We start from the raw sequence: 71221 nt of genomic DNA, 5'->3' as shown, positions 1-71221 counted from the left end.
TAAATCGCTGGCTTTGAAAGCAGACCAAGGCAGGCCAGCAGCACGATTCAATTCCCGTAACAGCCTCCCTGAACAGGCGCCAGAATGTGGCGACTAGGGGCTTTTCACAGTAAGTTCATTTGAAGCCTACTTGTGACAATAAGCGATTTTCATTTCATGCTGTTTATGGTGCGCGGGTACATATTTTGTCCACTCATTGATGGATTTTTAACACTGCCATGGGAGGCAAACATTACCGCGGCGCATGTATACTTTTGCAGCATTCTCTCCAAAATTATACTGGGCTGGTTAGCATCCGAACATTACCTTGAACTAGCAGAGTGTCCGTATCGCCAATGGCAGAATCTTCTTCATCGGCTTTCGCTTCATTGTTCTCAGCCTGTTGGCTATCAGGAGCTTCTATCTTCCTCATGAAGCTGGTTGCAGTGAAGCTGCTTTTCAGGTTCCTTACTGTCACTGTGAACCATACGTCTGTAATGGTCTCCTTCCCCTGGTGCGTCCAGGGAACGTGGATGCCATGGGTGGAGTACCTGCTAATTTCGCATCCCAAATTGTCGGGTTTCTCATCCACATACTGGAAAACATCTAATGAAGAGGCTGTGGATAAGGAGGAAGAGTCTCATAATAATTAAACAGCAAGTTAACGGGAAACTATGCAAATCCTTCACAGAAAGCTGGGTCTCAATGCTAAAAACACATTTTGCTAATCCTCCTCAGTTGTAAGATTCTGCAAATCTTCCTGTAATACCTTGTGATAGAAAGGGAAACAGCCAGGGCATTCATATATTGAAATATTACTCTTCAACCGTGCAGAACGGTAGTCCAGTGGCTAGCACTGTTGCTTCACAGCTCCAGAGTCCCAGCTTCAATTCCCGGCTTGGGTGGCTGTCTGTGCGGAGTCTGCACGTTCCCCCAGTGTCTGCGTGGGTTTCCTCCGGGTGCTCGGGTTTCCTCCCACAGTCCAAAGATGTGCAGGTTAGGTGGATTGGCCATGATAAATTGCCCTTAGTGACCAAAAAAGGTTAGGTGGGGTTACTGGGTTATGGGGATGGGGTGGTGGCGTGGGCTTGAGTGGTGTGCTCTTTCCAAGGGCAGGTGCAGACTCGATGGGCCGAGTGTCCTCCTTCTGCACTGTAAATCCTATGATTTCTATGAATCCTGAGTTGTCCCCTTTTGAACTGAAAATCCATCTCTCTCAATCAGTTGTATCAACATCACCAATTCAATTTGACCAGCTATTTTTAAAAGACATGACTTAGGGAGCAAAAGAACCAATGAACATTATCTTGCCCCCCCCCAAATTCTTCAAACTAATTACTGGCAAGTACATCCAATTTTTGTTTGAAACATGTTACCCTGACTGAGTTACCTAGCCCCATCCCCCACAAGCTTCGAGCAAATAAGTGTCAATGTTATGATTTTGGATGTTGCACACATTTGCTTCTTTTCTCTCAGTGAATTCTTAGCCGTACCTTATCCTCTATGATCCAGAAAGGATTGCATTTGTGTAGTGCCCTTCACACTGTCCAGGATATCCCAGAACATTTAACAGCCAATGAAGCACATTTGACAAGTAGTCACTGTATAATGTAGGAAGTGGGGCAACCAATATATGCGCAGCAAGCTCCCACAAACAGAAATGGGATACAGTGAACTTCTACCATTCCTTTCCCGCGTATTCTCGTGATATGCGGAATCACGAACAGCCAACTTGCACATGCGCAGAGACAGCGCATGCGCTGTACGCTCTTTCTTAGGGAATGGTGAGAGTTCAACGTTCTAAACGCCAGATGAGTGAGTTTTGGGGCCGCTATTAGATGTGCAAATTTATTTACGGGGTAAATGATTTTGCGATATAAGGGGTTGTGAACGATGGGTATTTACTGCAATGATAGTCTGATTCTGTGCACCCTATTCCGGCCTTCTTCGAAATGGTGCTCATGCATCTTTTTTAATATGTTCATTAGAGGTTTTTTTAAAGTTCTTTTAATTTTTATCTTTTAAATAAATTTAGAGTACCCAATTATTTTTTTTCCCCCTCAATTAAGGGGCAATTTAGAGTGGCCAATCCATCTACCCTGCACATCTTTGGGTTGCGGAGGCAAAACCCATGCAAACACGGGGAGAATGTGCAAACTCCACACGGACAGTGACCTGGGGCCGGGATCGAACCTGTTTATTAGAGTTTTTACATAATAATCAACACAAGCGAGAATAAAAGAATGCAAAACACATAATTAACATAAATACTAAAACTAAACTCAACCCGCTAACAACTGTCTGAGACTAGATCCTTAAAAAAGGAAATAAATGGTTTCTATCTTAGGTAGTATCTCTCCACCGAGCCCCTGATGGTGAATTTGACTTTCTCCGAGTGTAAGAATGACATTAAGTCACCCAACCAAGCAGAGGCACTGGGCAGAGTAGGAGATCTCCAACCAAGCAATATTAGTCTCCGGGCTATTAGTGAGGCAAAGACAACATCTGCCTCGACCCCAGACTGAACCACCAGCGAATCCGACACCCCAAATATGGCCACCAGCGGACATGGGTCTAAATCCACACAGAGGGATATGCTTGTAATGTGTCACTGCAAATAAATATAAAGCTGAGTAAAGATTGGCAGCAGTATCAACTTTCAGTAACTGGTTTTCTGGAACATAACAACCCCCCTTTACGTTCTTCACTCAACCTGACCATGGATCGAGCCTGTCAATTTCCCTCAGCTTCATACTCTGGATTCAATTGTTTTTGTAGAATTTAAGGAATGTACTTTTATATTTAACTGACGAATAATGATTTTGAGTGTAATGTTAACCCAACTTGCAATGCAGGAAATGCATGGGATCATATGCTACTCCAGTTTTACTCTCTGGCCAATATTGCTCCAGAGTGACTTGGGTATAAAACCGGAGTTGCATTTGATCCCATCACTCTTCCAACAGGCAGATTAAACTCAAATTACCCCATTTGTATTTTAAATCGCACATTACTCCAGTCCTTAGAAATGAGTGGATTGTCTGAATTACCATGAGCGATACCATTGGAGATCTAGAACTAGGGGCCACTAGGGCAAAATGTTTTCACTCAGTACTAAAAATGGGGTCTAACCAGGTTTGTATAGCTGCAGCATAACCCTTGTGCTTTTATACTCTAATCCATTAGAAAATTAATTTATGATCAATGCACATTACCTTGAAGTTTAAAAATAATGGCCTTCTCATTTATATTCAGATCACCAGACAGCAGGAAGGCCTTCCTCTTGATGGTTGTAGGCCCAAATATTTGAGTCTCTTCACTTTGTTTCTCCTCCACAAACATGCATTCCAGCTTTCTGTTCTGGACCGTGTGTCTATTCTGTGCCTGCACGATGGCTTAAAAAAATAAATCGAGGAGTTTATAAGGAAGGTTTTAACACCAAATGCATACAGTCACTCCACACGTTACACAGGCGCTTCACTGAATACCAGGAAGTGGGGTCGCCAGATTAATTGCCATTGTTACACTGGTGGTGATCTGCTTTTAGGTGCATACGTTTTCTTAAGTGGCAGCTGTGGCTCAGTCACCAGCATTCTTGCTTTGGAGCCATCCAATGATGGGTTCAGGTCTTACCCCAGGAACCTGAGCACGTAATCCAGGCAAAACCGCCATACTCACTCAGTACTGCACAGGAGTACTGTCCTTTGCAACCCAAATGGGTGTGCGGAGATAAGATGTGGACCAGCCAAAATCTCATTGAGTTGTGGAACAGGTTCGAGGAGCTGAATGGTCTCCTCCTGTTCCTAACTTGGTGCAATTGGTTTCAGTGTTGGATTAATTACTGAACCGCTCCACATTATAGAATCATGGAATTTACAGTGCAGAAGGAGGCCATTCGGCCCATCGAGTCTGCACCGGGCCTGGGAAAGAGCACTCTACCCAAGCCCACACCTCCACCCCATCCCTGTAACCCAGTAACCCCACCCAACCTTTTTGGTCACTAAGGGCAATTTATCATGGCCAATCCACCTAACCTGCACATCTTTGGACTGTGGGAGGAAACCGGAGCACCCGGAGGAAACCCACGCAGACACGGGGAGAATGTGCAGACTCCGCACAGTCACCCAAGCCAGGAATCGAACCTGGGACCCTGGAGCTGTGAAGCAACTGTGCTAACCACTATGCTACCGTGCTGCCCAAATAGTGAGGCAATAAACACGGCAAAATATTACCCACTTATTTTGATCTGCAACCCTGCATCTATCATCGAGCAGTCTATATCCAATTATCCAAACTCAACACCTCTATCCAGGCCTTCCTCTACTAAAGGCTATAAAAAGACTGAAAAGCAAAATGCCGCGGATGCTGGAAATCTGAAATAAAAACAGAAATTGCTGGACAGACTCGGCCGGTCTGGCAGCATCATCTGTGGGGGGGAGAAACTGAGATTTGCTTCCACTGAGCACTGACCTTAGCTCTCCATAGAACGGCACAAAGGCCATTCAGCCCATCAGGTCTGCATCGAACTGCAGAAAGAGCAGCCTACCTAGGCCCATTCCTCCCGTCCCATCTCCGGAACCCCACCTATCTCACAACATCTTTGGACTGAGGGAGGAAACCGGAGCACCCGGAGGAAACCCGCGCAGACACGGGGAGAACGTGCAAATGCCGCACAGTCACCCGAGGCTGGAATTGAACCCGGGTCTGTGGACGTTGATCAAGAGATAAATGTTTGATGGAACTTAAGGGAGAACTCACCCTTTAAAAGTACCGTAGAGCTTTGAAATATCTCTAAGTGTGGTTTACGGTTTCATTTACCGTGGTAAGCGACTGTTGGCACTCCTGCAGCACTACACTCTTGGCACCAGCTTCCTGTGACTCAGGGAGGACATTCCAACCCCACTAGTGTGAACTGATCCAAAGGTACCAGAGCCAATCTTCACCAAGACCTTTCCAATGCCATAAAAGACCTGATCGAGGGGAATGCGCTGGTCTCATTGTAAATTGCACCTGTAAAGGGTCAATGTTTCTAGTCTTCGCTCACCCTTGGAAAGGGGAGGGGTCCTCAAAGACATTGCCCTCTCCCGCCAATGACACAGGCCAGCCAATGGTTTTCTGACTTGCCACTTTGCATGTTCAGTACCATATTGAGTACGATTCTTTTTTTTTTGGGGGGGGGGGGGGGCTGTGGCCAGGAACTCTAACCCTGCCACGTTACCCTGGGCTAGCGCCAGGGGGGGGGATGCCATGGGCATTTGTCAGTTTCACATTGGAAACTCCGCTTTCTGCGGCCAACTCCCAACACAATCGCCAAATGACCATCAGCCCCCCTCTAGCCTGGCACCGTCTGATCGCCTTACCGGCAGCGAGCATCCAAAGGGGCCTAAGGAATATCTTCAAATGCATTGCGGCCACTTCGGCTGGGCGCTGCTGCTGCTCAGGCCGCCTGCTGGGCGATACTTTCGCTTTCAATTGAACGAGGAAGTTGCCGGCAGATCGCGGGTTGGAGAGAGGTCAGTTTCGCTTGTGGGAGTGAGTGACGGTGGAAGAGGGAGCGAGGAGGAGCGGAGGGAAGAGGGTGGGAGAGCGGAGAGGTGCAGGGGATGCTGTGGGCTCGGGGTGGGGAGGTGCTGGTTTATTTATTTCAGATTTCAGTCTTTGGGAGGGGGAGACCGAAACGAAAAGAAAGTAAAAAGATCAGTTTTCAGCAAATTTACAGCGCAGGAGGCCATTCGGCCTATCGAGTTTGCACCAGCTCCTAGAAAGAGCACCCTACTTAAGCCCACGCCTCCAACCTATCCTCGTAACGCCCACCTAACCTTTTGGACGCTAAGAGGAAATTTATCATGGCTAATCCACCTAACATGCACATCTTTAGACTGTGGGAGGAAACCGGGCACCCGGAGGAAATCCACGCAGACACGGGGAGAAAGTGCAAACTCCACACAGTCACCGGAGGCCGGAATTGAAACCGGTACCCTGGAGGTGTGAGGCAGCAATGCTAACCACTGTGCCACCGTGCCGTCCCGAGGGGCCCCAGACTAAAGATTCCTAGGGGCCCCTCCACAGTTCCTCCACACATAACACAAGAGGGGACTGGAGTCTGCATGTTCTCCCTGTGTCTTCCACCGGATGTTCCAGTTTCCTCCCACAAGTCCCAAAAGACATGCTTGTTGGGTGAATTGGACATTCTGAATTCTCCCTCCGTGTATCCGAACAGGCGCCGGACTGTGGCGACTAGGGGCTTTTCACAGTAACTTCGTTGCAGTGTCAATGTAAACCTACTTGTGACAGTAATATAGATTATTTATGAAAATGCTGTCAGTATTTTATATCCTAACACATCTGCCAACTATGCCTCTAATCTTCTGATGCATATTTAAATACTACAAGTCTCAGCCAATGATTGTATTTTCTCTGTATTACCCCACATTTTGGCTGGGGACCCGAACAAAGGCCTATGAATTAATTCATCCCTGGCGACATGAATAACAAACTCATTCCTGGTATTTTCCTGGGCCAAATGATATTATGGTTGGAGGATGGGTTCTGGTTTTCTTAGCTGTGGATTCTGAATGTTGCTGTTGTTTGACTAGTTAGTGGCAATACAGTAGCTTTAAATCTGCCGAAGCAGCAGCTAGGCAATATTATATCCACTATTTATCGTAGATATGCTTTTAATTTCATACTCACCCGCATTGTTTCAGTAATACTCACCCACGACTTCCGGGTGCGGCGATGACCAGCTGAGTCGCACGTTTCGGCAGCTCCCTGTGAAACGGACTTTTGGGCTCTTGATAGGAGCCCCAACGGCAATTTTAACGGCTGAAAACACCGTGCGGTAAACCAGAAGGGTGTTCCCCCTGGACACGGATGGAAAAAGGAGAGGAAAGTGGCCGGATTGCAGCGGATCCTTTGGAACAACGGCAAGGAAGGCAAGCAGAAACCAAGATGGCGTCGGAAGGTGGCAGTTTCATATGGGGCCCTGAACAACAAGAGTTTTTGAAACGCTGCGTGGAGGAGATAAAAAGGAAATGAAGAAAGAGTTGTTGGCCCCGATATTACAGGCGATTGAAGGGCTGAAAGAGGAACAAAAGACCCAGGAGCAGGAGCTTCGGGTCGTGAAGGCGAAAGCAGCAGAGAATAAAAACGATATACAGGGCCTGGTGGTGAAGTCGGAGATACAGGAGGCACACCAGAAACGATCTGTGGAGAGGTTGGAGGCACTGGAAAATAACGCAAGGAGGAACAACTTGAGGATTCTTGGCCTTCCTGAAGGTGTGGAGGGGGCGGACGTCGGGGCATATGTGAGCACGATGCTGCACTCGTTAATGGGAGTGGAGGCCCCGACGGGTCCGTTGGAGGTGGAGGGAGCATACCGAGTTATGGTGCGAGGATCGAGAGCAGGAGAAGCTCCCAGAGCCATAGTGGTGAGATTTCTCCGTTTTAAGGATAGAGAAATGGTCCTTAGATGGGCGAAGAAAACTCGGTGTAGTAAATGGGAGAACGCGGTGATCCGCGTCTATCAAGATTGGAGTGCGGAGGTGGCGAGAAGGAGGGCGAGCTTTAATCGGGCCAAAGCGGTACTTCACAAAAAAAAGATAAAGTTTGGAATGCTGCAACCGGCAAGACTGTGGGTCACATATCAAGGGAGGCACCACTACTTTGAGACGGCGGATGAAGCGTGGACTTTTATTGTAGAAGAAAAATTGGAATGATTGGACTACGAAAATGAACGTTTGGACAAAGTGGTGGGACGAGTGGGGGGGGGGGGGGGGGCGAAGAGGGATTGTATGATTAATCCTGCGGTATGGTAACTTTTCTTTCTCCCACAGGTGGTGATGGGGGGAGGTGGGGAGGGAGAGGAGATGGGGCGTTGGCCATGGGAGGCGGGGCCGAGGGAGAGGCGCGGGCTTGGTTCCCGCGCTATGATAATTATGGCGGGAATAGAGAAGCAGGAAGGAGGGGGCGCCGCACGGGGCGAGCCGTGATCACGGGGGGAAGCCGAGGTCAGCCAGAGTTTGCTGACTTCTGGGAGCAACATGGGGGGAGTAATTACGCTAGCGGGGGGTCTAGCGGGGGGGGGGGGGGGGGGGGAGGGGGGAATTACTGGGTTGCTGCTGCTGGGGAAAGGGGGGAGTGGGTACGGGAAAGGATGGGCGGGGGGGCACCGTCTGGGAGAAATACAGCTGCGTGGGAACTGGGCGAGAAGCTGGAAAAAGATGATGGCTAACCGGCAAGGGGGGGGGGGGGGGGTGGGAAGCCCCCCAACTCGGCTGATCACGTGGAACGTGAGGGGGCTTAACGGGCCGATAAAGAGGGCACGAGTACTCGCACACCTTAAGAAACTTAAAGCAGATGTGGTCATGTTACAGGAAACGCACCTGAAACTGATAGATCAGGTTAGGTTGCGCAAAGGATGGGTAGGGCAGGTGTTCCATTCGGGGCTGGATGCGAAAAACAGGGGGGTGGCTATATTAGTGGGGAAGCGGGTAATGTTCGAGGCAAAGACTATAGTGGCGGATAACGGGGGCAGATACGTGATGGTGAGTGGCAAATTACAGGGAGAGATGGTGGTGTTGGTAAACGTGTATGCCCCGAATTGGGACGATGCCAATTTTATGAGGCGAATGCTAGGACGCATCCCAGACCTAGAGACCGGAAAGCTGATAATGGGGGGAGACTTTAACACGGTGTTGGAACCAAGGCTGGATAGGTCGAAGTCCAGGACTGGTAGGAGGCCGGCAGCAGCCAAGGTGCTTAAGGATTTTATGGAGCAGATGGGAGGGGTGGACCCGTGGAGATTCAGTAGACCTAGGAGTAAGGAGTTCTCGTTTTTCTCCTATGTCCATAAAGTCTATTCACGCATAGACTTTTTTGTGTTGGGTAGGGCATTGATCCCGAGGGTGAGGGGAACGGAATATACGGCTATAGCTATTTCGGATCATGCCCCACACTGGGTAGACTTGGAGATACGGGAGGAAACAAGAGGGCGTCCACCCTGGACATGGGACTAATGGCGGATGAGGGGGTGTGCTTAAGGGTGAGGGGATGCATTGAAAAGTACTTGGAACTCAATGACAATGGGGAGGTTCAGGTGGGAGTGGTCTGGGAGGCGTTGAAGGCGGTGGTTAGGGGGGAGCTGATATCAATAAGGACACATAAAGGGAAGCAGGAAAGTAAGGAACGGGAGCGGTTGTTGCAAGAACTTTTGAGGGTGGACAGACAGTATGCGGAAGCACCGGAGGAGGGACTGTATAGGGAAAGGCAAAGGCTGCATGTGGAATTTGACTTGCTGACCACAGGCACTGCAGAGGCACAATGGAGGAAGGCGCAGGGTGTACAGTATGAATATGGAGAGAAGGCGAGCAGATTGCTGGCACACCAATTGAGGAAAAGGGGAGCAGCGAGGGAAATAGGGGGGGTGAGAGACGAAGATGGAGAGACGGAGCGGGGAGCGGAGAGAGTGAATGAAGTGTTTAAGACATTTTATAAAAAATTGTATGAAGCTCAACCCCCGGATGGGAGGGAGAGAATGGTGGAGTTTTTGGATCGGCTGGAAATTCCCAAGGTGGAAGAGCAGGAAAGGATGGGATTGGGAGCACAGATCACGGTAGAAGAAGTGGTGAAAGGAATTAGGAACATGCAGACGGGAAAGGCCCCGGGACCGGACGGATTCCCAGTTGAATTTTACAGAAAATATTTGGACTTGCTCGCCCCGCTACTGACGAGGACCTTTAACGAGGCAAAGGAAAGGGGACAACTGCCCCCGACTATGTCAGAAGCAACGATATCGCTTCTTTTAAAGAAGGAAAAGGATCCGCTACAATGCGGGTCCTACAGACCAATCTCCCTCCTCAATGTAGATGCCAAGGTCTTGGCCAAGGTAATGGCAATGAGAATAGAGGAATGTGTCCCGGGGGTGGTTCATGAGGACCAAACTGGGTTTGTGAAGGGGAGACAGCTGAACACGAACATACGGAGGTTGTTAGGGGTAATGATGATGGCCCCACCAGAGGGTGAAACGGAGATAGTAGTGGCGATGGATGCCGAGAAAGCATTTGATAGAGTGGAGTGGGATTATCTGTGGGAGGTGTTGAGGAGATTTGGGTTCGGAGAGGGGTATGTTAGATGGGTGCAGCTGTTGTATAGGGCCCCAGTGGCGAGTGTGGTCACGAATGGACGGGGATCGGCATATTTTCGGCTCCATAGAGGGACAAGGCAGGGATGTCCTCTGTCCCCATTACTGTTTGCACTGGCGATTGAGCCCCTGGCGATAGCGCTGAGAGGTTCCAAGGGATGGAGGGGAATACTTAGGGGAGGAGAAGAACACCGGGTATCTTTATATGCGGATGATCTGCTACTATATGTGGCGGATCCAGCGGAGGGGATGCCAGAAATAATGCGGATACTTGGGGAGTTTGGGGATTTTTCAGGGTATAAATTGAACATGGGGAAGAGTGAGCTGTTTGTGGTGCATCCAGGGGAGCAGAGTAGAGAAATAGAAGACCTACCTTTGAGGAAGGTAACAAGAGACTTTCGTTACCTGGGGATCCAGATAGCTAAGAATTGGGGCACATTGCACAGGCTAAATTTGACGCGGTTGGTGGAACAGATGGAGGAAGATTTCAAGAGATGGGATATGGTAGCATTGTCAATGGCAGGGAGGGTGCAGGCAGTTAAGATGGTGGTCCTCCCGAGATTCCTCTTTGTGTTTCAGTGTCTCCCGGTGGTGATCACGAAGGCTTTTTTCAAAAGGATAGAAAAGAGTATCATGGGTTTTGTTTGGGCCGGGAAGACTCCGAGAGTGAGGAAGGGATTCTTACAGCGTAGTAGGGATAGGGGGGGGCTGGCACTACCGAGCCTAAGTGAGTATTATTGGGCCGCTAATATTTCAATGGTGAGTAAGTGGATGGGAGAGGAGGAAGGAGCGGCGTGGAAGAGATTAGAGAGGGCGTCCTGTAGGGGGACCAGCCTGCAGGCTATGGTGACAGCCCCATTGCCGTTCTCACCAAGGAACTATACCACGAGTCCGGTGGTGGTAGCTACATTGAAGATTTGGGGACAGTGGAGACGACATAGGGGAAAGACCGGAGCACTGGGGGGGTCCCCGATAAGAAACAACCATAGGTTTGCCCCGGGGGGAATGGATGGGGGATATGGAATGTGGCAAAGAGCAGGTATAACGCAATTGAAAGATCTATTTGTGGATGGGAAGTTTGCGAGTCTGGGAGCGCTGACCGAGAAATATGGGTTGCCCCAAGGGAATGCATTCAGGTACATGCAATTGAGGGCTTTTGCGAGGCAACAGGTGAGGGAATTCCCGCAGCTCCCGACACAAGAGGTGCAGGACAGAGTCATCTCAAAGAAATGGGTGGGGGACGGTAAGGTGTCGGATATATATAGGGAAATGAGAGACGAAGGGGAGACTATGATGGACGAACTAAAAGGGAAATGGGAAGAAGAGCTAGGGGAGGAGATTGAGGAGGGGATGTGGGCAGATGCCCTAAACAGGGTAAACTCGTCGTCCTCGTGCGCCAGGCTAAGCCTGATTCAGTTTAAGGTATTACACAGGGCACATATGACTGGAACACGGCTCAGTACATTTTTTGGGGTGGAGGATAGGTGTGCGAGGTGCTCGAGAAGCCCAGCGAATCATACCCATATGTTTTGGTCATGCCCGGCACTACAGGGGTTTTGGATGGGGGTGACAAAGGTGCTTTCGAAAGTAGTAGGAGTCCGGGTCGAACCAAGCTGGGGGTTGGCTATATTTGGGGTTGCACATGAGCCGGGAGTGCAGGAGGCGAAAGAGGCCGATGTTTTGGCCTTTGCGTCCCTAGTAGCCCGGCGCAGAATATTGCTAATGTGGAAAGAAGCCAAGCCCCCGGGGGTGGAGACCTGGATAAATGATATGGCGGGGTTCATAAAGTTAGAGCGGATTAAGTTCGTCCTAAGGGGGTCGGCTCAAGGATTTACTAGGCGGTGGCAACCGTTCGTCGAATATCTTGCGGAAAGATAGATAGGGGAGAACAAAGAAGGCAGCAGCAGCGGCCCAGGACTTGGGGGGGGGGGGGGGGGGGGGGGGAGGGATGGGGGTGGTGGTGTGTGGCCTGAGACAAGGCAGTTGCCAATTAGGGCTAGTTTTTATTTTTTGTTATTTAATATTTATTTATTTGTTGTTGTTTTTGTTTAAATTTAAAAAGGTCATTATTATCTGTATTGTTACAATGTTGTGTAAAGGATGCACAATGTACTGTGTTGGTTGACCAAAAATTTTCAATAAAATATTATTTAAAAAAAAAGTAATACTCACCCACAGGATTCTAGACATTTCATTTAAGTAGAGCTGGCGAATTGGATGCATCATTTTAGCAGCTAACTGCATGGCAGGGACATTGCTGTTGGCATCCCTTGTGTAATAATTACACAGGTTGAGATTGTGCAGTGCAATATCTCCAGATCATGCATTACTGCAACTGTGTGAAGTTCTACTGCTGTCAATATGTACATTTGAAAAGAGTTGACTCCCCGGTAAAATAATGGCTAATGGACTTCCACAAATGCTACAAGTTTATCTTTATTCCAAACATTTATTCCGAAATAAACCCCCCCAGAATGCATAAGTAACGATGCCGGTCACATTCATGTACACGGAGATAAAGTGAGACAAATAATGTATGTAACAAGCATATCGCCCATGCTAATACTGTTAAAACCACAGAATTCGGCAGAGTCAGACTTCACAAGTACTTGAATCCTCTGTGAATACATTTGACACTTTAGACAGGAAAAATAACATTCCATTTTTAAGTACAAGGGGCATTAGTGTTTATTATTTTCTGACTATAAAAATGACACGTGCAGATTAAGCCATACATTATATTATTAAAATACTCTGGACTAAAGAAACCATTGAGGAATGGACACAAAACATTACAATAATAGCAGAGATTGTTCAGAGGATGAAACCATGAAGGAAATTATCAGTGCAATATGTGTGCGTAGTGCATTGAGCTTTACAGCAAGGACTATATATTCTATCTTACCAAATTACTCAATTCAGGCATTTTTAAAACTTAAAAAAATTGTAAAGTCTAGCATATTAATGAATTACACTACGGGATAATATTTTCCTATGAAATTCCTATTTAGCCATTTAAAATAAATAGTTGTATTATCTTGCAATACTGGACACAAATTCTGCATGAACATATTATAAAGATTCACATGCTACTGTTCTACTGTGTAACTAGAAAGCCTCAACCTGCCATTCAAGATAGATCAACCTTGGTTCTCTGGAAGTCACCCCCTCCCACTCAGCCACCCCATCTAACCCCCCCCCCCCCCCCCCCCCCCTCAACCCAGTTTTATTTTATTCCTATACATATTTCCATAGGCTGCTTGCAGATGATTTACTCCTTGAACTTTCTGTGCAGGTCTCCTGCTAGCTACTGGGAGATGCAGTCCAAAGATGTGCAGGTTAGGTGGATTGGCCATGATAAATTGCCCTTCGTGTCCAAAATTGCCCTAAGTGTTGGGTGGGGTTACTGGGTTATGGGGATAGGGTGGAGGTGTTGACCCACGGTTGGGTGCTCATTCCAAGAGCCGGTGCAGACTCAATGGGCCGAATGGCCTCCTTTGCACTGTAAATTCTATGATGCCCAATAGCAGCTCAAGGGCAACACTTTTTCAACTTTTCTCTGCCCCTTTTGAAATGGCCAGTGGCGGAAACTCAAATCGTGAAAATTGATATAGTATGGCATCACCTGCTGGTGCCCCAACATGTGGTGGGAGAGAGCATAAGGATCGTCCTACCATATACAATGTAAATCTTCTGAGTCGGCTATCTGCTGAAACGAGCGTCAATTGAAAGATCAAATAAGATCAATGAGTGTATCCGAAGCAGTTTGCCTTCAAGATAATTTTCCAGAATGGCTCAATGAATTTATCCAGCCACATCAGAAAAAAATTAAATTCAATCTGAGAGTGTGCTTACTGACCTCAGCCAGAGCAGGAGGGGAGCCACAATTGAATACAGACGAGGGAGAAAGGGCAGAATTTACTGGGGGTTCTGCGATTCTGTTGACCCCGGTAAATGTTGGGTGACAACAAGCGTAGTGGACACGTGATACCGCTGCTCCGTCACAATTCACACGTGAAACATGCCGACTTAGATGAGCTATCTAGAACCAAGCCTTACCAAGCAGTCAGTGCTTTCGAAAGAGGGAGGTGGGGAGGATGAAGGACTGAAAAGTGGAATGGCTGCTAAAGAATTACTTTTCCTCCAAACTCCCTCCTTACAGCTTTAATTATGGTTTAGTGATTATCAAGGGATAGCCTGGACACGATCATTAAGAATGCTTACGCTGACGAGGGGGACATCATGGTAGATGAGCTGAAAGGGAAATGGGAAGAAGAACTGGGGGAGGAGATTGAGGAGGGGCTGTGGGCTGATGCCCTACGTAGGGTAAACTCATCGTCCTCGTGTGCCAGGCTAAGCCTGATACAATTTAAGGTGCTACACAGGGCGCATATGACTGGAGCACGGCTTAGTAAATTTTTGGGGGTAGAGGATAGGTGTGTGAGATGCTCGAGAGGCCCAGCGAATCACACCCACATGTTCTGGTCATGTCCGGCACTACAGGGGTTCTGGGTGGGGGTGGCAAGGGTGCTTTCGAAGGTGGTGGGGGTCTGGGTCGAACCAAGCTGGGGGTTGGCTATATTTGGGGTTGCAGAAGAGCCGGGAGTGCAGGAGGCGGGAGAGGCTGACGTGTTGGCCTTTGCGTCCCTTGTAGCCCGGCGCAGGATATTGTTAATGTGGAAGGAAGCCAAACCCCCGGGTGTGGAGACCTGGATAAACGATATGGCAGGGTTTATAAAGTTAGAACGGATTAAGTTTGTGTTAAGGGGTTCGGCTCAGGGGTTCACCAGGCGGTGGCAACCGTTCGTCGACTACCTCACAGAAAGATAGAGGGAATGGAAAAGAAGTAGACAACAGCAGCAACCCAGGGTGGGGGGGGGGGGGGGAGGAATCGGACGGACTCTCAGGGATGTTATTGTATATGTATAGGTATTTGGTATATGTAATTGTATATTGGATTGTATTTTTGGAGAGTATTTATTTTGGACAAGGCAGTTGCCATTTAGTTTTTTTTTTGTTTTTGTTTATATATTACTTATTTATTTGTTTAAAACTGGCCACGGTTATTTATATTGCTTCATTGTTGTGTAAAAGAAACACTACGTATTGTTATGTTTGGCCAAAAAACTTGAATAAAATATATATTTTTAAAAAAAGAATGCTTACACTGTAGTGCATAGACAGACAGCAAAGATGTCCGATAAGAGAACTTTGACAAGCTTCGAGGTGGACCACCACTTACATCAGTTAGTACAATCAGTACATCACAACAAAATGAGATTCCACTTTATAACAGTCACTGCACTTCAAAATTACTACATTGGCTGTGAAGCACGTTGGGTATCCTACAGCTGTGAACGGCATTGGGGAAACGCACTTTTTCTTTCACATCAGCTAATTAAGGTCCGGAAACTTGTACAAAAATATGAATGGCAAAGTTTCCATTTCAAAAGAAAAGGCCAATTTCAACAGATGCTGCAGGAGACACTGACTCAGGACAAACCTTGTCTGCTGGCGGTCACATCTGTCCAAAGTGCCATAAAAATTAACAGCAGTTATCGGTAAAATTAGGCATTTCACATCCAAACATGCGATCATTCAGTGCAACCGGAAACTGCTTTCCAGGACTGTGAGGCAATAGAAAGGCATTAATGCATTATCGTACCATATTTGTCCAGTTTGGACGGTTGAGTCACACTGAAATTGGTGTGCTGTCATAATGGAGAGGACTCCAGTATTACTGTGTTAGTGTTCTAGTGTGGTATCCTGCCTGCAGCATGCTTACAGTCATGAGAATTTGATGGTCCCTGTTTAAAAGCCACAAGTTGGCTACAATTCTCATTTGCTTTGATTTGCTCGATTCTTTTGTGTAGCTTCTTCAGATTTACTCTGTCTCCACTGACAAATATCTGCAAAGTCACAGTACCGACATTTCCACGCCTCCTCAATATCCACACCCTTGGCTTCCCTCTGGCCCTTCCAGAAGGAGCAATAATGCTTCAGCTCACTTTTAACCCACTCCTCTTCAAAGGGCACCACTTCTGTTCCGATCACAGAGGCATCTGCTTGGTGACAGTATTCTATCGTCATGGTGTCAACGTCGAGGATCTCTGCGTATGTCAGGTTTAGCAACATTAAGTCCAGAAGGTCGCCAAATGTGTTTACGGTAAATCCCACCTTGTGAGCATGCACGAGAACCTCTGACCCAAGCGGCTGCTCAGTCTGTAGGTGAAGATGCTGAGTGAGGACGTCCTTGTTCAGTTGGCCTTTGATCATAGCCTCAAAGAGAAGTTTGTATATACTAACCTGGTAATAGAAGGGATTTAGTTTTACTAGATGATAGTGGCACAGTGTCAAGATCACTCCAACATCTGTTTTCTATTCATTTCACACTAGAGATCATCACTGGTTCCCTGGTGGTGTGGCATAGATTGTGCCTGGACTATAAAGCATGAAACGTGACCTTACAGCAACCCATAACCTCTTCCCAAATGGACTGCAGTAAGATTGTGCACGAAGGCATTTTGTCATTTAATTTGCTGAATGTGATTTAAACCAGAACTCAACGATACCAAGAAATAAATACTGCCATTTATAGGGAGTTCTGTCATGGAAACATCTGAGGACTGCATTTTAATTTTAAAGAGTGCTAGAGCTGCTAGGTAGAAAAATACGGCAGTAATTCTGCAGCAGCGGTGTCCTACAAACATTAATGGGACATTGCTCGAGGTAGGAATATTGTTCAGTTTAACAAAAATCAAGTAGTATTTCAATCAGCTAGCCGTCAGATTCAATACCACTACTTACATTGTTTCAGGCCTAGAGGGAAACGGAGTCACATATTTCAAATACATGCATGGCGCAAAATGATTCAGTTGTGTGTGCAATAGCCAATTATTTTTAATTTGATATTTTTAAGTATCAAATCATTTAAATCCAACAAGTCCTATGAACTAATCGGTGAATATTAATTATTCCTGAGTGGTGTTTTATCAAACTGAGTAGAAAGATACAGTCGGATAACAAGATTTTGCAGGTAGATGTTAGAGGGTAAGAACTGCATTGTTAAAGGTTACCTATAAAGGAATACCTCATGATACAGATATTTTTGTTGTTTTCCTTTCAAGAATTCAAATAACATAATGTGCTTTATATATAATACTACTGTAGGGGTGGCACAATGGTTAGCACTGCTGCCTCACAGCACCAAGGTCCCAGGTTCAATCCTGGTTCCCGGTCACTGTCCAGGTGGAGTTTGCACATTATCCCCGAGTCTGCATGGGTCTCACCCCCACAACCCAAAGATGTGCAAGGTAGGCGGATTGGCCACGCTAAATTGTCCCTTAATTGGGGGGGAAAAAAATTGGGTTCTCCAAATTTAATAAAACACTGTTGTTATAGAATGGCTTGATCAGAGAATTTATCAAACTATCAAAAAACTTTAAATGGGGTCTGACGCGATGCCACTTTTGAAGATTCATTTTGGGGGGAGCAATAGGATACTTTCTAATCATTAAACATTTCACAAAGTTTGTCTGTTTGTTACCTGGAGAACATTACCGAACACTCATTTAAGTAAATGAAGACACTTTCAAGGGTGCGTTGGGAATCTCCAGAGATTGATATCATAGAATCTACAGAGCAGAAGGAGGCCATTCGGCCCATCGAGGCCGCACTAGCCCTCAGAAAGAGTGCCCTACCCAACTCCACACCTCCGCCCAATCCCCGTAATACAGTAACCCCACCTAACCTTTTTGGACACTAAGGGCAATTTAGCACGGCCAATCCACCTGACCTGCACATCTTTGGACTGTGGGAGGAAACCGGAGCACCCGGAGGAAACCCACGCAGACACAGGGAGAGCGTGCAGACTCCACACAGACAATGACCCAAGCCGGGAATCGAACCTGGGACCCTGGAGCTGTGAAGCGACTGTGATAACCACTGTGCTACCGTGCCTCCCCCCGCCCCCCCCCCCCCCTCCCCCAGTAATATAATACTGTGCATTTCAAGCTGGGGTCTAGTAGATTCCAGGGAATCCGCAAGCAAGTGTCAATCAGACACTTGGTGTAAGACAGGAAGCTGGAGCGGAGTGCAGAGCCCACACGTGCCATGCAGGAAGGGCTGGTTGTTTCACCAATGGACAGGCACGGAGTGTGGCACCAAGTTCATGAGCTAGACCTGCGGTTACCAAGACGGCTGAGAGGCATCAGATGAGTGCAGCGTTGCCCAAGAGAGGGAACTATTTTTTAAATACTTAAGTAGGCACATCCATCTCACTGATGTTTGCAAGCAAGATGTCCTAGGCAGACCGTAATTATTAATACATTGGGAAAAGGGGTCCTTCAACCAAAAATGTTTGAGCACTGGCTGAAAACAGAACAAGAAGGGGAAAATGTTTTTCAGGAAGCTCCAAGATTGTTAATGTCCAACTGAACTACTGATCCTTACAGACAGCACTTCAGTTAAGTTTGACACCTCATCTGATGGTACCTCCAGTAGTAGTCGGCCGTGTACTGGACCTGTCTGTGGATTCGAGTCCTGATGGGAGGTCTGAACCTCCAATCCAGAGGTGAGAAAGCTGCCAAATAAGCCAGAGAGAAAAGTCCCGTGAAAATACTCCCACAATATCAACTTCAAATATACACTGAAGTGCAAAGGCTCCATGGACATTGTTGGACTGTAGAGTTAGTGTTACATACATATGACCCTGCTGTGAGGTGGTACTAAATGTAATCCATGGTATACACTTTACCAATACAACAGGCAATGTTCATCCAACGAGGTTTGGGAATGACCAGTCTTTTTTGTTCCAAATGGTAGGAAATATTATGCGATGGTTTAATGTCAATAGTTTAATAAGTTTAATGTCAATAGTTTAATAAGTGAGTCAGTGAAAACTGATTTTCAAATGATTCTCTCTCCGGCCACTTACTTGCAAGTGATGACTCTTTTTTTGGGCTGCACTGGGAAATGTTCGCTGCCTACGAGTTTTCAGTTCACGCAATTCCAGTTCCCCTTTGGAATTATAGCGCAGTTCATCAACAACACCAACCACCAATATCCCCTCCAGCTCTCCAAACACTGGCAGCTCTCGCACGTGCTCTCCTGTACAATGCACAACCATGTCACTTCTTTAGACATACTGTACAGCTGAATGGTCAGCCACAACGTCATTCACTATTCAAGCAGGCAGCTCGAAAGTTATCCGGCCCTTCATTCAAAACCGACTGCCTGCCACCTAGATTCAAACTGTTCGGAGCTGAATGTGTAGATGGCCCCTCTCGCCACGGCGAAGCTTGCCACATTCCGAAAAAGCCAACACGGCAATTTCTTTTTTAAAAAGTCACTCTACATCCAGTTAGTCAGGCAAATTGTGATGATCCCAAACTTGGAAACATTCTAAACCGTGGCGAAGACTGTGTAGAACTTCAAAAAGAGCAGAGACAAGTTGGTGGAGTGGGCAGATAGGTGGCAGATGAAGTTCAATTCAAAGATGTCTGAGGTGATGCATTTTGGTAGGAAAAAACATGAAGGGACCGGGTAAGGACGGCAGATTTCCTCCCTTAAAGGACATCAGTGAACCAGATGGGTTTTTACGACAATTGACAATGGTTTCATGGTCATCACGAGACTTTTAATTCCAGATTGTTTTAATTTAATTCAAATTCCACCAATTGCCATGGTGGGATTCAAACCCAGGTCCCCAGAGCATTACCCTGGGTCTCTGGAACACTAGTCCAGTGACAATACCACCACACCACTACCTTCCCCCAATATAAAATAGGAGTACAATTTTGTAAGTGGGTGCAGGAGCAGAGGAACCTGGGTGTATTTGTGCATAGATCATTGCATGCGGCAGGGCAGGTGGAGGGAGAATCCAATAAAGCATATAGTATTCTGGGATTTATTAATAAGGTACAAGAACAAGAAGGTTATGTTGAACTTATGAGACCTCAGCTCGTTTATTGTGTACAGTTCTGGACACCACACTCGAGGAAGGATGTGAATGCACTGGAGAGAGTACAAAAGAAGTTTACAAGAATGGTTCCAAGAATGAGAAACTTCAGTTATGAGGATAGATCGGAGAGGTTGGGACTGTTCTCCTTGGAGAAGAGAAGCTTGAGAGGAGATTTGATAGAGGTGTTCAAAATCGTGAAGGGGCTGGCCGGAATAGATAAGGAGAAACTTCCCGCTTGTAAAAGGATCAAGGAGAGGGCACAGGTTTAAATTGATTTGCAAAAGAAGCAAATGTGATGTGGGGAAAAACATTTTCACACAACGAATGGTTCAAGTCTGGAATGAACTGCCTGGAAATATGCTTGAGGCAGGTTCAATCAAGGCATTTAAGAGGGCATTGGATGATTATTTGAATAGAAACAATGTGCAGGGGAATGGAACTAAGTCATAATGTTCATTTGGAGAGCCGGTGCAGATACAATGGGCCGAATGGCCTTCTTCTCACCATAATTCTGCTGTAAAAACGTCGAAAGTAAATTTCCTAGCTGAAGGAGCCAGAGATGCTTTGCGGCAAAAAGAAGAAAAGTGTTGAACATATTCAAATATTTTATGGAGAAAGGCAATCTCCTATCTGCCAGTGCTTTTTACATACCTGCTTGCAAGAACGGGATCATTGAGAGAAGATTGAGAATCTTCACAGCCCAGCTATCTTCCCGGCTCTCTACATTTATCGGGACAATGTCATGGACCTCCAACTCTAAAACAGAAGAGGCAGAAATACAGTTCCATCAGTACATGGCCCTCAACACTATGTACACGGCCCTCAACACTATGTACACAATATGCAACAGACTTGCCATTCACGTGTGAATTAAACTGGGCAGGTATGGGAGACTTTGAGTCTGGCACTGGAAGTTTGAAATATACCTGCTTTAAAGGCAGGGATTTCAATCCCAGCCCGCTTCATTCAGCAATGAAGCAGTCCTGGTTCTTAAACTACTGTGAGGAGTTCAATTAAACCTCAACAGCAGTCTTGTATTTTCCAAGATATCAGTGAAAAGATAATAAAATAAATGTATGGTTAGATTACCAACGACAAAACAGGCAGGAAAATAAGCATGTGCGGATAGCATTGGATTTGGCTGTGATGCAACTCACAAACAAGTCACAAGCCAATACTAACTATCTCAGCTTGGAAGCGAACATGGTCACGGATGAGGTACTGGACCAATAGAACGTTAGTGCCTTCAAAAGAAGAGCAGAAAGGAGAGAAAATAGAAACACAAAAATACAAAACTATGTAGGAAACTACTGGGAGGGCAAGAGAGCACACGACTCCAGCTACTATTTAGGAATATTCTTGTCTTCACTGTTGATCCAGTGAGGGTACGGAGTCAATGCTTCAGCAGTCTTTGAACTTGGTGGTAATACTGATTGGTACATGTTTATAAGATTAAGATACCTGTTGAGCACAGACCACAAGACCTTTTAAACTCAGAATTGGGAATTAAAAGTGACACTTGCAAACGTGGAGAGCATATTTGTGGAGCTTGATTTTTCTTTAAAAAATGTCAACTGCCAACAATTTAATGGTGCGGGTGAAAGTCGACATTTTATTGGCCTGGACGTACAAGAACACTTTAATTCTCCCCCATTCCAATTTCTGAAGTGATTATGTTCCTTTATTGACTCTCCTGGCGACCCCGAGTGGGGCAGGGATGGAAAAATACAGACAATATGTCAATGGGGTGCTTTTGCACTGGCTTTTAGGAGCTGTGCATTAATGACATTTGCCCTTACTAGTTTATTTTTTCGCTTTGTGGGAAGCACTTTATTCCTGCTTACAGGTTTCCCAAAGGGGACTGTAATCTAAAAAGTACCACTTAGCATTGCATTGGATATGATGCACAGCCAGTGAATATTTATGCTCCATTTGAGCCTCCTCCCAACTTTCCTCATCTAAATACTCTATTCCCGTCTCCCGTCTCCTTCGTGTGCTCGCTTCCCTTCTCCTTAAAGGTGTCACTACTTGACAGTTCAATTATTCACTGCGATAGAGTCTCACACAGATCTGCACCTTAGTACCATGGGGTTTCTGCCGATATCACCGTGACGCTGGGCCACAAGCAACATTTCATTCTGATGTGATGAGATACCTCTCGCCAGGTGCAGACAGCTGCCAGCTCTCACAACTGGAACTTCTTCCCGGAGCTGTTGAATGTGTGGTAGTTCCATCCCATAAACCACTTGCTGCTCGCACCAAGCCTGCTGGCTCAGGTTGGTGACACTCAGGTACTTCCAGCCGAACCGCTCCAGCGGGATCCTTCCGTCCCGCTTTCTCCTTTTGCTGCCGTTGCCCTCATTGGGTGGCTCACTTTCCTGCTCCGACACGTTCGGCCGACTGGAAGATTGCTCGTTTCCACTGGGAGGAAAAAGGTTGTTTGCCAATTTATTTTCCAATTACAGGAGACAGAAGAAAGTTAAGCAAAGAAAAGCTCGGCATCAATTTCTCCGTTTAATGATAAAGCGGGAAACGCCTGTAATTAATGACCCACTATCTAAACCAGGGCAGCCTGTGGCTTTGATGCAATTACAGGGAATGGATTTTAAATAGTGGCTTGTTAAACCCGAAGTTGTTTGCCTCCAAAATAATAATTTCACTCCACAAGGATAAAAAGATTCCGATGAGCAGTATTCGTGTTTAGAAGGGGCCCCTTCATCAATAACAATTTTAAAATTGCCAGAACAAGCCTTCGGGATAAATAAATTGCATGGTGAAATATTCAGTCATAAAAACCACTGAACTGCAATCGAACACACACCTCCAAACCACGAAAAGCAATGCTTTGTTCTTTACTACTACTTCCTTTGCATTTTGTTCCATTACATCTTTGTAATTTAATCTCTCCCACCCTCTAGCACATCCCTTTGTTCCACCCGAACCCTTTTCAACAGCATTAAACCTATCACATTCTATCACTCTTCAGTTCCAGAGTTTCGTACAAACTCGAACGTTAATTCTGTCTCTCCCTCCACAGATGCTGTCTGACCTGCTGAGTTTTTCCAGCACTTTGTTTTTAGTTCAGACCTCCAGATCAAGACTTTTGTACTGCAAAGATTAGCTGCAATATTACATAGAGTATTAAATCCTTAAAATTACCTACAAGTGGCTTTGGCTGTTCCTTGGTCTGTACAAGATGATTCAGCAGATCTGCTTGAATTGTGGCCATTGCTTCCTTCGCACGGTTCAGGCCTTTCTATGATTCAGCAATGAGGCAATAGGTCATTGGATATATATCTGTAAACCTCTCTCTCTACATTCTTTTCAAATGAATTTAAAATTTCAGTGGTTCTAAACTAGAAAACAAATTATTCCCAGCACCCAAGCTGTCTACGAAACAAATGACAAAACTGCATCAGATCTCTGCCATTATAATCTCACACAGACAAGTAACTGCACTCTCATTCCAGAGTACAACCACCTAACACAGGCAGCATAATGCACAAAGTTTAATGCCAATTGGGTAGTCCTGTTGATCAATAATGTGGCAACTTTAATTGCACTCCGTGCTGCCAATTGTTTTTGCAAAGATTATTCCAGTATCCTCCCACTTGGCCAGCATTTATTCCCCAATCAACACCACTAAAGCAGATGGTCAGGACATTTGTCTCATTGCTGTTTGTGGAAACTGCTGTATGCACATTGGTTGCTATGCTTCCCTACATTATAACACTGACATTTCAAAAGCACTTCAGTGGCTCTGAGGTGCATTGAGAGCTCCCCGAGGTACTAGGTAAATGCCAGTCTGCCTTCTTCTCTCCTTGCAAATGTGTGGCGATTTCCCAATTCGAGGCATCTCGGTATCAAGGTACAGTAACTATCATACGCATCTTCCCTCCTGCATGTTTCCATGGAATGGCTGAATCTCGGGCCAGCTGATCACAACTGGAGCCGCGTTAAGCATCATGTTAGGATGGGAGTGAGGGGGAGGGGGGAATAACAAGTAAAAGTGCACATAGGTGGATGCCAGTTTGACTAAACAGGATTTACTGTGGGTTTAATGAGAGGGAAAATCCAAACACTTTATCAGATGATAAATCATCAATATTCACCAAGTCTATTCAGTAAGCCAAACGCCTTTCCTGCTGCTAACACCCCCCCCCCCACAATTTATCCAGGCCGAGGACCAGCCCTGATACACGCTGGTTTACCTGCACCAGGGGCTGGGTTTTCTTCCACAAGTCCCGGACTTGAACCCGGGCCCTTCTGGCTCAGAGACAGGAGAGCTACCCACTGAGCAACCCCAATTCACTGCTCAACTGATGCTGACACATTGAATGTAGAAAGATTATACTTCGCCAACATGCTGGTGGGCAACTAGCATTCAGGGAACTCAGCAACACATGCAGGGAAAACGAATGACCTGTTGAATCCAAACTATTATATATTTTTTTGACGCATCTCGTACTTAACTAACATTTTTCATGCTCAAAAAATAAATCCCAAATGGTGAATTATAAAGACGACTTAGGACGAACAACAAACCTTTAGTCAAAAGATGGTTGTTTAAAAAGAACCTGCAGTTATATAGTAACTTAACATCAGTATCTCCCAAAACAGACTCGGAATTACTTCAGTAATTGAAGTTACTGTTGTTTAGTAGATAAATGTGGTGATTAATTTGGACACAACAAATCCCAATATGGCAATGGCTCGACCAGCATTTGTTGCCCCCATCCCGATTTGTACACCTTCTTCAACCGCTGCAGGCCATGTGCTGCCTGGGAGGGAGTTTCCGGATTTTGACACAACATCAGTGAAGAAATGGCGATATAATTCCAAGTCAGGATTGCGTGTGGTTTTCCCATGTCAGTTAAAATAGAAATTAGGAAATGCCAGAAACGGAAAATGCCGGAAATACTCGGCATGTTTGGCGCCACCTGTGAAAAAACAATTAACATTTGATCTCTGTGACCTTCCATCAAAACTAAATCAGACCTGAAATGTTAACTTGTTTCTTTCTCGACAGGTGCTGCCAGACCTGTTGAATGTTTCCAGCATTTTCTACGCTAGGGCCATTTTCTGTTTTGGTGGTTAGTTGTGAAAAGAAAGTTGGTCAGGTTACGGAGAACTTGCCTATTCCTAAATGAAAGACTGGCATCCAGGCATCATCTTTCACAACTTCAGGACATCCTAAAGCATTTTACAGGTGAAGAAATACCTTTAAACAATAATCACTATAGTAATGTAGAAAGAGCAACAGCCAATTTGCTACAGACAGCTCTAAAACAGTAATGTGACAATGGCCGGATAATGGTAACAGGATGGCACACTGGTTAGCACTGTCACCCCAGTGCCAGGGACCCGAGTTCAATTCTGGCCGTGGGTGACTGTGTGGAGTTCGCATGTTTGCCCAGTGTCTGCGTGGGTTTCCTCAGGGTACTCCGGTTTCCTCCCACAGTCCAAAGATGTGCAAGTTAGATGGATGGCAATGATAAATTGCCCCTTAAAAGATGTCCAGGTTAGGTGGAGTTATGGGGATAGGGAGGGAACCTAAGTAGGGCACTCTTTCAGAGGGTCGATGCAAGCCCGATGGGCCAAATGGCCTCCTTCTGCACTTAGGGATTCTATGATTCTAATATAGATGCTGCGGATAGTGGAATCCAGGTCAGGACACAAGGGAGAATTCCCCTCATCTTCTTCGAAAATAGTGCCGTACGATCTTTAACATCCACTGGATAGGGCAAACAGAGCCTCGGCTTATGCACCATCTTGTCCGAAAGACAACACCCCCGACAGTGCAGCACCCCCACAACACCACACTGGGACATCTGGGGTCCTGAAGGAGCTATACCAAACTAGAAACGTTAACTCTGTTCCTCTCTCTCCCACCCCGCCCCCGCAAGATGCTTCCACACCTGCTTAAGCTTTCCAGAACGTTGTTATTTTACTGCACCAGGAGAGGCCACCCAGATTTCTGCACCCAGGTCTGACAGCGGGACTTGGACCCACAAAGCCTTCTGACCGAGTCACTGCTCCCGAAGGTGGGCGCACCGTGTAATGGCTCATCCAAGGGTAACGTGTTAATAATGTGGCTAAGGGGTATTACAGAAAATATGCGGACTTGTTGGCCCCGTTGATGGTGAGGACGTTCAATGAGGCCAGGGAAGGGGGGACTCTACCCCCGACGATGTCGGAGGCGACGATATCGCTAATTTTGAAGAGGGATAAAGATCCGTTGCAGTGCGGGTCCTATAGACCTATTTCACTATTGAACGTGGACACCAAATTGCTGGCAAAGGTACTGGCATTGAGGATAGGGGACTGTGTCCCGGGGTGGTGCACGAAGACCAGGCAGGGTTCGTAAAAGGGAGACAACTGAATGTTAATGTGCAACGACTATTAGGGGTGATATTGATGCCCCCAGTGGAGGGGGAGGCAGAGATAGTGGCAGCAATGGATGCAGAGAAGGCATTTGATAGGGTGGAGTGGGAGTATTTATGGGAAGTGTTAAGGAGGTTTGGGTTCGGGAACGGGTTTATTAGCTGGGTTAGACTTCTTTATGGGGCTACAACGGCAAGTGTAGTTACAGGTCGACAAAGATCGGAATATTTCCGACTATATAGGGGAACAAGACAGGGATGCCCGCTGTCTCCATTGTTGTTCGCGTTGGCAATTGAACCTCTGGCCATGGCGTTGAGAGACTCCAGGAAATGGAGAGGGGTGATTAGAGGGGGAGAAGAACACCGAGTCTCGTTATACGCAGATGACCTATTGTTATACGTGTCGGACCCAGCGGGGGGGGATGATAGAGGTTATGCGAATTTTGAGGGGGTTCGGGGATTTCTCGGGATATAGGCTAAACATGGGGAAGAGTGAATTATTTGTGATACATCCAGGGGACCAGAGTAGAGAGATAGAAGGCTTGCCTCTAAGGAAAGTGGAAAGAAACTTCCGATACCTGGGGATTCAGATCGCTAGGAGCTGGGGAACCTTGCACAGACTTAATCTGACACGGCTGGTAGAACAAATGGAGGAGGACTTCAAGAAGTGGGACATGCAGCCTCTGTCGCTGCGGGCAGGGTGCAAGCAATCAAGATGATGGTCCTCCCGAGGTTCTTATTTGTATTTCAATGTCTCCCTATACTAATCACTAAGACCTTTTTTAATAAAATAGACAGGAGCATAATGAGCTTCGTGTGGGCAGGGAAAGTTCCGAGAGTAAGGAGGGGGTTCCTTCAGCGTAGTAGGGACAGAGGAGGATTGGCACTACCGAACTTGGGCGATTACTATCGGGCCGCCAATGTGGCAATGATACGTAAATGGATGATGGAGGGTGAGGGAGCGGCGTGGAAAAGACTGGAGAGAAAGTCCTGTAAAGGGACGAGTTTAGAGGCGCTGGTGACGGCGCCGCTACCGTTCTCACCTAAAAAGTTTACCACGAATCCGGTGGTGGCGGCAACATTGAATATCTGGGGACAGTGGAGGCGACAGAGAGGGGTACGGGGAGCCCTGGTGGGGTCCCCAATCAGGAACAACCATAGGTTCGCCCCAGGAAGAATGGATGGAGGATTTCAGAGCTGGCACCAGTTGGGAATTAGGAGGGTGGGAGATTTATTTATAGATGGGACTTTTGCGAGCTTGGGAGCATTAGAGGAAAAGTATGGGTTACCCCGGGGAAATTTCTTGAGATATATGCAGGTGAGGGCGTTTACTAGACAACAGGTGAGGGAATTTCCGTTGCTCCCGACACAGGGGATTCAGGAGAGTGCTTTCAGGGGTGTGGGTCGGAGAGGGCAAGGTGTTAGAGATATACCGAGAGATGAGGGAAGAGGGGGAGGAATCGGTGGGCGAACTAAAAGTAAAGTGGGAAGAAGAACTAGGGGAGGAGATAGAGGAGGGTATGTGGGCTGATGCCCTAAGCAGGGTAAATTCCTCTTCCTCACGCGCCAGGCTTAGCCTGATTCAATTTAAGGGGCTACATAGAGCACACATAACGGGAGCAAGATTGAGCAGGTTCTTTGGAGTGGAGGACAGATGTGGGAGGTGTGGCGGGAGCCCGGCAAACCACACACATATGTTTTGGGCGTGCCCGGCACTGGAAGGTTATTGGAAGGGAGTGACGGGAGTGATTTTGAAGGTGGTGAAGGCCCGGGTCAAACCAGGCTGGGGGTTAGCTCTATTTGGAGTTGCGGATGAGCCGGGAGTGCAGGAGGCGAAAGAGGCCGACGTTGTGGCTTTTGCGTCCCTAGTAGCCCGGTGCAGGATCCTACTTATGTGGAAGGAGGCGAAACCCCCCGGACTGGAGGCTTGGGTAAATGATATGGCGGGGTTCATTAAATTGGAGCAGATAAAGTTTGCCCTGAGAGGGTCGGCTCAAGGGTTCACCAGGTGTTGGCAGCCATTTCTCGACTACCTAGGGGAACATTAGAGGGAAGACAGATGACCAGCAGCAGCAACCCAGGGGGGAGAGGGGGGGGGTTTAGTTTAGTATATGTCAAAAGATAATGGGGTTTTGTTATTTGTGTATTGTTAAAAATGTCATTATTGTTACGTTTGCTTTGTAAGAGGGGAAAAATTGTTGTTTGGAAAAAATTTTCAATAAATATATATTTTTTTAAAATGTGACTAAGGGGGGGGGGGGACAGCATGGTGGCACAGTGGTTAGCACTGCTGCCTAACAGTTCCGAGGTCCCAGGTTCGATCCCGGCCCCGGGTCACTGCCCGTGTGGAGTTTGCACATTCTCACCGTGTCCGCGTGGGTTTCACCCCCACAACCCAAATATGTCCAGGCTAGGTGGATTGGCCTCACTAAATTGTCCCTTAATTGGAAAAATGAATTAGGTACTCTGAAAAATTTAAAAACAAATTATGTGGCATGTGGATTTTCACAGTAACGTCATTGCAGTGTTAATGTAAGCCTACTTGTGACAATAATAAAGATTATCATTATTATCATGTACATCACCAGTGCAAAACAATCCCAGGTCCAGTGAGAGCAGCTCCTCATCGCTAAGCTCCCGCTCCACCATCCCCGTTCAACTTCCGGCCGAGGGTTGGTGGGGGAGGAGGAGGAGGCCGCTCCTTTGGTCGCCCTCCGACTACTTCCGACCGAGGGTTGGGATCCATCCCCCATCTACCGTCCGCACCCGACTTCCGGCCTAGCTTTGGGATCCGGCCCTTTCAGCCGCCCCCCCGACTACTTCCGGCCGAGGGTTGGGTCCGTCCCCCCCGTGGCGAATTCAGAACTCAGGTTCCGAATTCAATTCCGGATGGAGGTTCGGGCGCACGTAAATTAACTCGGACATTCCAATGGCGCGAGTCCCTCGTTGCTCCTTCCTCTCCCCCCTCAGCCATACCCCCCGCCCGGCCTCCCGAGGACGTTCAGCGGCCTCAAGAAGCAGAATCCCGCCGGGCATTTTGAAGCCTCGGAGGGAGGGGGGCGGGGCGGGCAGACGCTGCACCGCCGCGGATCGATACGGAAAACAAATCGATTCGGGAACCGAGAAGAGAAACGGAGTCAGGAACAAAACGCGACGGAGCTAAAACAAATTCTGGAAGAGCTCTTGATTTTGTTTTTCAAGTAGCACTCCGTTTCGTTTAATTTCTCTCGGGGACTATGTTCCTGGGCGGACGTTACACGTTCCCTCGACGGGGAGGTGAAGAGGCGCTTCCATGGTAACGCGTCACTGGGAGGCCACGCTGACTGAAAGACAGCAGCAGCTGAGCCTGAGGGCTGGAGAGACAGCACTTGTGGATTACAACAGAGGGAGAGAGATAAATATATATATATATATATATATATATAAATAATTCAGGCTAGGAAAAGAATGAGAAGGGAAAAAAGGGAATAGATTAAATAGGAGGCAATTGGAATAAACATGGGGTACAAGCTGGCCTGTCTGCTGTAGGTGAGAGCAATTGCCTCAGAGCATGCAGAGCGAACGATTATACAAGGACATATTGTATAAAAATCTTCCATAAGCCTAAAGATATTGGGAGGACAGACCACAGACCCATAACCAGGGCAGTTGGAGTAGAGAGAGAGAGCAGCACCGAAAATTGTTAGTACCTCGACTTCGGAATCCGTTACAACTGCCTCTGAGAAGCAGAGACACTCGCCGTGGGTGTTGGTGCGTCCAAATATTCTTTTGAAAACCTTCCCATCCTTTGGAAGATATTTATTATACTGCGAAAGTTAAACGAAAGATTCACTGTCAAGACTTTGGGGGCAGGGGGGGATTTTATAAAAATTGGATGCAAGTTCGCAGGTTGAGGAAGGCCGATAGTTGATTGAGGATGGAGAGCAAAAGGCCAGCCAGCAAACACAAGGCCATGTCGACCACAAATCTGACCGCGGAGTTGGCCCAAAAGAAGAAAATTAAGAAAGGAAGAGACAAGGAGAAGAAGAAGTCCTCGAAGATGAGAAGACATTCTTCAAGTACGCCATCCACTTCAGAAGAGACTGTTTCGGGTAGGGGAAATTTAACATTTGTATCTGGATTATTAAAGTCAAAACATGTGAAATATACTCAGCACACTAAAAGGTAAGTGGGGCAGCACGGTAGCCTTGTGGATAGCACAATTGCTTCACAGCTCCAGGGTCCCAGGTTCGATTCTGGCTTGGGTCACTGTCTGTGCGGAGTCTGCACATCCTCCCCGTGTCTGCGTGGGTTTCCTCCGGGTGCCTCCCACAGTCCAAAGATGTGCAGGTTAGGTGGATTGGGCATGATAAATTGCCCTTAGTGTCCAAAATTGCCCTTAGTGTTGGGTGGGGTTACTGGGTTATGGGGATAGGGTGGCGGTGTTGACCTTGGGTAGGGTGCTCTTTCCAAGAGCCGGTGCAGACTCGATGGGCCGAATGGCCTCCTTCTGCACTGTAAATTCTATGAATAAATGTTGCCTTTAAAACAGGCAACAACAGAAAGCTCCAACAAAAACAGATTGGTCTGTCAGCACCTGTGATGAAAGAGACAGCATTTTGGACTCCTAAACTTCTCCAGCAATATAGAAGTCTTAATGGCATCAGAAAGGGGGTGAAGGGAGGGGAAATATATTTAAAAAGCAGACAACACACAGGGATGAAATGCCAGTGGAATGATCGGTTGGAATTTATCTTGCCTGGAAAGAAGCATTAACAAAATTAAAGACATAAAGAACAGGTGAATAGCTCAGTAATGGGAAGCATAAAGAAAAAGGTGCGAAAATTGGAGAAAGAGAGACTTGGAAAAGATTTGAAATGAAAATAGTGCATCATTTATCATTTTGTTTTAAAAGCGCGGCGGTTAGCATTGCTGCCTCACGGCGCTGAGGAACCGGGTTCGATCCCGGCCCCGGGTCGCTGTCCATGTGGAGTTTGGACATTCTCCCCGTGTCTGCGTGGGTTTCACCCGCACAACCCAAAGATGTGTATGGTCGGTAGATTGGCCATGGTAAATTGCCCCTTAATGGAAACAATAATTGGGTACTCTAAATTTATTTTAAAAAAGAAAATAGCGCATCACCTGCCTGAAACTCATATAGAACATGTCGTTACCAGGGAAGGTACAGCCGCCCTACGCATCAGTTCTCTGTTCTGGTAAAGGGTCTGTATTCACCCAAAGTACCAATTCATCTCCCATCCCATCAGGCTCAATAGACTCACTATGGGCAAACACACTTGTTTGGGCTTTGTTTCCAATTATGTTCTTATTTCACCTGTGTCAATTTTTCCTCAACTTCCTTTTCTCCTGGTAATGTGTTAATAGCCTAAGCAAAAACCCCAGAGGACACAACTTTACTCTTCTGCTGGTGGAAGCTCTGGATCAAAGGATCATGGGATAGTACAGCACAGAAGGAGATCTTTCTGTTCATTGAGCCTCTGTCAGCTCTTTCGAAGAACAATCCAATTAAATCCACTTTCCTGTTTTTTCTCTACGACCCTGTAAATTTATTCTCCCAGTCTTTGTGCATGTGAGAAGGGGTGATGCCCTCACACCACGCATGCTGAAGCTGACAGACCCCTCACTTAGTTTTGCACAATGGCCGAGTTGAGTACCCAGAGCATAGGCACAGGTGTGCACATCCAGCTGCTTGGAGTCATAAGTGAGAGTTGTGGCAGACTTGTTTCCCCAGCCCATACCCCTTTTGTGGGTCTAGATCTCACAAACCTTTCCCATGAGCCCCACTATCGATCAGGCAGTATAGTCCTAATCCTAACCACACGTTGCATATAAAAGCTTTCCCTCGTACCACCTCAGATTTGTTTGCCAGTCACCCACGCTGTGCCGTCTGGTTATCGCCCCATCAGCCATTAGAAACAGTTTCTCTTTGTTTACTCTATCTAAACCCTTCATGACTTTAAACCCCTCCATCAAATCTTTTCTTCACTTTCCCAACTCTAAAGAGAACAATCCCAGTTTCTCCAATCCAGCCACATTACTGTACTCCCCCATCACAGAGAGCGATCAAGTATATTTCTTCTGTACTCTCTTGAAAGCCTTCACATCTTTTGTAAGCACAGGGCTGTGGTATTTAACAGTTGTGTGGTATGGTTTTTCTGACTGCAGTCAGCTTCCTATCAAAGCTTGAGCCACTTTTGCTGACATTGTAGCAATAAATCTTTTTGAATTCTATATCATGTTGCAAACACATGAATAACTGCAAACCCCATTACTTATGTGCATCCTTCTTTCAGGTACTAGGCAAAATAATAATTAAAACTAGTCCCAAAAAGCTCCCCGTTTGTTTATTTAAAGATAATGTACCTCTCCCTGAGTACTGTACAGCTTTCCACAGAGAAGTAGGATAACGACAGTGACTATATTGTGTGTGAATTTATTCATATTTGAACAAGTTTTCCCATTTTGTATTAGAGCTGGAACGTTGCTGTGGCAAGCTCCACAGAGCTCAGATTCATTCTGTTCAGTGCAAATTCTTTAACCAAATTTTAATCGCCTCTCGTTACTGAGTAATGAAAGCAGCATCACCCAGACGGCAATGTATTATTGTTTTTAAGTCATCATTGTCCCAGATGACCATAAGCTGCTTTCCCCTTTGATGGGTAGAGTGATTTAACCTGAAGATCACCACACCTCAGGGGAGCGGCAAGGTTGAAAAGGCAGACCTTTATGAATAACCTCAGCCAGCACGACCACATTCTTATGAGATTATTGTATTGCAGTTTGTATAGATACCAGAAGATGGCATCCTGTGACTACAAACTGTAACAGAGCAAGAATAATAAGCATTCAGATGCCTGGAATAGTATTGCCTAATCCTGATACTGTGCCACGCCCTTTACCATGTTACAGAATAAATACATACCTGGGAATAGTGGAAGACATTTACAGAACCACAGGATTTGTGTGTGTATATATATATATATATATATATAGCAGTCCTAGAATTCCTGGGTTGCACGGAATGATAATGATATCACTCACCCCTGCAATTACCCCACAGCAGTAAATTGATGATTGAAGTAGGACAAATTTGGGGCATGATCAATTTTCGGTGAGGGAGATGGAATTACCATTTTTCAATACTTTATTTCAAACAATTTGGAGTGACATTCGCACTTAGCTCGGGAAGGCTGCTTGTTTACTTTCTCACCTGAATATGGAACAGACATTTTATAAGTGCAGAGAAATCCGGATGGTGGCAGTTTAAGAGTTAAAATGACAGCACACTGACGCAACCTAATAAATGCACAATATAGTTGTACAAAGTGGTAAGATGTAGGTTCATCCAATGATTCCGCACATGCCTGATTCCTGATCTGAGTGAGATGAAGGCCATGTGCAGATTCACTGAGCAAAAGTAACAAGTACAAAATGTTGAGCAGGCACAATACTCCATACTGTAGTCTCCCCGTCTGGTGCAGAATTAAATAGAGGGATAGTTGTATTGCAATGAAATCCTCATTCTTTCAATGGTAATGCATCTTGACACTAATACAGGGGTTCCATGTCATAGTAATCGGAGTTGCTGGAACCTGCTTCTACCAACCTGCCTAAAAAATGATCAAACTCTTCAAATCTGCTGTCTTTTTATAATCAGTCTTTGTCGCCCAACTCCTAACATTTCCTGTCTCTCTAGCTCATAAACATGGGAAAACCAGCAGACGCCATTTATATTCTGCATCTCCAAACATTGAAGCGCCAGCTAGCCAAGGGGATGCCAGTCACAAGAAGCCTACGGATATCAGCAATACAGCCAATGGAAATCAGGGTTCAGGCGGTGGCTCCGTTTACTCTGTAGATCAGCTTGCTACCTCAATAAATGAGACTCTGCGCTGGGATGGTGTTCTTGAAGATCCTGTGGCAGAAGAGGAAAGGATCAAACTTTACAAGCTAAATCGGCAGTTGAGGTACCTGGCTGCCCAGAAGAGCACGTGCAAGAATATTCAATTTTGCCAACAGGAGCTTTCTGATATTCAATCTCAAAAGGAGAATCCATATGTTATCAGCAGTAAAACGTTACAGCAGATAACTGCAAAGGATCAGTCCAACTCTTATTTTGTGGGCCAAAGATCCTAACATCAAATTTCAAAGTTGCCTGAGCCAGAATCCCAGTCCATACCTCTCGAATCCCAGAATGTTCCTTGCAGTTATAAATCTACAAACACCAATATGAAAGTGGTTTAAATCCCCCTTTATGGTTTCTTAAATGGCTGAAAAGAAAACCTTGACAACCAACCAGGACATGTAATGGCCAATGTGTTTCAAACCTTCGCTTTTGGTTTCAGAATGTTGACTAGTGTGCACTTGTTAATAGTTTGAGGCAATCTAGTTTGGCACTGCAACACTCTGTAATCACAAGATATTTTGATCTGAGTGAAGAAAAATATAAGATTGTCTTTCCATTTTTGGGGGAAAATAACAGAGATTCTTGCATCTGAAGTGGCTTTATATTCCAGTTATCATTATCAGGTACAATCAATCGGCATTTAAGCCGACAATTTCTCAGGGTGATGGCTTTTTACTTCATGCAAATTCAGACCAAACCATACTTGAGGTGCTTGAATATATTTTGTACGTGTAATTTGTAACCCCTAGGAGGTCAAAGTGTCAACTTTCTTGCTATGGAGTTTTGCTCTTTGGTGAATGCGAATATAAAGTGAGGGATGATGGTGATGGCCCCATGGGTGTGAAAAGCCATACTGTTGAGCCATCTCTGGCCACTCACACACACCTCTCTGTAGCCATTCAATGTATCAAATTGGCGATACTCTGAACTGGGTCAGCCTTCCTTCCCTCTCCCATGGCACAGGATTAACAATCTGAAATTATGACCAATTTTATGAATACACATTATGACACTTTAACTGAAACATTCGCCAGCTAGTGATGTGGATTCGAAAGTTGCAACGGACTCATTCTGTGAAGTTGCACTAGCACACAGAGCAGGAATAGTACACCAAAAACACCATTTTACATTCTGGTGAGTTAAAGGTGATTGGAAAACACAGAACCTTGCTTTTTATCATGGTTAGAATTGATCACAAATTATTGCATGATTTTGTTTCGATTCAGTTTTAGTCTGTTCATAGAATTTACAATGCAGAAGGAGGCCATTCGGCCCATTGAGTCTGCACCGGCCCTTGGAAAGAGCACCCTACTTAAGCCCACACCTCCACCCTATCCCCATAACCCCACCTAACCTTTTTTGGACATTAAGGGCAATTTAGCTTGGTCAATCCACCTAACCTGCACATCTTTGGACTGTGGGAGGAAACCGGAACACCCGGAGGAAACCCACGTAGACACAGGGAAAATGTGCAGACTCCGCACAGACAGTGACCCAAGCCGGGAATCGACCCTGGAGCTCTGAAGCACAGAGCTAACCCCTGTGCTACTGTGCCGTGTCTTTGTCAAACCCCCACATTCAAAATGCTTCTTATAGTTCCATCATACCGGAGGATGGGCAATCTAGTTTGGCACTGCAGACTTAAGAGAAGACTGACACGTCAAATGTAAAAAAAATTCTTTTAAAAAAAAAAAAATCAGCGTTGAAAACATTAAATGAATAAGAAAAAAAAAATCATTAAATTGTCAATATCAATTTTGCTATGAATTAATTTAAACCTACCACAAATTTAAAATAATTGTACATTCATTTGTTATTTATGCAGTTGTCTCTCAAATTACTTTTACAAGAAAATGCTGTGCCAGCCGCAGTTTCTTTTTAAAAAAACATTCTATACACCAAAAATTCCTGATTTTACATTTGCCACGTGTTGCAGATAATCAAGGACTTAATCTGTAGTTTCATTGTTCACCTGGAGTGGACTATCACAAGTTCTGTGGCACGCTGCACGCACGGCAGTGCCATTGATTCAGAAAGATGCTGCAGACTACACTTTAAAAACATTAGATGTGCGAGCCTTGCAACTGATCACATTGACAGACCCCATTTCCCTGCCAGTCACCTAATGTCGCTCCCCTTATAACAAAAGAAAGCAAAATATGTTCCTCAGAACCAAAGTTATCTTCACTTTCAAAGAACAAGTGAAAGGGAATTATTTTGCCTTGGAAGATTTTTTAGGTAGATATTGCGATTGTATGCAACCTCACATTCTATTTGACCCTCAACTGAACTTTCAACCCCACATCCTCTATTCCACCTCTATAGGATTGCCCATCTCTGCCCTGTCGTGACTAATCAACTACTGAAACCCTCATTTTATTACTTCCATGCTCTTATTTTTGGAAAGCCCACCCTGGCCAGTCTTCCATCTGTCCTCCACGAATGCTAGATCATCCAAAACTCTGTTGCTAGAATTCTAACCTGCACCAAGTCCTTCCCACCATCACCCCATGCTGTGCTCGCTAACCTTTCTGCCGGTCCTGTAATTCTTATGTTAAAATTCTCTTCCCAGTGTTCAGATTCCTCAATGGATTTGCCCCTCCTTTTCTCTTAAACTCCTCCAGCCCGACAACCAAACAAGAACTCTGCATTTCTCTAACTCTTTCCGCATGTGTATTTTCCTATACCACACAATTGGCCGTTGTGCCTTCAGCTGCCTAGGCCCTAAGCTCTGGTCATCATCCTTTCCAACCCTGCACCTTTCCCTCCTTTCGGGCCTTCTTTAAACCGTCCCTATTTGACCTAATTTTTATGATGCGGAGATGCCGGCATTGGACTGGGGTGGGTACATGAAGAAGTCTTACAACACCAGGTTAAAGTCCAACAGGTTTGGGCGGCATGTGGCACACTGGTTAGCACTGCTGCCTACTACGCTGAGGACCTGGGTTGGAGTCCCGGCCCTGGGTCACTGTCTGTGTGGAGTTTGCACATTCTCCTTGTGTCTGCGTCGGTTTCACCCCCACAACCCAAAGATCTGTAGGTTAGGTGGATTAGCCACGATAAATTGCCTCTTAATTAGAAAAAAAAATAATTGGGTACTCAAATTTTTTTTAAAATCCAACAGGTTTATTTGGAATCACTAGCTTTCGGAGCGTAGCTCCTTCATCGGGTGAGTGATGAAGGAGCTACGCTTCAAAAGCCAGTGATTCCAAATAAATAAACCTGTTGGACTTTAACCTGGTGTTGTAAAACTTCTTACTGTACCTAATTTTTAGTCACCCGCCCTCACATTTCCTTTGTCGCGGTGTCAAGCACCATTAACCTTTTCCACATCAAATGTGTAATATTGACAGATGCTGCTGTATTGTCATTGGACAGGCCAGCAAGTAGAACATAGTGCAGAAGGGAGACCATTCGGCCCATCGAGTCTGCACCGACCCACTTAAGCCCTCACTTTCACCCTATTCCCGTAACCCAATAACCCCTCCTAACCTTTTTGAATGGTGGAGCAGGCTCGAGAGGCCAGATGGCCTACTCCTGCTCCTAGTTCTTATGGTCACTGAGGGCAATTTATCATGGCCAATCCACCTAACCTGCACGTCTTTGGACTGGAGGGGCCCAATGTTAGCTCATGGAGTAAGTCAGACTGAATCAGAAACCACCTTGATTCAAATGAGATAGCAAGATCTTAACTGCTCTATCTGCAGCTGGTAGTTATTTCATTCTGCTTGCACACCCACAACCAGTCTCAAAAGGACATTGGTGGAGTCCATAAACAAGTTACCTTACAATTGACCATGGATTGTGCAGAGTAGGTATACACAGTTGGGGAGGGGGGGGGGGGAGAAAGAGTGCCCTATTGAACAGAGTATAACATGCATATATTATGATTAAAGACATTTTCACTCAAAACTTAAGCTGCGATAAAAGATAAAACATGAATGATTGTGTTAGTGGAGAAGGAAATCATTGGTAATCTGAACAAAATGAGTAAAGGGACAAAATTCTTCAACTGAAAATATCGAGTGCTGCAATATACTACTATCAAAGATTACATATTTATATAAATATTTTCAGCTGCAATTTAATCAATTTTAATTCTGGAAGGCCACTGGCCTCATTCGCAGCATAAACATCCAAGTTATTGAGCCAGAAGCCAGAGGCTTTTTGCCTCTCCCAGGACGTTACCTAGTTTTAAAGTGTGGTGAGGATTGTATATATTGTGATACACAAGGTATTGCAGACGTGTGGAATAATTTGAATGGACCAAAGGGTCTGTGCTTCTCAGTCATTGTTCATAGGTTTTGTGGGCATAAAACACAGCATATGCAAAATTCTGTATCTTCTATAAATGTATCATTAGTGAATATAAACGTTCTCCCAAATCTGGATACAGATTAGTAACAAGGCTCCATCGTCCAGCAAACAACCGGAGGAAGATTATGTCCTGTTCTAAGTGGAGTTACTGGCTAGAACCAGGGCTCCAACTCAAACCACAGTACTCTTCAAAGATCCTCCCCCCTCTTAAAAATAACTTTGCACAATGTGTATGTACATGCACGCCTTCAATTTCCATAGTAATCTATTACAGATAAATGAAAAGGCCACCATTCACAAAAGTGGCACACAGATTATTCCTCGGATTCCAAATTAGATTTAGCCTTTTAATGTATCGCGACTTAGTTCAAAAGTACACACGGATACTTGTTTACAAAGGCAAACTACATATTGATCTCATTGCTTTAGAATTGTAACAGCTTATGAATTGTTTCCTCAGGAATTCTTCTTTCACTTTTACTGTATGCTGAATTTATTGGACTGAATGTTGAAATCATTAAAGTAATATTTTTCCTCAAAATTCTGCTTGGCTCTATTCCTTGCTGCTAAAGTCCTTGCAATCAGCAAGTCTGCATGAATGGAAGGTTTTGCAGCGTTTTCTCTGGGTTTCAACAAGGCTCTAAAAGAGCAATCCTGTTTTACTGCAAGGGCTCCAGTTAATGTGGCACAATGAAACGGTTGAACCAATGTGATCATAGAATTTACAATGCAGAAGGAGGCCATTCGGCCCATCGAGTCTGCACCAGCTCTTGGAAAGAGCATGTTTGGTTTGAGCTTTCTGTCGGCCAATCCTCCACTTCCAATATCTATCTGCACCATTTCTTTCCTCCGCTCCCAGTTTTCTCCCTCCCTCTCCTCTGCCTGGGTTCATTCTCCAGCTCCTGTCTGCAGACTGACAATAAAACCAATGGGTCTTATTGGGGAGTTTGGGTTCTCACCATTGTCCCCACTCGCGGCGGCTCTCATTCAGCCTCTGGGAGCCGCACTCACCGTCACAGGGGCCAGCTCAAAAGCAGGGCTTCAATGGCATTGTTAATAAAAAAGACGGAACTATACCCAACTGACTAACACATGTTCAACTCAATTAGTTATCCTTTCCCCATATTTTAAGTCACTCGTTTCTCCCAACCTCCTTTGGACAAGCAGCAATTTTTTTGCTGGCTCCTGGGGAGGTACGAGGTGGTGTCAAGCTAACTTTCCTAACTTTGCCGGCATTATTAAAGTCTGAGATCTCTATTGGCACAGCCAAGATCTGGAATAGTCTGTAGTGTTGCAGACTCAAGCCCACACTTGAGGCACAGTACATTACCACTACACCACCCCCAACAGACATCAAACCCAATGGCAATTATTTGTCAATATAAAATTCCAGCACACTAATACATCAAGATGCAAAATCTATAGTGTCAGTCATTGTTTTTTTTATTCATAATTTACACCCTTTTCAAATCACAAAGTTCTCCTTGGAGAAATACAAAACTATTTTTAACGCCCTTCATGCATCAAAATCTATCCATGTCAGGCCAAACAATGTTCTGATGTACAAGTGAAATATCTGAACAAAGTATTATAGCAATAATTTGTTTTGAGAGGCAAATACCAGGAAAACCTCACCTCCCATCGCAATCCAAGAACAGGGCTGTAGTGTTTTAGATATATAGCCAATTCCTTAACATTTAGGATTAAGTAAAAATGGGGTAAAAATAAAATGCAAAAAGTCTTCACCAAGCCACTCAGCCTTTTAAAAAAAAAAATTCCTCATGCTGTGGAATGCTATTCCTGGCACATAGCTTTCACGGTATTTGCACTTTAATCCAAACTGCAATACAATGAAGCCATTCTACAACATTTCATGTTTATAGACAGGGTGTGCACACACTTTCAAATCTCCACCTATAAAGTGCATCAGGTTGGGTTAAACTGGAGAAAAAAGACCAGCACGATTCTGAGCAATTCCAAAGAGACAAGTGTGGATTATTGCATTTACTGTGCTGACATCAGATTTACTCACGTTACATTCCCCTCCACCAGCACACTGCAGCCAGATTACACCCATTCTCAGCTAGATTTGGGTTACGACAAATCATTTCACAAGACACAGTACTACATCTGAGTGAAAGACTGAAGTTGGACCTCTATATCCTTTGTGTGAAAGTGTGCCGTTTGCCATAGAACGGCATGGAAGCTAACCAGCCACTTTGTACAGCACCCAAACGCATTCCACCTCCCAGCAAAAAGGTCATAAGAGTCAAAACAGGAGGCCATTGGGCCCATAGAGTCCATGCCAGCTGTTGCCAGAAATCCAGCCAGACCAACTATCTCACCCCATAGCCCGGAATCTCTTTTGGAAATCATCACTTGCTCCGTCTGCTTCCGATATCATCATTAGCAGCAAGTTCAAGTCATCCGCACTCACTGGACATTAAAAAAAAAAGTTCACCCTCACATTCTCCCTGCATCTCTTCCTCAAAACCTAAATCTGTCTCCTTTCACCCTTGTACCACCAGCTAATGGGAAAGGTCCTCCCACCACCCAACCCCACCCCCATCTAACCGATCCAAACCAGTCAACACCCGTACACCTCCATCCAATCTGCTCCAACACAAATAAGCAATTTTGTAGATAAGACAAAATGGACAGTACTGTAAGGTAGTCATCATGTCCTCTCCTATGTGGGACCTGAACCAGATTTCAAGAGTCTTGACAAAGGAAAGTTCACTTTGGACCCTCTGCAGCAGGAAGAACTAATGTCCAGATAGCCCGTGGCATAAAACTGCCAAATAGAACACTGCTCCAAATTGAAAACCTTATGCAGAGGCTTTGTAGGTGGAGGAGTTGGAGAAAGGAAATTGCACATCATTGTGCATTTGGGAGTGCTCTCGTAAAGATGGAGTCGAGACGTATTGGTCGGTTTTCACCCTGCAACCTCTCCAAGCTACAATGAATTGGAACACGTTTGACGTGGTCATGAGGTACAGATTGTGAAATGGTTATTTCTATCCCCAGCATAGCATGACCCCCACACATTAAAAAATCCCAAGTAATTACTTGTCTTTTTAAAAAGTAGTAGATTCAGAAGTCGAGGAACGTTTTTAAATGGAATCTAAGGCACTTTATACTTATACCTACACCATTACATATGTACTAATTTTGAGAAACTCCAAAATAAATTGGTTTTCATTGAAAAGAATAGATGACAAGATATGCATTGGCCATGTACACTTATATTACACTGGGGTTTGAGTACAAACCCTGGAGAACTCCTTATGTCATGTTGGTCGAGAGATGGTGTGGACTTCCACTGCTTGAAAATCCAATTAAAATTCTACATATTTCAAGTTTTAATGCTAAAACATTGGTTTAATAAAACGTTTGCCATTCCCAATTTTGAATGTGGACGAGACACAGAGTTCAAAGTCAAATGGCCATGCCCTTTTAAGACTGGGTCGCACGATGCAGTCAATTTTAATTACCAAACATACATCAGCAGAGCTGATCTGTTTCACGGATTATCTGAACTATTTCAGAACGGGTGTCACATTTCCCAAAGATGATCTTCTTCCCCTACACACTTCAAATCATTGCTGCAAAGCCTGGTCAGGTGTCAGGTATTCAGAATGCAACACCACATTTGTCAAGTGTGCGTGCAAACTTGAAACGCTTACAGTCGCAGTGCACATCTTAACACATGTTCTTCAATTGGGTTAAATTCCCCTTTTCAGTGCCAGCTTGAAGCAATATTAAGTTCGACTACATCCAGAGTCCTGAAAAAGTTGCCTTCAGAAGCACAAAGGCCTCAAATCAATGGCTTCAGATAATCGGAGTAAACCTTAATAATCACAGCTACAGATACAAGGTATTAAAATATTCCACATTTATTGAGCCAGTTATATATATAAAAATGGATGCAAGACCATTGCAGTATTTTTTTCAAATCTGCTTGGGCTGAACTGCTTGGGGTATTTGTGCAAATTTTTGTTGAACCACATTCGAAACGTGCAATAGTAAGATAAATTGTCCTTCTTTGGTTTTTTTAACCCCTCAAAACAAGAGAGAAAAAAATTAGGAAGCAATCTCACTAGTACCCTTCCAATTGCAAGTGCTTGAGCAGCTTTAAAGGGGCTGAATTGTCCCCACCGACCCTCCTTACCCCAAAAGGAGCTAAATCTCCCAACTGGAGCTTGTACAACCTGGTGTCATTAACTTGCTTTTCCCGGAGTGCCAATACCCAATCTGTCTTAAAAGGCACAGTCCATCCTCAGACCCAAACCAAACCCTCGAGCAATCGTGCACAATCTGCCACTTATTTCAGCAGCGGTGCATGGGGCTGCGAATGTCATCAGACTTGCTGACTTTGCAGCCTCATTTAAGAATTTCTGACCAATCGCACAAAACAATTCATTACTTTACCTTTAAAGCGGCATGGTTTCACAGCGTGTTGTAACAAGATGGGTTACTCTGCAAAATTGAGCATCTTTGACTCATTTTCATACACCATGAGGATGAACAACAAACTAGGACAAGGGAACAGTGCTTGATGCTGGGCAAAGGTAAAGTCGAGCAATTAAGGAAGTTGTTCACAAAATAGTGATCAATCCACAAATGGTGCAGGTAGGACGCATTCAAGGAACACCTCGAGGCCTTGATGGGGGTGGAAGGAGAGGGCTGGACTTCCTCATCTGAATCAGTCCACTCAATTCTGTCAGGACAAGAGCTCCTTTAGCCATTACAACATCTATGCAGCTTTCGCAACTGTAAAGAGCTGGTTTTGGTGAAAACTGAGGTGGCCCCCATACCCAGCCATCTCTGATAGTGTTTCCCAAGGAATCAGATAATAACTCTCCCTCCCACTTGCAATAAAGGCGAAGTGAAATTGTTTACAACATAAGCAAATGTGGGGTAATGTTACCTTTCACCAGGCGAGTAGCACATTTGGAAACTTAAGTCCCACTGCATTTTTATCTCAGTAGAGTTTAATAGAATTGTTCTTTATCAAGAACTGGGGCCCACAGTAATATTTCCACAAGTCTGTAGTTATATATGTGTACATCACATGTCCGAGCTCTTGCTCAAGTATGGTGCAAACTATGTTAAGAAATTCCACATTAAAATTCAACTGTGATTGATTTATCGTGATGGGAGAAATCCATATTAACAAACCTCAGGTTTACCAATTTCAGACCCTCCATTACTAATTGTACTTCAGATGAATTATCGTGTTTCAAACACAGCCATTTTCACCATTATTTACACATGGAAATATTTCCTGTGCATTTAATACACGATTACAAAAATTGGTGAGACTTCCTCAGTCACGTTTTGAGCCTTTCACCCTGCCACCCCAGTCCCATACCCAAACCGAAAACAAAAAGCATTCAGCTACCCCCATCTCCAGTCTCAAGTATAGGCTGGTCACGGCCAGGCAAGATTGGCGATTTACTCCAAGCGTCCTTCCCGACACAGTACTCTGGTTACGGGAACGATGCGTCCATCCATTACAACAGGAACTAATACCCATGCTCCCAGTGGATGGGCAACAGACACCTCGCCACCCTTCTCCAGTCTGTACATGTTAAAACAATTAAAATCACAACTGGTTCCTTGGGATTTTGTTTCCTTAATCTATTCCTGCCTTATATATGTTAATGGCAATAAAAATCTCTAAGGAAATTCCTAAACTTTTATTGTGTGATTAAAAAAGAAAACACGATGTAGACTATGTTGCAAGGAGCAAAAGAAATGCAGTACTGAACAGGTTCATAAGCCACCATGGTTTAGAAGCAATTATGGACAATCTAAAGAAGACTGGATTCAAAGAAAAAAAACTCCTCGTTGAACAAAAGAAAAAGCAGGCAGTATTCGTTATTTGAAGTCACTGGCCATCCAAGAGTGCCATTTCACTGTAATCTGTGGCTTCAAGTTCCACACTGGAGAAAAATTTCCGCGTTGCTTTTCTGCAGTTGTAATCCACGGTAGTTGTATAGACTGTTTTTGCGTACTTCGGGTACACGATGACAGTGCTGCGGAACCGTCGCGGTTTGTGTTGCGGCTCAAATTTCAGCTCCGTCTTGTAATTCCGCCATGTGCAGTCGGGAACGCAGATGACTGTCTGGCTGCAGGAGCCAATGCCCAGTGTGAGCTGCAGGAGCACATTGTTGACATAGTGCCGGTCTGAATCATACTTCACCGAGGAGGTGTACCTGGAAGCACATAGACAAGGGTTTTTGTGGGGGGGGGGGGGGTTTTAAAAGTCAAAAATGCTCATTTCTCCTTCACAAGGCAGTGTTCCAAAACATACAAGTCTCACGCTGGGCAATAGCCCAGTCAGTGGAAGTGGCTAGGCTGCTCATTCCTGGAGCCTCAACCACCTGGGCAACCATATCCATTCCCTACCCATCGGTGATGCAAAGTGGTGCTCTCGATGGGAGAATATTTCAATGCACTGGCCCGAAAACAGCAAAATTGGGAGAAGAAAGCAGATAAAAATCCACTCATGGCAACTTAAAACAACTGACCGACTTGCCAGGCCACTACAGGGAGGGCCGTTTTAAAAGTCAACCGCATTTAACTCAAGGGTCGTGTTTGGGGTTTCTGACCATTTTGCCACAGAAAGATCTTGGTATGATTAATATTAAAATTGAACTTGCTGTCCAACACTAGTTCCCTGAGCAACAGTGCTCAAAAACAGATTAGAATTCAGAAAAAGCATCTATCCATCGCAGGACAATGGGAATAATTAACATCCCGGAAAATAATCTTATTGGATGTTGGAATGCCCCCTCCACGAGTTCAGGCGCAGTTAAGTCTCCAGGGCATTCACACTTGGGGAGTGTGTAGCAGCTAATTTGTCAGTCCTATTTGGTCATCCCCCAGAGAGGGGGAGAGGTTAGAGGTCAAGTTGCTGGCTGACTGACCAACTAAGGAGCAAAGAGGGGGATCACATGGCTTAGGTCAGTTGAATAATGACTGGCAAGGGAAACAGTGAGAAAACCATTACTCCTTTTGAAATGGAGCAAACCGGAGCCATTCAGAAGAGTTACACTCAGCCCTATAACAGAGACAACATGACATTTTAGACAGAGAAACATAGAAAATAGCAGGAGACCATTTGGCCCTTCGAGCCTGCTCTGCCATTCATTATGATCATGGCTGATCATCAAGTTCAATACCCTGATCCCACAGAAACATACAAGATACCAAGCAAGAAAGTCCTAATTGTAAAGGAGACTCAGGATCCACTTTTTAAGTGAGACACCAACCATACTGAAATATTTAAATACCCAGAATTGGGGATAGGCAATTTCTTTGAGTTAGGCTGCCAGCCCCATTTGGCCCATCAGAACGACCCTCAACACCCCACCATAGTTTTTTTTTTTATAAAGCAGAAAGCGGGCAAAGTTTTATTCTTCAGTCACGAAACCTTTCCCATTTCAACACCGAAAAAGACCCCAAAAAAACACCCTGCTGCCCGCATTATTACCTAATCTCCTTTGGTGGCAAAGGGTCCACTTCAACGCCTTCTCCAAATGATAACGGATGCAGCCTTGGCCCATAGCCTGTGATTAGGAAAGGGGAAGTAACCAGAGTGTCCTGCAACAGAAAACAAAATGGGCAAAGATGTAAGAGTTAAATGTGGACAGTGCAGCCCCCTAACTCGGCAGTCCCAGAGGCAATCCTGAGCTGGCTTCAGTCAAACGAATTGCTTTGTGTATCTGAAGAAGCGGCAAACCCAATTCAGGGAAGAAAAAGAAAATCTCAAATTCACTGAACCTCGATTCAGGGTACGAGGTGGCACGGTAAATCAGCGGAGCAGCTGCCTTTTTGATCATGCATCTCCCTCCAAATAAAGCACCTCCCTTCCAGGGCAAATTATAATTTTTTTCCAGCCAGTCCATGAAACAGCATCAAACCATAACTAGCTGTTTCAGTGCTGGGAATAGAAGGGTACTTCGAGCTTGCAAATTTTGTCTTTATATTTTTAAAATAAATTTAAGAGTACCCAATTATTTTTTTTTCCAATCAAGGGGCAATTTAGTGTGGCCAATCCACCTAACCTGCACATCTTTGGCTTGTGGGGGTGAAACCCACGCAGACATGGGGAGAACGTGCAAACTCCACACGGACAGTGACCCAGGGCCAGGATTCGAACTCAGGTCCTCAGCGCCGCAGTCCCAGTGCTAACCACTGTGCCGCGTGCCGCCCTCAAATTTTGTCTTTATTAAGGAAGAGAAACAGTGCGACCAGCCGGGACAACCATCCTTGAAAATGGACAACGCATGAACAATTAATAGCTAGGTGTGCGGTCCCGTTAATGAAGCGCAGCTCCACAGTCCATCAGCTGACCCAACATGCATTTTAAACGGTAGCACAGAGGTTAGCACTGTTGCTTCACAGCATCAGGGTTCCAGGTTCGATTCCCGGCTTGGGTTACTGTCTGTGCGGAGTCTGCACGTTCTCCCCGTGTCTGCGTGGGTTTCCTCCGGGTGCTCCGGTTTCCTCCCACACGAAAGACGTGCTGTTAGATAATTTGGACATTCTGAATTCTCCCTCCATGTACCCAAACAGGCGTTGGAGTGTGTCGACTAGGGGATTTTCACAGTAACTTCATTGCAGTGTTAATATAAGCCTACGTGTGACAATAAAGATTATTATTATTATAAATGAGTACAATATCCTAACTCTCCTGGACCAGTAAAATATTCAGACTTGGAACAGAATCTCAATACAAGATGGATCAGTTAAAAGTCTCAGGAAAGGAAATGAGATAACATTAAACCAGAGATGAACAAATGTTGCTGTGACAAAGTAAAATTGCATCAGCAAAAGTTAGAGAGCAAAGTAAAGCCGCTGGAAAATGGAAATTCGAACACTCAGCGGGTCAGCTGCGGAGAAAGAAACGAAACGAGTTAACATTTCAGGTCGACAGCCTTTCGCCAGAAGAATGACAAGTTGTTGGCCAGGTTTTATTAACAGAAATTTAAGTATTGACTGACGTGTTTTATTTAACTATGTTGGGATGCAGATACATTTTGCAGAGTCTTTAGCCAGAGAGTGTCCAACACGACTAAGTCTGGCCACTGACTGGGTCACTGTCCGTGAGGAGTTTGCACATTCTCCCCGTGTCTGCCTGGGTTTTGCCCCCACAACCCAAAGATGTGCAGGGTGGGTGGATTGGCGACGCTAAATTGCCCCTTAATTGGAAACAAAAATTGGGTACTCTTAAAAAAATATTTTTTTTATAAATCTGGCCACTGAGCTCCATTCCTTTCCCTTCAAATTCTTTGGATATTAAACACACAAAAGCTGCTTCAACTATGGTTAGCTTCACTGGGAGTTAACGTCAGACTGTGTTTCTTAATGAGGAGCCAAGCACTAGATGAACAGAACTAATACTGGGATCTTACTAGATTGTCCAAGGCTTGTTACCCTTCATCCTATTGAGATTGGGCATTCTGGAATTTGTTACAGTTTGTTCTGATCAATGTGCAGATATTTAGTACTGACAGCTGAGCTTATGACTGGTGAAGGGGCCTGCTTGCTGCACTTATCGCAGGCCCAGAGACAGCACAGCAATAAATGTACCTGGCTACATTCGGTTCTGCTGGATCAGCTGCTCACCTGGAGCAGCTGTAGGATTGGAAGGTGAGAAAAGGCTCCTCCCAAAGTGAAAGAGAGGGGTGGGCGGAGAGAGAGCGAGAGAGAAAGAGAGACTTGCATTATCACAATCGGAGGAAGTTCTAAAGCCCTTTACAGCCAGTCAAGCATTTTTGAAAATGCATCCGCTGTTGTAATGTAGGAAACACGATGGGCAATTTGCACACAGCAAACAGTGATAATGAATTTTGGGCTGGAGACCGACCAATGTTTGCAGGCTGGAGACTGATGTCTTCAAACGTCATGGGGTAGATTAAGGGCAGGTGAGGCTTGCAATGGAATGGAAAAACTTTTGGGTGAGGGTTTGAATGAGTACGGAGCAGCAGACCTTGCATTTTGAGAGACATCCATGAAAGTAGGAATGTGCGTTTACGGACTTTCTAGTTTCCCACATTTATTGAAAATTCACCTTCTCCCTTCTGATTTTGTCCCATGTATCCCAGCTCCATCACTGAAAGATAATTAAATAAGTGTGCCGAGTCCACAATAGGCAGATTATACTGATCTACCAAAGGGAGTAGGTCTGATGTGCCAAACAGCCTCCCCTTGTTCCACTTCCCATTCCGGTGTACTGAAGGAGATTGGGCAATTAGTGCCAAAACTCATTTTTAACTATTCTAATTTTCACAGGCTGAAAAAACATTCTATTCACCCCCAACTGTAATCGATTGCACAAGGCAGGTTTACCTTTTAAGGACCGTCTAGCTGTGGAGAGAATGCACCAGACAATTGCCAGTCTATGGCATTTTCCAGCTACCCCTCTCTGTATTCGCTCACTGACAATACAATTATCTTTAATTCGAAAGCGGTTTATCGAAGACAAAAAAAAACCACAAGCTATCCTGGAATTTCCCTTAATTGCTATGCTCCAGTATTTAACTAGCAGCAGAGCTGTCAAACCAGCTCCACTGGGGCCCATGGAAACCACTTAGCTGCTGACTGTTTCTAAACATCAGCAATTATACAACTGGAGGGGGGGGGGGGGAAATGATTTGTACCCCTCTCTTCAAACAAGAAGCCAGGTTTGATTTCACAATACTTTAACAAGAAAGTCACAAGTTTCTGCTCTTGATTCCTCTTCATGAAAGTTGGAGAATTTTGACCTCGACTGTACGAGGTCAGTTAGCTCAGTTGGCTGGACAGCTGGTTTGTGATGTGGAGCGATGCCAACAGCACGGGTTCAATTCCCGTACCAGCTGAGGTATCCATGAAGGGATATCCTTCTCAATCTTGCCCCTCACCTGAGGTGTGGCGACCCTCAGGTTAAATCACCACCAGTCAGCTCTTCCCCTCAAGAGGGGAAAGATGCCTATGGTCCCCTGGACTGTGGCGACTTTACTTTCGCATCATAAATAGGACTCACGTGATGCCTTACAGTACTTTATTCAGGTGCCAACTTGAAAATTAATGGTGGAGAGAGAAACAGTTAATATCCGTATGACTGAAGAGTCATATGGACTCGAAACTTTAACTCTTGTTTCTCTCCCTACAGGTGTTGCTTCCCCACAGACCTGTTGAGTCTTTCCGGCACTTCCCCTTTTTATTTCAGATTTCTAATCCGCAGTATTTTGCTTTTATTGAAAAGTGACTAACTAGGCAAAGAGCGGCCATTTAAGTACATCCCAACACACTCATTGGCCTTTTTATTGGCTGGGGAAGCGGGTGCCGAGGAAAGGGAGGAGGAACAGGACTTAGGAGGACTAGATCATTCAACCCTCAGAGACTGCTCAGCCATTCAATAAGATCAGGACTGATCGTACTGTGGTCTCAACTCCACCTTCCCGTCTGCCCCCATAATCCTGGACTCTCAAACTTAGCCTTAAAAGTATTCAACAACGCAGCCTCCTCTTCTTCCGAGGGAAGCAAATTCCACAGATTAAACGACCCTCAAAGAAATGTCCTCATCGCTGTATCACACCTAGACCACTTATCCTTAAACTGTGTCCCCTAGTCCTAGTCTCTCTCACAAGAGACATCCATATCCACCCTCGCCACCAACTGGAGTAAAATATGTTTACACAAGTACTTTTGAATGCAAAGTAAACAGATAACCGGAACAACAACCCTGTGGTACAATTTTCTGACATCTCTGGTCGTTTGTGTAGGAACGCCAATCAGTCCTTGTCTGTACTATCTTCCCCACCCCACTCTCAGCGTTGAATGGTGGTGAGAATTTAGACTCGAGCACCCAGCATAGCCTCCTCAGTGCTTGCAGTTTCGGAACATGTTCACTTTGTCAGGATGATTAGAAAATCATGGAGAAGATGGTGGCCAAGAGGAGATTTGATAGAGGCGCTCATGAGAGGGCTAGAGATGGACAGAGTAGATTGGGAGAAACCGTTACCACTCGTAAAAGGATCGAGAACGAGAGGGCTCAGATTTAAAGTCATCTGTGCAACGCGAGGGGAGAAAAAAAAACTTTTTCCACAGCGAGTCTGGAATGCACTGCCTGGAAGTGTGGTGGAAGCAGGTTGAATTGAGGCATTCAAGAGGACAATAGGTGATTATCTGACGAGGAAACAATGTGCAAGAGGATGGCATGAATTCATAATACTCTTTGGTGAGTAAGTATAGATGTGATGGGTCGAATGGCCTCCTTCTGCACCGTAACACTTCTGTGATTCTGATTGTGATATCACCAATGGTGCAGTTGCCCACAACATACTGCATGCGATTCCTAATTTTGGCATTTGTGTGCTTACACAAAAGGCGAGAGTGGAGATATTCAGGCTCTTCAAATAAGGAAGGAGTTGGTAGAGTGGGATTCTTGTTTATAGAATAGACAAAGCAGAATGGAAAGGATAAATCCAGAGGACTACTTCAAGGTAAACATTAAATGGTGGAAGTGAGAGGATGGATGTGAGGAAGTATTCAAATTGGCAAAAGGAAATATTTTGGACTGATTTCCGAGTGTCCTTTATAGAGTATCAGTGTTGGAATGGAGGCTATGCTGGGTCTAAATCCTCACCACCATTCAACGCTGAGAGTGGGGTGGGGAAGATAGTACAGACAAGGAGTGATTGGCTTTCCTACACAAACGATGAGAGGTGTCAGAAAATTGTACAACATCTCTCCCTCGAACCACATAGTCTTGCACATAAATCTTGGTTTGTGTCACAATCAACGACCCATCAACCTACAGCCATTTTAGACACACATCGGTTGAACTTCCCCATGATTAACACAGAAAGCGTATCGCTGCACAATGCTTGGTTTTACAAACCTATTTCTCCATAAATTTTAAAAATCTTGTCCTGTTCGCAACTGAAGCCTTCCTGAAACCAGTCACCCAGCCCTGCCACCCCACAGCGCCGGAGACCCCGGCCTTGGGGGACTGTCCGTGTGGAGTGTGCACGTTCTCCCCTTGTCTGCATGGGGTTTCCTCCGACAGTCCAAAGATGAGTAGGTTAGGTGGATTGGCCACGATCAATGTGCAGATTTGAAGTGGGAGAGTGGGCTTAGGTAGGGTGCTCTTTCGGAAGGTCGGTGCAGACTCAATGGGCCGAATGACCTTGCACTGTACGTATTCTATAATTCCCTGTGCCTCATATATGAGCTACCCAGGGTGACTTGCCCTCTGCCTTTCCTTCCCTGTAGGTGGTGGTACATCTAGTCTCTGCAGAAAGCACTCTTCTGGGCAATTGACTTAGCAAGAATCAGAAAAGTGTTCCCATATTGTTTGGCTCCATGGCACAATACAGCCGGTTTCTATTCACCACACAGCATCTTTACATAGTTTATATTGTTTGTCCTATAAATACCCTAATGAAACTCTCGCTCCCTTCAAAAATAGTATCAGTTGCAAATGTGGCGTGTAGTGGCTCAGGAGGTTGGAACAATAATAATAGAGAATGAGAAAACAGTTTGCATTTCCCCAATACTCAAGTGACCTCCTGTACAAAGTCATTATAAAACATGCCCTTACATGGTGCCTTATCAATGCCAAATACCTCAAACACCACCACATAATAGCAATTTTGCATAGCCAATCCACCTAATCTGCACATCTTTGGACTGTAGGAGGAAACCGGAGCGGCCGGAGGAAACCCACGCAGACACGGGGAGAACATGCAAACTCCACACAGGCTGGGATTCAACTCGGGTCCCTGGCGCTATGAGGCAGCAGTGCTAACCACGATGCCACCAATATTGGATGAGGAGGGAGGTCTGGGTACATGTGTGGAAGCAGATCCCTCTTTCAAAAAGGGAATATAAAGTCATCAAATGTTGAAACCAAAATTGAGGGATCTACATTACAACAACTGTACATTTGCTAAAGGAAGCCAAGAGAAAACTACCGAAGCGACGGCAGTCAACATTCCTGATTTGATAAGAAACCACAGAAGCCCTCGTCTTCCATAGAATATGTGAGCGACACAGGCCTGAACACATACTTCACCCCCTCCCTATCTGTACCTCCCACTGTGTGGTGACACTCCAGCTCCCTACTCTACTGCAGCCTCACCAAGCAGTCACATCCTGAGAAACACACACAGGGAAGAGATTGCTGGACCTTTGGCTTTGATTTTTATGTCATCATTGGCTACAGGAATAGTGCCAGAGGACTGGAGGACAGCAAATGTGGTCCCTTTGTTCAAAAAGGGGAGCAGAGACAACCCCGGCAACTATAGACCGGTGAGCCTCACGTCTGTAGTGGGTAAAGTCTTGGAGGGGATTATAAGAGACAAGATTTATAATCATCTAGATAGGAATAATATGATCAGGGATAGTCAGCATGGCTTTGTGAAGGGTAGGTCATGCCTCACAAACCTTATTGAGTTCTTTGAGAAGGTGACTGAACAGGTAGACGAGGGTAGAGCAGTTGATGTGGTGTATATGGATTTCAGCAAAGCGTTTGATAAGGTTCCCCACGGTAGGCTATTGCAAAAAATACGGAGGCTGGGGATTGAGGGTGATTTAGAGATGTGGATCAGAAATTGGCTAGCTGAAAGAAGACAGAGGGTGGTGGTTGATGGGAAATGTTCAGAATGGAGTACAGTCACAAGTGGAGTACCACAAGGATCTGTTCTGGGGCCGTTGCTGTTTGTCATTTTTATCAATGACCTAGAGGAAGGCGCAGAAGGGTGGGTGAGTAAATTTGCAGACGATACTAAAGTCGGTGGTGTTGTCGATAGTGTGGAAGGATGTAGCAGGTTACAGAGGGATATAGATAAGCTGCAGAGCTGGGCTGAGAGGTGGCAAATGGAGTTTAATGTAGAGAAGTGTGAGGTGATTCACTTTGGAAGGAATAACAGGAATGCGGAATATTTGGCTAATGGTAAAGTTCTTGAAAGTGTGGATGAGCAGAGGGATCTAGGTGTCCATGTACATAGATCCCTGAAAGTTGCCACCCAGGTTGATGGGGTTGTGAAGAAGGCCTATGGAGTGTTGGCCTTTATTGGTAGAGGGATTGAGTTCCGGAGTCGGGAGGTCATGTTGCAGCTGTACAGAACTCTGGTCCGGCCGCATTTGGAGTATTGCGTACAGTTCTGGTCCCCGCATTATAGGAAGGACGTGGAGGCTTTGGAGCGGGTGCAGAGGAGATTTACCAGGATGTTGCCTGGTATGGAGGGAAAATCTTATGAGGAAAGGCTGATGGACTTGAGGTTGTTTTCGTTGGAGAGAAGAAGGTTAAGAGGAGACTTAATAGAGGCATACAAAATGATCAGGGGGTTGGATAGGGTGGACAGTGAGAGCCTTCTCCCGCAGATGGATATGGCTGGCACGAGGGGACATAACTTTAAACTGAGGGGTAATAGATATAGGACAGAGGTCAGAGGTAGGTTCTTTACGCAAAGAGTAGTGAGGCCGTGGAATGCCCTACCTGCTACAGTAGTGAACTCGCCAACATTGAGGGCATTTAAAAGTTTATTGGATAAACATATGGATGATGATGGCATAGTGTAGGTTAGATGGCTTTTGTTTCGGTGCAACATCGTGGGCCGAAGGGCCTGTACTGCGCTGTATTGTTCTATGTTCTATGTTCTATCTTCCCAAGAAACAGAATCCCAGACATGTTTAGTTTTTTTTTGGGTGGCTGCTGGAAGGCAAATGCCCAAAGATCATTCAAGGTTTTGATGGTGTTTCACTACCGTTCCTATAAATAAGAACAGAAATACATTGGTAGGAACGCAATACAACAAAATCTTTTATTATCCAGCATACATGGGGAATAGCTGATGCCAGAAAACAAAGAGTTCCATTTACCAGTGCACACTTAGACATAGAATTTACAGTGCAGAAGGAGGCCGTTCAACCCATCGAGTCTGCACCGGCCCTTAGAAAGAGCACTCCACTTAAGCCCACACCTCCGCCCTGTACCCGTAACCCAATCCAACCTCTTTGGGCACAAAGGGCAATTTTGCATAGCCAATCCACCTAACCTGCACGTCTTAGGACTGTGGGAGGAAACCGGAGCACCCGGAGGAAACCCACGCAGACACAAGGAGAACGTGCAGACTCCGCACAGACAGTGACCCAAGCCGGGAATCAAACCTGGGACCCTGGAGCTGTGAAGTGACTGTGCTAACCACTGTGCTACCGTGCCGCCCACTTGTAGCATGAACCGATATGCAAGTTCACAGAAAGTAAAGAACTGTATTCTTTTCACTTTTACTCTTCCACAGAACATTCAAATGTCAATTGAAGTATAAAATAATGGTGTACAGGTACGGGTTCCAAATAACTTCTGGTTGGTAAAGTGATGAATCACGTTAGAGAGCAGCATCAGAAATTCCAATTAGAGGAGAATTCTGGTTTCGGGGCTATGGGCATTGCTGACGGCCTCACCTCCGTTCTCTCCAGGGCAATATTCGGGCAACCTGGTGGTGGTCGCTGCATTGAAAAACGGAGACAATTTCGGCAACACCCTAAATTAGGAGCAGTGTCGAAGTTGACGCCGATTTGTGCTAACCTTATGTTCGAGCCGGCAAGATTAGACGGCAGGTTTTGGAGGCTGGGATGACATGGGGATGGAATGAGGGATTTGTTTCTGGAGGGGCGGTTCACGAGTTGAGGAGCTGACAGATGTTTGGGCTCCCGCAGTCAGAACTTTTAGGTACCTGCAGGTTTGTGACATTGCAAGGAAGGCTTTCCAGTCATTCCCAGTAGTGCCGCCATCGTCGCTGCTGGAAAGGGTTGTGCGGTGGCGGTGACGGAGGAGGGGAGTACTTTGGGAATTTACAGGAGGATCCTGCATCCTGGAGGGGGCTAAGGCCAAGTGGGAGGTGGAGAGGGTGTGGTGTGAAACTCTGTGAAGGGTGAATGCCACATCTTAGTGTGCAAGACTTGGGCTTATACAGTTGAAGGTGGTATACCAGGCACATTTAACAAGGTCTAGGAAGGGTTGGCTGTTTGAGGGAGTGGAGGAGCGCTGTGGGAGGGGCCCGGCCACATATTCTGGGCATGTCCTAAGCTTGCAAGACTTTGGGTCTCCTTCTTGAGCACCATGGCACAGTGGTTAGCACTGTTGCTTCACAGCGCCAGGGTCCCGGGTTTATTCCCAGCTTGGGTCACTGTCTGTGCGGAGTCTGCACATTACCCCCGTGTCTGCGTGGCTTTCCGCCGGTGCTCCAGTTTCCTCCCACGAGTCCTGGAAGGCGTGCTGTTAGGCGAATTGGACATTCTGAATTCTCCCTCAGTTGTATGCGAACAGGTGCCGGAATGTGACGACTAGGGGATTTTCACAGTAACTTCATTGCAGTGTCAATGTAAACCTACTTGTGACAATAATAAAGATTATTATTATTGTCGATTATTTTACAAATTGAACTGGAGCCCAGTCCCTTAGGGGCCACATTCTGGGTGTCAGACCTGCCGGAGCTGCAGACGGGAGCAGGAGCAGACGTCCTAGCCTTCGCCTCGTTGATTGCTCACAGGCGCGTTCTGCTGTGGAGTGGAGGTCAGCTACTCTACTCAATGCCTCAGTATGACAGGGGGTTCGTATGGAGTTTTTATACCTTGAACAAATTAAGGATGCTCTGAGGGGCGCAATTGAGGGGTTCCACAACAGATGGCGACCGTTCACTTTGTACTTTAAAGAGCTAGTCACCTCAGCCGTTTGGGAAGGGGGGTAGGGTTTTTGTGGGGTGTGGGTGCTATCGTTTTCGGTCTGTTTCTCGGTTTGATAATTTTGTATTTATCAAAGAAATATTCAATACAAATATTTTCCAAAAAAAAGAATTCTGGTTGGTGGCGTACTGGATCACAAAGCTTACCATATATATGTAAATATATGATTTGTAAAAAGTTAGCGACTGCCTGACCAATTACACAATAAAACCTACCAAGAGATTCCGGTTCATATTTCCTGTGTCAGTTAAGGTTGTTAACGGTCTTCAGTTACTGACGCCGCAGAATAAGACACCCTTACCAGGACTTAGAAAAAAGGGTTTGCACTAGTTTTAACTATAAATAGTTCAACAAAAACAAAATTAGGGACGATAATTTAGTGAAACAGAATATATCTACACATTCTTCTGCAAACGAGCCAGTTATTAGTTATCCTCTCCTATCAGCTATCCATCATCTCTCCCACAATGTTGTGGAATGCTCTGCCTGCATTAGATGGAATATTATCCAGGTTTTACTCTACTTTAAACAAGACAGAATTCCCAACATTTAAAGATAAACACTGACCCCCAACACGACAAGTTTAACAGATGTACATTGAGAGACCAGGCTCTTCAACCATCTCCCTTGACTTCCCGCTGAAAGGTGTCAGCTGCTTTGCACTTTTGACATCTTTTTATAAATATTACAAAAGAAAAATGCACTCAAGGCTGGATACCATAGTTTCATTACATCAACAAATCATCCTTGTCAGAACCAAAGACCGTTTGCCGAGATTCTCAGGCATTCGAAGGCCTGTAGTACGTGAGCGCTTGTGTGGCCTCCTACGCGGACACCCTGTGCTGGACCAGCACCAGAGGAAAGTGTCCCACGGGTGCTTCAATTACCCACTTTAAACCATACTCTTCAAAATGGTATTGGGGGGGGGGGGGATGAAAAAAAAACGTTGAAAGAAATTCTGCCTTAATATGAAGAAGGATCGGTAAATGTAAGCAGCTGTGAACCTCACCCAGTCAATCCAACCCATAGACAAAATGGGTGTAGTATCCGGGCTCAGCGGGGCTGGGCGACACCAATCCTTTTAAAAGAAAAGACCACTCCCCCCCAAAAAAAACAAGACTGAAGAAAAGGAGGGCTCAACTGAGGAGAAGTCAACCTCAAGCGAGTTTACAGAGCACCTCAGCAGACAAGAACACACTCAAATGTAATTCATTGTCTGTACGGAGCTAGTGACCTTTACCTGGGCATTGGAAGAGTAGCAAATGGCCTCAGAGCCCCCCCACCCCCCCTGACCCCCCACCCTCCAAGTTTAGAGCGAGTCAAGATTTCCACTTGGATTGCCTGTGATTGTTCCCCCCCCCCCCCCCCCCCCCCCCCCCCCCCCCCAATCACCTCGTTTCCTGACCCTACACTTGTTGGAAATCCACCCGCGGGAATGTTGTGCGACCACTGATCAGATTCAGCAGGGGCACGATCTAACTGTCCTTTTATTGGCATCACAGCAGAGTAAGGGTCATCTGGCTTGAGGGAACCAATCGCGATGGAGAGAGTGTGATCCCCCCCAAGGGGAGGAGCCCTCTCCTTGGGTCGGAGGCATAGAGGGGACTAGGTGCAGCTGGGTAGCTGCTGTGCTTCTGCAGAAATATTAATCAGTTGTTCGGTGGTTCCAACGAAGCCGGTGAAATCATTACACTAACCCAGCCCTCAATCGTACTGCCACAGCAGCAAAAACTGTACCGTTCTGATTTGAACAGTTTCAAACAGGCTGCTGCTTGGGAAACTCAATCTCCAACTTGGAGTCATTAAAATCTACATTTCTCCCCCCCCCCCAAAAGGAGTAACATTGTCGTAAGGAATTCTCGGCAGAGAAATCCACAGCTTTATACACAATGGTAAAAATCCAATCTTCAAACCCCCCCCACCCAATGACCCCTCATCTCTTTGCACGTTTCCGCTTCTCGTCTTTACACTCCTCCTCTCTGCAAGGAGACACATTCTGCTGTTGGGGGCGGACTAAGGGAAAAGAAAGTGTCCTGCGTTCTGCTAAATGACCACTCTTCGATGTTATGGCGTGACAGGGCGCTAGCAGCTTTTTAAAACTTACCAAAGGGCCACCTGGGCATTTTCAGCAAGAGTAACTCCCTGCAATAATACAAACGCCCCATTGCCCGCCCCACTTTTCCAACCCAAAGTTGCAATGGCCCATTGTAGCACCCGTGCATCAATCTGGTTGAAAGCAGCACCTCAGCGTAGCCTTTTTGTGGACTCTTATTGACAAGTGTTCCTTCTCAGTGCGACGCCAATAGTATCCACCTTGCTTCTATGATGAAGGATTAGTGCAGCAAACTACCCGTGAACGGAAATTCAGAGAAGAACGTGTTGCACATGGGAAACAGTGATCACGATTCACATTTTTCAACAACAACAACAAAAAATCATTCAGGACACTTCCGCAAATACATTTAGTCCAAGATCACCAAGCCAAACATAATCGGAACACATTTTGTTCAAAATGAAGGCCAAAATGAATCTATAGCAATAGAACCATATAATAAAAAGGTCAATCAACAGCTTTGATCTCAGCTACTGCTTCAATTCACCCCAATATCTCTTACATATTGGAATGCAAAAAGACAGCAGCATCAGTCAGACTGCCTATTGATAATCGCCTTCCAGTCACCTCTGAAGATTCACAAGGCTATTATGGGTGTTTGTTGCGGACAGAATCGGGCGCAGTGGTCAGGCTCCCGAGCAGCCAGATGACATGGTAGCACAGTGGTCAGCAGTTGCTTCACAGCTCCATGGTCCCAAGTTCGATTCCCGGCTTGGGTCACAGTCTGTGCAGAGTGGAGTCTGCACGTTCTCCCCGTGCCTGCGTGGGTTTCCTCCGGGTGCTCCGGTTTCCTCCCACAGTCCAAAGATGTGCAGGTTAGGTGGATTGGCCATGATAAATTGTCCTTAGTGTCCAAAAATGATTAGGTGGGGTTACTGGGATAGGGGTGGAGGTGTGGGCTTCAGTAGGGTGCTCTTTTCAAGAGCTGGTGCAGACTCAAAGGGCTGAATGGCCTCCTTCTACACTGTAAATTCCATGGTTCTATGGACATTTTGCACCCCCTTCTCTCAAGGAGTCCCTCCAGCTCCACCGCACTCTTTGACCCACTGCAGCAGGCAATCCACCACAAGACAGCGTGGGTCGCAATTCCCACTCCAGGAGCTGGTCAGAATGCAGCATCAAGATTGCACTATATGTAAAAGACTTCTCAGTTAGGACGAGATAGAACATGAATCAAAAGCAGACAGAAATCAGTTCCAGATCAGCTAACTCCACGACAGAACAAACACACACATATCCTATAACCATTTACAAAATAAGCTTGGCATGTGGCCCTTTTTAAAAAACACACGCCCAACATGTACATTCTCAGTAGCTGGAGTAAAATCAAAAAGAAGAATGTTTGTGGTGCAGCCAATCCCAGAGTGCTATTTTGATAAAGTAACCACGTAACAAATGAATCCCGTCTCTGCACATGCAAATTCATCAGAAAATAGAAGTTACATTTGCATTTGCTCTGTGAATCATTAAACCTCCCCGGCAGCCTCCAACACAACCAATTTCCTGCATAAAGTACTATTCCAAATATCATACATCAGAATTAGTTAAACACACAGAAACAGAGAGCACTTAAGAGCAGTCCGCTCAATCTTTTACACACAAAACTCATTCCTAGTTAGCAACACTGACGTAGCCCAAATTCAGCCCTCTGCTACACAAATACAAGGTGCTTCAATTTCTCTGCCCAGAATCAATATCTTTCTCCTATCGATCTTCCCCTAATCCTTCTATTTCCAAGTTACAGGATCCGCATCATACTGCTTTGCTAATTCCCAACTCAGGACAGGCCACGGTGCGAGTTGTCAGAATGCTGTGTACAAGGCCCCTTCAACATTTTTATGCTTTCCAAAAATCAAGCACAATTTAGGCTGTCACGCAGTTGCTATCTGGGTTTTCAACTTAGTGCCAGAGCAGTGAACAAGTTGCACACTCACGTCACAGGAGCAACACTTGCCAACCACACAAACATCGTCCAACAGCAAAGTACCACTCACTACTCACACAGGCTGTACAAAACTCTACCTGTAACTGCTGCATTTTGTCTCAGTGTTGCGTAGATATTTGCAGGACTGTGAGCTGTAGGCAAATATTTCAGCTGAAAATTCTTCCTAATTCTCATTGCAACACCCATTGCATTTGTTTCCTCCTATGGTTCCTCCCCTGAAGAGGACACATAATTCGAGGCGCTCACCTTTAGAAGGGTTCTTTTAAAACAATGCGGAGAGAAAATATTTGTGAGTACAGGCCCAGAGATCAAGTCCAATTACTACTGATATGGTGGGACCTTCCCTCCTCTCACTGCAGCCACACCTCAAAAAGAAACAACTGATATTACCAGGGCAGCACTCTTAAACCTGTAACTCCAGTTCGGAATTACCATCAGTACGGGCTTCCTCGACAACCAGATAGACTTCCCTCCATCTTTCAGGGATGGGGAACTGGGGGCATAATCCTCAATGCTTGGCTTGCATGGCCTGGCATCCTGTGGGCCAGCCTACCTTCTCAATCAGAGATGCCTGCTCCAGGCGAATCACATCAGTAAGAAAAGCAACATGCAACACTCCAGGTGAGGTTTTGACTCTTAATAGAAATTGCTCAACAGTTTGGAGCTGTCAGCAGCTGCCACCTATCTGAACCAGTTTGGTGAGCTCAGGAAATTCGAAGCTGGCCATTGTTATTGTGGTGATAGGCCTGTAGACAATATTGGTGGTGTGACCTCCAACCAGCAGGTGGCGGTACAGATTGACCATGCGGTCTTGAGACATCAGTAATGTGAAATCTAGCCACGAGCTGAAGTTTGTATGGCGTACACAAAGGTAGTTTCAGGAGAGCCTAATCTCTACGATAACTTGGTCTGTATTGATTCTGATTATTACTGTACCACGTGTACATCAGTAAAACATAGTTCGGTTAAGTCACCAGCAGTTTCATTGCAAGACAAGATCACAGAACACAATAGTTATTAGAAAAGTATTTTACAACCATTAACTTGCACTTGTGTACCCCTTTAATGTAGAAAACAAAAACCTCACACGGTGCTTGACGGTCGCAATGAATAGCTACCTGGCGCTTCCTAGTGGCTGATGGCAGCATATTTTAATTACTGCACCTTTCTTGAAAGTTAAGGAAAATAAGGGGAGAGCACCTCTCAGTACGGCAGCAGGGTATTACTGAATCATGCGCTGAAGTCTGGACTGGAGCTCGAACGTTCAAGCTTAATGACTCAGGCAAGTGCAGTACCAAGCTGACCCACAAGAGGAACTGAAAAGACAAAATAAACAAATAACATTCCACAGGCCTAGTCATTTTGTTTTAAAAGGATTTGGCGGCAAGTGGGAGGAGCATCGAGAGGCACCAAAAAAAAGAATTGGTCACTTGCGCTCACTCTCGATTTAATAGGTTTACTTTACTGGCCAAGTAAGCTCCACAAAGACGGAATATTATAAATTTTAGACACAAAGATTCCCTGTATTCCGGGTTGCTTGCTTGTTCCCAATAGGCTAGTGCAGACTGGAACAACACTAATGCCTCTCCCCAGCAAAACTGTTTGCAGTTAAGTGACATGTTATGGTATTAACACAATGACAGCAGTATGGTCAATTGACGCAGCAAGGTTACCGCAATCATTAAATACAACTTATTCTTTTTTTGTTTGGGTAACTATTAACTTATTAAATCTGATTCGATCTTTTTTTGCAAGCATTTCCTACCCTCTGCGTAAATTACCGAAACTGGGTGAGACCCAACATTCTTCTCTCTCCCCTCCCCCCCCCATCTAAAAAGTACAGATTCAGATCATAAAAACTGACCTCAAAAATATATATTGTTCAGATATCCAACTGGGTGTCAGCTGTACCTTAGTTGGTAGTGCAGTGGCGCAGTGTGGTACTGTCACTGGACTAGTAATCCAGAAACCCAGGGTACTGCTCTGGGGACCCAATTCCCACCGCGGCATATTATGAGATTTGAATTCAATTAAAATCTGGAATTAAGTCTAATGGTGACCGTGAAACCATTGTCGATTTTCATAAAAACCCATCTGGTTCACTAAGGTTCTTCATGGAAGGAAATATGCCATCTTGACCTGGCCTACATGTGACTCCAGGCCCAGTGGTTGACTCTTAAATGCCACTCAGGGCAATTAGGGATGGTCAGGCAAAAAAAAGAAAACTCATCTTCAAGTCCCACTTCAGAGACCCGATCACAAAATCTCAAGGCTGACATTCTGGCTACACTGGCAGATGCGCCATCATACAGGTGAGACATTAACCCTCTCAGGTAGAGGCAAAAGACCCCATGGCACAGAAGAGCAATTCAATTATCAAGAAAAATGATCTGGTCATTTTTTTTTTACTTTGCTGTTTATGGGACCACAAGTTGGCTTTCATGTTTTCTACATTACAATAGTGACTAGATTTCAAATGTAATTCATTGGCTCTACAGACAGAGCCAGCATGGACCCCAATGGGCAGAATGGCCTCCTTCAATGATGTAATGACTCAACAACTCTAGAAAGAACTTCAGCTTAGGAGGCTATGGCAGGTGCTATATCAATGCAAAATTCATTGCCATTGATTTTTATTTCACCATTATAGATAATCCCAACTTTTATCACCCCAACATGATCAGAATTAGCCAGACAAGATTGAACATTGAAATAAAATAGGGCCAAACAGTCAAAGGTTAAATACAGTTAACCACATTGCCATGAAGTGTTTGGAACTGTCAGGGGAATATTATTTGCGATCAAGGCTAGAGTTGCAAAATGGAAAAACATCCCGCCCTCCTTAAATATCTGGGGTGTTTGCATTCCATTACTCAGGGAGTGTTTCCGCACCTTCGGAAAGGGCTGTGCATCATAATCTTTAAAAGCAATGTATTTGCACAAGTTCAAAACCAACATTTTCAAGACTCTGTGGGAGGATTTTTTAAAAATGAGATTTGCAGAGGCACGGTTACACTGGGCGGAAAGATAGACTGTTCCTCAGAGATTAACAATCACAACCTGGAGAGATCCGAGGATCCAATTCAGTCAAATTCAAAAGGGCTCGTGGAAAGGGGCAGCACGGTAGCATAGTGGTTAGCATTGCGGCTTCACTGCGCCAGGGTCCCAGGTTAGATTCCCTGCTGGGTCACTGTCTGTGCGGAGTCTGCACGATCTCCCAGTGTCTGCGTGGGTTTCCTCCGGGTGCTCTGGTTTCCTCCCACAGTCCAAAGGCATGCAGGTTAGGTGGACTGGCCATGTTAAATTGCCCTTAGTGTCCAAAAAGGTTAGGAGGGGTTTTGGGGTTAAGGGGATAGGGTTGAAGTGAGGGCTTAAGTGGGTCGGTGCAGACTCGATGGGCCGAATGGCCTCCTTCTGCACTGTATGTATGTTCTATGTTATGCTGACAGGAGGAGATGGGTTGGTGTGGCTTCAGCAGAAACCAGAACAAAGTGAGTTGAAACAAGACTTGATTGTATATAGCGTGACTACAGGAACATCCATCAGGTTCTTGACAAAATCAATACAAGTTAAATTGCAGTAACTAACATTAGGTAAATGGGTTTTGACAAAGGCGGCAATTGGAAGATTTCTCTTCCCCCTCTGGTTATTGAACATTCTCAGGCCACTGAATTTGGCTTTTTGATCTTATCCCTCCCCTCACCAGACCCCCCCCCCCCCCCCACCCCCCACCCCCACCCCACCCCACCCCACCCTCAATATCCACCATTTTTATTTCCACACAAATGAAACAAATCAATGTGGGTTTATAGGCAGAGAGCCCAGGTTTATTGGGAAGGGAGTGGAAGATTTTGCCCTAAAAAGGAAAAACAACAAATTAAATTAAAAATAGACTGGGCTGCAACCCAGTGTCCTGCTGGTGACTTGCGGCATCCAAGTGATACCCAACACTTGGATCCCGATCACGAGGGACATCAGGTGCCACACAGTCAGCCAGCCAACCCCGCCCCCCCGCCCTCGGTGCTTTGTGGACACTGACTGAACAGATACGGAATCAACTTCTCTATCCGAGCCTCAATCACAGAGAGATTTGAAGTCAATTTGGATCAAATAGGTCAACCATCGGTAAATATCCAAACCCATACTTCCCAAAAGCTGGACAAAGAGCACATTGGTCGGGCTCTGGAAGGATATGACTGAAATGGAGAGCAAACCTCCTGCTTAGACATGGAAGTTGTGTTTTAATAGCAATGTACTGGCAGTCTTTCTAAATTTTGGTCACTGCCACGGTCAACATTCAGCTCCAAACAAACAAGTGGGAGTTGCAGGGTTTGTTTGCAATTGAACAAACAGGGGCAGTCTTGCCTTTGCTTCTGGAGACTGCATGTGCCCAACGAGAGCCGCACTGTGGAAGTTACTGGTTTATCCAGCAGCATGCAAAATGTTGTGCACTGTTATTTTGTACACGAGGAAGGTGCACACAAGTGCTGTAGAACTAGCCCAAATTGTGCCTTTAACGTGGAAATAATGTCCCAAAGAGCTTCACTGGTGTGTTATCAAACTAAGTTTGGCACCAGAGGTAGCATTATGATAGCTTGATCAAGGAGGTAGATTTTAAAAGGAGCATTTTAAGATGGAGGTGCTGTGGAGACATTTAGGAAGGAAATTCCTTATTTAAGACCCAATGATAGAATAATTAAAAAAAAAAAAAATTTTTAAATCAGAGTTCTGTAAGGGGCCAAATAATATCGAATGGATAACAGCACCAAGTTTCAGCATGGATTGGATGGTCAGAATTGGCTTCTTGTGTGCTAATAACTCTTATGACCACGACAAGCTAAATTGACCAGGAGTACGAGCAAGTTAGCAACTCAGCAAGGACTGTAATAGGGTTGGTATAATTTGTCCACATCCCCAAGCTGAGGCAAAGGCAGGGAAGAGAAGAAACAAAAGCGCCCAGATTTCCTGCTTTCTGTCACTATCCCTGTTGGACAGTGAATTGGGTTTAGCCAGGATGCCCCGAATGGTTCAGTCAGCCACCGATGCTCACTATTCCGCCTCACGCAAAGAACGACCTGCACCTGAACCAGGCACTTGGGAAGCTGCTGACAACCGTGGCCCCTCACTCAGCAACAATGTTAGGCGGGGGTTGGGGAAAACAGAAGGAGGAATTATTACTGGTTTATCATTGAGCTCAAAAGATTTTCTAAAAATTCATAACTCAAAAACTCTTCAATTTACTGATCCAGTTTCCAAAAACGTACATTCAGATCCGGACCGTTTCCAGCTGGCACCTACATTCGGAAGCGCATGCTGAAAGGAGCCTTTGTGGGCAGCATATGCCCACCATTTGACTGCAATAAGTCTAAAAGCAGAAGAGAGAGAGAGAAACACACACACTTTGAGGAACTCTGCATGAAACCCCGATATATTCCCCCGAGGTCAGACAAGCTTTCCTTCTGGGTGGTCGTCTCAGCCTTGGGTGTGAAATATAAAACAAGAGAATGGGGGAAATGCTCATGTTCAAGGTGCGAGAGATGGATAATTGCTCAGTCTCACTCAGATTCTCATCATCAGGCGACGTCAGGAGGAAAGAAAGGCATCGATGGTGAAGGGCATCGCTGTCAGCAATTGGAACACATAACTCCCATCGCAAACGTCCAGGTGAGGTACAACAACATTCCAGACATACATCAAAAAAAGGTGCATTATTCTGCTGCTGCCAGAGGATCACTCCCAGCCGTGTGCGTGTGTGAATTCCTCCCAACTCAATGTCAGTAAGAAACCAGTTCGAGGGCACTGGTGTCTGGAAATGGGCTTGCTCAGATTAGGCAAACATTTTCACAGAGCATCCTTGGAACTGCCAGACAAGAGTATTTTCAAACACCAATCAGAGCTGGATTTACAGCTCAAGTGAACAAAGGGACAGTGTATTTACTAGTTGCTGCTCCACCTCGGTCCCGAAAACTGGGATAAACCTTTGTACACATCAATTTAAAGGAATATCAATATTGAGGGAAGGAAACGCCATTGTGGGCACTCAGATGAGGGACAGCGTGCATTAGGACGCAGAATAAAACTTCCCCCAACCTCTCAACTGCAGCCTCAATTTCTTTTTGAAAAAGCTCCCTTCATAATGTGGCCTTCACGCCCACTGGGATCAAGACAGACAGCATGCAAGGTCTGATTCAGATTATTGGTCAGAGCGCAATGGGAGACCCTCAAACCAATCAACGTACAGACTCAGAACCCGGGAGTGAAGAGACAGCCGTGAGACAACCAATTTTAACAAACACGATTGGTGAAGAGCTGCAGGAAGAAGCATGTTTTACAGCAAAATTAATAAAAAGGGAGTGAGGGGGCGATGGGGAGGAAACATGATGAGATTAAAAGAAACTAAGATTCATGACTGTAGAAACGCAGAGACAGTAACGACAAGGTGGAAATCAATTGCCCAATACATTGAGTCATGTGCATGACTGATCACCACGTCGTTGTTCAAAACGGGTGACTGAACTGCAACCTCTATCTCTGATTCAGACTTATTTAACGTGTTGCTTAATGCCCTGGCCAAGATCCAAATGCGGGGATATCAGTGGCATAGGTGACACGTGTGCTGCTGGCGAAGAGGAGAAAAGTGCAACGCCCACCCCCAGCCAGTCGCCCATCCCACGTACCACATGCCCGACCCACGTCCAGTCCCAGTCACCAGCCCACCAGCCCACCCCCACGTCCCAGCCCGCAGCCCACCCCCACGTCCCAGCCCACCCCCACGTCCCAGCCCACCCCCACGTCCCAGCCCGCAGCCCACCCCCACGTCCCAGCCCGCAGCCCACCCCCACGTCCCAGCCCGCAGCCCACCCCCACGTCCCAGCCCGCAGCCCACCCCCACGTCCCAGCCCGCAGCCCACCCCCACGTCCCAGCCCGCAGCCCACCCCCACGTCCCAGCCCGCAGCCCACCCCCACGTCCCAGCCCGCAGCCCACCCCCACGTCCCAGCCCGCAGCCCACCCCCACGTCCCAGCCCGCAGCCCACCCCCACGTCCCAGCCCGCAGCCCACCCCCACGTCCCAGCCCGCAGCCCACCCCCACGTCCCAGCCCGCAGCCCACCCCCACGTCCCAGCCAGCAGCCCACCCCCACGTCCCAGCCAGCAGCCCACCCCCACGTCCCAGCCAGCAGCCCACCCCCAGCTCCAGCCAGCAGCCCAACCCAGTCCCAGCCAGCAGCCCACCCCCAGTCCCAGCCAGCAGCCCACCCCCAGTCCCAGCCAGCAGCCCACCCCCAGTCCCAGCCAGCAGCCCACCCCCAGTCCCAGCCAGCAGCCCACCCCCAGTCCCAGCCAGCAGCCCACCCCCAGTCCCAGCCAGCAGCCCACCCCCAGTCCCAGCCAGCAGCCCACCCCCAGTCCCAGCCAGCAGCCCACCCCCAGTCCCAGCCAGCAGCCCACCCCCAGTCCCAGCCAGCAGCCCACCCCCAGTCCCAGCCAGCAGCCCACCCCCAGTCCCAGCCAGCAGCCCACCCCCAGTCCCAGCCAGCAGCCCACTCAAACATCTGCCAGCTTATTCCCATATACACAAGTTCATATTTTAAATTAAGAAACTAGCATGACCACCTTTCAACAACGACTAAAAAGGCATGGAGATTTTTTTAAAACTCGGAGCAGCCTCACAGTTTTCAACCACATGTAGTGGGGAACTTGCAAGTTAAAAACCATGAACCGCAACTTTATGAAGCAGAATTCGAAACTTGGCTGTTCCACCGCTTCCAAAACACAAACCCCTTCACCCAAGTCACAATTATAGAACCATAGAATTTTTTAGTACCAAATATACTCTATCCCCAGTTAGAAAAAGGTCAGGGAAGGTGGATTTAAAAAGGTTAAAAATTCCCCAATCCAAAAAAGTTTTCGCAGACCGGTAAAGTCCCTTGACATTTTTGTTGTCGATGTTAGAGAATGAACAATAAATTAATTTGCTTAGAGCTTTAAGTGGCTTGTGTCATTTTTCATATGGAGTTCCAAATGGTGCAGGTCGAACAATTGCCAGGGTCGCATTGATTCGTGCAGTCAAACCACATTTTAAATGGATGCAAATTAAATATTTTTCTTTACCTGCACTTGTACCACTCAACCGCCCCCCCCCCCCCCCAAAAAGAAAACACCCCTCTCTCCCTAAACACCACAAGAGGGTCCAGATCACTGCTCATACCCACCGTTTGTGGAGTGTGTCCTCCTGCTGTGGCTTGTTCCAGCAGCCGGTTCTCAGCTCCTCCCGGGGACGGCAGCCAGGCTCCGGGCGTGGGGCTGGGACTGGGGGGGAGCCCGGAGTCGGGACTGTCCAGGACCCGCTCGCCCAGCCGCTTGGGCTCCAGCAGAGGACCAGTTAGCACCTCCTGCAAGTTCAGACTACCCACCATCGCAGCTCTCAACGGCAGTGCAGCCCGGAGTGAACGACCTTTGTTTATGGGTGTGTGTAATATATATTTGAGGTTTTAAAGAAAAACACAAAATTAATATTGTAAAATAATTAAAATCCAGTGACTTGCAACTTTTAAAATCAAACTTTTGTCTGTACAAAAGCAATGCCCTGCAGATTCAACCCCTGCATCAAACTATTAATTGCTAATCTGCTTCCCTCTCACACACACACACAGACAGAACGCTGCTGTGTAAATACTTGAGGTGGGCTGTGCAGTTGCAGAGTCCAGGCTGCTCCGAGCTCAAGGATTTCATTGTTTCTGTCAAGCTCCTGATTATTACGAGGCTGCAGGGACCGCCTGCCGGAGCTCCAGATTGGCTGCTCCCGGGACCATGTGGAGGGAGGGAGGGGGGGAGATTGAACTTGGGGACAACCCACAACAAACTTCCTCCACTTTCACCAAGTCGGGCCAGGCATATCAATTGACCTAGTGTGTGGCTGCCCCCCCCCCCCCCCCCCCCTCGTATATTTTACAAGCTGCAGATGCAAGAATTTTTAACATTATTTTTAAAGGGTGGATTTTTTCATTTTAAATAATTCAGACGGGCTGTGTATGCGTGGGGAAACAGCACATGCCGCAGGGGGATGTGATATGTGTACATAAATTCACCGTTTAATTTTGGGGGAGGGGTGGGTTTGAATTTAATAAAGGGAGGGATTTGGAATTCAGGCGCAGCTCCTCAAGATTTTGCCCCCAGCATTTGCTCAAGTTAAATGCATCTATTTCATTTAATGTATCTATTTATGGGCGGGCACGGTAGCACAGTGGTTAGCACTGTTGCTTCACAGCGCCGGGGACCCGGGTTCAGTTCCCGGCTTGGGTCACTGCGGCATCTGCATGTTCTCCCCGTGTCTGCGTGGGTCTCCCCGGGTGCTCCAGCTTCCCGAGAGACATGCTTGTTCGGTGAATTGGACATTCTGAATTCTCCCTCTGTGTACCCCAACAGGCGCCAGAGTGTGGTGACTAGGGGCTTTTCACAGTAACTTCATTGCAGTGTTAATGTAAGCCTACTTGTGACAATATAGATTATTATTATTTGTTCTATTTTGCCCCCAAGGTGTATTACATGTGGGGGAGTAGCCCCACATTGCATCAGTATGACATTTCCATTCCTTGCACCCAGCTGGCCCCTCTGACTGAGACAGTTAATTCCATGCTGTGATACTCTTGAGAAAGGATGTTTAACCCATAAGGTAATGTCGGATTGAACCCGGCGTTTCAATCCAGTGTACCGTTCGATCCCATCTCTGCTTGAAGATTAGGTTAAACGTTGACAGCTTTTACTCCAGTTTTCTTTTCGTTGAAGAAGAATTCGGCCATTTGGGCCCTAGGGCCTGCTCCACAGTCCGAAAGATCATGGGTGATCTTCTACCACCCCCCTCCCCCATCCCATGATTCTCTGAGAGACCAAAGATTCATCGTTCTCACCCTTTAAATATAGTCAACAATGGAGCATCTACAAACCTCTGGGTAGTGAGTTCCAAAGATTCACAATCAGTTGAGTGAAGAAATTTCTCCTCATCTCAGTTCTGAACGATCAGCCTCTTATACCCCTGTTTTCTAGACTCCCCAGCCAGTGGAAACAACCTCTCGGTGTCTACCCTGTCAAGTCCCTTCAGATCCCTGTATGTTTCAATTAGATCCCCTTTCATTCTTCTAAACTTCAAAGAACATAGGCCTGTCTTTCCATAATCTTTATTGGCGTTCTTCGTTAATATCATCCTCAGTCTCGAGGGCGGCGCGGCGGCACAGTGGTTAGCACTGCTGCCTCATGCCACTGAGGATCCGGGTTCAATCCCGGCCCCGGGTCACTGTCCATGTGGAGTTTGCACATTCTCCCCGTGTCTGCATGGGTCTCACCCCCACAACCCAAAGATGTTCAGGTTAGGTGGATTGGCCACACTAAATTGCCCTTAATTGGAAAAAACATTGGGCGAGATTCTCCGACCCCCCCCCCCCCGCCGGGGGCTGGCGTGAATTCCGGCCCCGCCGGTTGCCGAATTCTCCGGCACTGGAGATTCGGCGGGGAGCGGGAATTGCGCCGCGCCAGTTGGCGCCCCCCCCCCCCCCTCTCCTCCCCCCGCGATTCTCCGGCCCGGATGGGCCGAAGTCCCGCTGCTAGGATGCCTGTCCCGCCGGCGTGGATTAAACCACCTCTCTTACCGGCGGGACAAGGCGGCACGGGCGGGCTCCGGGGTCCTGGGCGGGGCGATCTAGACCCGGGGGGTGCCCCCACGGTGGCCTGGCCCGC

At 46.0% G+C, this 71221-nt stretch overlaps 4 protein-coding genes across 6 annotated transcripts in view; 1 reads left to right on the top strand and 3 right to left on the bottom strand.

Moving 5' to 3' along the window:
* LOC140386888 (tapasin-related protein-like) overlaps positions 1 to 5491 on the bottom strand; it is a 25256-nt gene extending 19765 nt beyond the window's left edge. For both annotated transcript variants that reach the window (XM_072469722.1, XM_072469723.1), the window contains exons 1-3: positions 5340 to 5491; positions 3195 to 3374; positions 307 to 597 (exon numbers count right to left, since the gene is read on the bottom strand). In XM_072469722.1, the coding sequence (XP_072325823.1) occupies positions 307 to 597; positions 3195 to 3374; positions 5340 to 5385 (517 nt within the window). In that variant the 5' untranslated portion in view covers positions 5386 to 5491. The remainder of the gene's footprint in view (positions 1 to 306; positions 598 to 3194; positions 3375 to 5339) is intronic.
* A 9735-nt stretch (positions 5492 to 15226) lies between these two features.
* exo5 (exonuclease 5) lies at positions 15227 to 29256 on the bottom strand. Of its 2 annotated transcripts, XM_072469725.1 has the most exons (6): positions 29050 to 29256; positions 23241 to 23337; positions 22237 to 22502; positions 20733 to 20837; positions 19056 to 19228; positions 15227 to 16426 (listed from the first exon to the last, which is right to left on the bottom strand). In XM_072469725.1, the coding sequence occupies exons 1-6, from the start codon at positions 29111 to 29113 to the stop codon at positions 15959 to 15961; spliced, it is 1173 nt and encodes a 390-aa protein (XP_072325826.1). In that variant the 5' UTR covers positions 29114 to 29256; the 3' UTR covers positions 15227 to 15958. The 2 variants fall into 2 exon arrangements, with proteins under 2 accessions (XP_072325826.1, XP_072325825.1); XM_072469724.1 differs by lacking the exon at positions 23241 to 23337 and having other exon boundaries at positions 29045 to 29254.
* Positions 29257 to 29309: 53 nt separating this feature from the next.
* Positions 29310 to 39192, top strand: liat1 (ligand of ATE1). The gene is made up of 2 exons (XM_072469727.1): positions 29310 to 30555; positions 34161 to 39192. The coding sequence occupies exons 1-2, from the start codon at positions 30381 to 30383 to the stop codon at positions 34598 to 34600; spliced, it is 615 nt and encodes a 204-aa protein (XP_072325828.1). The 5' UTR covers positions 29310 to 30380; the 3' UTR covers positions 34601 to 39192.
* Positions 39193 to 40112: 920 nt separating this feature from the next.
* rflnb (refilin B) lies at positions 40113 to 69241 on the bottom strand. Its single transcript, XM_072469726.1, has 3 exons — positions 68704 to 69241; positions 46189 to 46298; positions 40113 to 44908 (listed from the first exon to the last, which is right to left on the bottom strand). The coding sequence occupies exons 1-3, from the start codon at positions 68905 to 68907 to the stop codon at positions 44581 to 44583; spliced, it is 642 nt and encodes a 213-aa protein (XP_072325827.1). The 5' UTR covers positions 68908 to 69241; the 3' UTR covers positions 40113 to 44580.
* Positions 69242 to 71221: the final 1980 nt, after the last annotated feature.

The sequence above is a fragment of the Scyliorhinus torazame genome, chromosome 12, assembly GCF_047496885.1.
Source record: "Scyliorhinus torazame isolate Kashiwa2021f chromosome 12, sScyTor2.1, whole genome shotgun sequence".
NCBI classification, from domain to species: domain Eukaryota; kingdom Metazoa; phylum Chordata; class Chondrichthyes; order Carcharhiniformes; family Scyliorhinidae; genus Scyliorhinus; species Scyliorhinus torazame.
Note: the sequence above shows the minus strand (reverse complement) of the source record. Positions and strands in the feature narration are given on the sequence as shown.

Coding starts and splice junctions, on each gene's coding strand:
- rflnb (XM_072469726.1), bottom strand. CDS start 68,907: ATGGTGGGTAGTCTGAACTTGCAGGAGGTGCTAACTGGTCCTCTGCTG. Junction 46,299..68,703: donor GAGGACACACTCCACAAACG/GTGGGTATGAGC, acceptor TTTCTGTTGCAG/GACACTCTGGTTACTTCCCC. Junction 44,909..46,188: donor TTGCCACCAAAGGAGATTAG/GTAATAATGCGG, acceptor ATGTGCTTCCAG/GTACACCTCCTCGGTGAAGT.
- exo5 (XM_072469724.1), bottom strand. CDS start 29,217: ATGGGGGATGGATCCCAACCCTCGGTCGGAAGTAGTCGGAGGGCGACC. Junction 19,229..20,732: donor GATCCCGTTCTTGCAAGCAG/GTATGTAAAAAG, acceptor TGCATTGTACAG/GAGAGCACGTGCGAGAGCTG. Junction 16,427..19,055: donor AAAAGAGTCATCACTTGCAA/GTAAGTGGCCGG, acceptor TTCTATTACCAG/GTTAGTATATACAAACTTCT.
- liat1 (XM_072469727.1), top strand. CDS start 30,381: ATGGAGAGCAAAAGGCCAGCCAGCAAACACAAGGCCATGTCGACCACA. Junction 30,556..34,160: donor TTCAGAAGAGACTGTTTCGG/GTAGGGGAAATT, acceptor CTGTCTCTCTAG/CTCATAAACATGGGAAAACC.